At 52.2% G+C, this 56,178-nt stretch overlaps 2 protein-coding genes across 2 annotated transcripts; both read right to left on the bottom strand.

The window, feature by feature from the left end:
• Positions 1-6,275: 6,275 nt before the first annotated feature.
• LOC137304945 (nuclear factor 7, ovary-like) lies at positions 6,276-16,281 on the bottom strand. Its single transcript, XM_067973727.1, has 6 exons — positions 15,822-16,281; positions 15,124-15,219; positions 10,065-10,298; positions 8,784-8,800; positions 8,574-8,686; positions 6,276-6,902 (listed from the first exon to the last, which is right to left on the bottom strand). Exons 1-6 carry the CDS (start codon positions 16,236-16,238, stop codon positions 6,361-6,363), a joined length of 1,419 nt encoding a protein of 472 aa, XP_067829828.1. The 5' UTR covers positions 16,239-16,281; the 3' UTR covers positions 6,276-6,360.
• Positions 16,282-17,958: 1,677 nt separating this feature from the next.
• Positions 17,959-48,710, bottom strand: LOC137304944 (zinc-binding protein A33-like). The gene is made up of 6 exons (XM_067973726.1): positions 48,316-48,710; positions 43,298-43,393; positions 35,455-35,688; positions 23,997-24,019; positions 23,577-23,692; positions 17,959-20,318 (listed from the first exon to the last, which is right to left on the bottom strand). Exons 1-6 carry the CDS (start codon positions 48,532-48,534, stop codon positions 19,774-19,776), a joined length of 1,233 nt encoding a protein of 410 aa, XP_067829827.1. The 5' UTR covers positions 48,535-48,710; the 3' UTR covers positions 17,959-19,773.
• Positions 48,711-56,178: the final 7,468 nt, after the last annotated feature.

Genomic DNA, 56,178 nt, shown 5'->3' with positions numbered 1-56,178 from the left:
TGAGAGTACCAGGTCCCATCTCCCCAACCACCAGTCTGTGTGGACCAGAGAATCTCAGGTCCCATCTCCCCAACCACCAGTCTGTGTGGACCAGAGAGTACCAGGTCCCATCTCCCCAGCCACCAGTCCGTGTGAACCAGAGAGTTCCAGGTCCCATCTCCCCAACCACCAGTCTGTGTGGACCAGAGAGTACCAGGTCCCATCTCCCCAACCACCAGTCTGTGTGGACCAGAGAGTACCAGGTCCCATCTCCCCAGCCACCAGTCCGTGTGAACCAGAGAGTACCAGGTCCTTTTCCCCCACTCTCCCTAGTCTGTGCGAAGCTAACTGCTGCAACAATTGGAGAGTTACAATTGGCTCCATTGAATCACAGAATGATGCAGTACAGGAGGAGGCCATTCAGCCTATCATGCCTGTGCTGGCCCTTTGAAGGAGTTCTCCAATTAGTCCCACTTCCCCTAATCTTTCCCCACAGCACTTTGAGTATTTATCCAATTCCCTTTTGAAAGTTATTATTGAATCTGCTTCCACCGCCCTTTCAGGCAGCGCATTCCAGATCAGAACAACTCGCTGCGTCAAAAAAAAAATCTCCTCCCTAGTTCCTTTGCCAATTATCTTAAATATCTGTGTCCTCTGGTTATTGACCCTTCTGCCACTGGAAATAGTTTCTCCTTATGTATACTATCCAAACCCTCAATTTTGAACATCGATTATATCTCCCATTAACTTTCTCTGTTCTAAGGAGAACAGCCCCAGCTTCTCCAGTCTCTCCACCTAACTAAAGTCCCTCATCCCTGGTACCATGCTCAGTAAATCTCCTCTGTACCCTCTCCAAGGCAGACCCCCCTGGATTGAGGAAGGAAAGATTTCCCCCCTGGGGATTTTCTGCTTCTGCTCGCTGTCCAGCGACCCCTCTGGAGATCAGGCTGGAGTGGCCTACGATGCCCTCCACAGTCAAACAGCTTGTCAAATGCTCAGACACAGGGAATGGCTGCACAGGTGACTATTGCCTGGGAACTGTCCTCCTGAGCAAGATGGGATCCTGGCCAGGGGGTGGGGGGCGAGAAAATGATTCGGGGTTTGGAATCACTGTTCCTCTGTCTACTGATTTAATAAAGGTGACAACCCAGGTTATTGACCGCAATATGAGAGAGATGACTTTCACACAATTGCTTACTGTATTCATTACTCATTACACAGAGATTCGAACCGCCCCCTTTTAAACAAAAAAAGATGCATTCCCTTAGCCCATCACCTTTGAGCTCACTGACCTACATTGGCTCTCAGTCCGCCAACTGCACAATATTTAAATTCTCATCCTTGTTTTCAAATCCCCTCCATGGCCTCGCCCCTCTCCATCCCTGTAACCTCCTCCAGCCCTCCGAGATCTCTGCGCTCCCCCCAACTCTGATCTCTTGAGCATCCCTGCTTTCCTTCGCCCCCTCCACTGGCGGCCGTGCCTTCAGCTGCCTAGGCCCCAAGCTCTGGAATTCCCTCCCTAAACCTCTCCGCCTCCTTTTAAGACGCTCCTTAAAACCTACCTCTTTTGACCGAGCTTTTGGTCACCTGTCCTAATATCTCCTTATGTGGCTCGGTGTCAAATTTTGTCTGATGATCGCTCCTGTGAAGCGCCTTGGGGACGTTTTACTACGTTAGAAATCATCATAGAAAATTTACGGCACAGAAGGAGGCCATTCGGCCCATCGTGTCCGTGCCGGCTGAGAAACGAGCCACCCAGCCTAATCCCACTTTCCCACGTTTGGTCCGTAGCCCTGCAGGTCACGGCTCTTCAGGAGCACATCCAGGGATTTTTTTAAAATGAGTTGAGGGTTTCTGCCTCCAACAGCCTCTCAGGCAGTGAGTTCCAGACCCCCACCATCCTCTGGGTGAAAAAAATTCCTCATTTCTGCTCTAATCCTTCTACCAATCACTTTAAATCTATGCCCCCCTGGTTATTGACCCCTTCTAAGGGAAATAGGCCCTTCCTCTCCACTCTGGGCCCCTCATCATTTTGTACACCTCAATTAAATCACCTCTCAGCCTCCTCTGTTCCAAGAAAAACAACCCAAGCCTATCCAATCTGTCACGTTAAAGGTGCTATATAAACGCAAGTTATATATTCTGCTTTACATTATCAGCAGAATTAGCTTTTTGTTTCCCTATGGTTTGTAATGTAGTCTCATTGCTCCTGCCACATAATAGGAATCTATCAGGAAATCCCCCTCCGCCAAAATCACTTTGGTCGGATTAATTAACGGCCACACTGGCTAGAAAAGTTGCAGGTTGAGTCCCCAGTCGTTACTGAGTCAGCCGATGGATCGCAGGCTGGTGTGGAAGGTGGAATTACTGTTGGCCTCCATCTCTGAGCGAGAGAGGAAGGGGGAAGAAAAGGTATCACGGCTTCCTCAGGCCATTTCCCCACAGGCCTTGATCTCACCTTGAAGCAGGTTCCCCTCATCTGGACTCCCTCTCAAGTAATGGCCACTTGTGTAAGGGACCAGAGGGATTGGCTGTAAAAATAGGAGGGGGGCGGGGGGAAAAAAGGGGGGGCGGGGGGAAAAAAGAGGGGGGCGGGGGGAAAAAAGGGGGGGCGGGGGGAAAAAAGGGGGCGGGGGGAAAAAAGGGGGGCGGGGGGAAAAAAGGGGGGCGGGGGAAAAAAGGGGGGGCGGGGAAAAAAAAGGGGGGGCGGGGGGAAAAAGGGGGGGCGGGGGGAAAAAGGGGGGGCGGGGGGAAAAAGGGGGGGCGGGGGGAAAAGGGAAAAGGCGGGGGAAAAAAAGAGGGGGGAAAAAAAGAGGGGGGAAAAAAAGGAAAAGGGGGGGGGAGAAGGAAAAGGGGGGGGGGAGAAGGAAAAGGGGGGGGGAGAAGGAAAAGGGGGGGGGGGAGAAGGAAAAGGGGGGGGGGAGAAGGAAAAGGAGGGGGGGGGGGGAGAAGGAAAAGGAGGGGTGGGGGGGGAGAAGGAAAAGGAGGGGTGGGGGGGGAGAAGGAAAAGGAGGGGTGGGGGGGGAGAAGGAAAAGGAGGGGTGGGGGGGGGAGAAGGAAAAGGAGGGGTGGGGGGGGAGAAGGAAAAGGAGGGGTGGGGGGGGAGAAGGAAAAGGAGGGGTGGGGGGGGAGAAGGAAAAGGAGGGGTGGGGGGGGAGAAGGAAAAGGAGGGGTGGGGGGGGAGAAGGAAAAGGAGGGGGGGGGGGGGGGGGGAGAAGGAAAAGGAGGGGGGGGGGGGGGGGAGAAGGAAAAGGAGGGGGGGGGGGGGGAGAAGGAAAAGGAGGGGGGGGGGGGGGGGGGAGAAGGAAAAGGAGGGGGGGGGTGGAGAAGGAAAAGGAGGGGGGGGGGGGGGGGGAGAAGGAAAAGGAGGGGGGGTCTGGGTAAACAGCAACAGGATTCACGATACGGGGAGGTGTACAAGGTGAAGGGATCAGCCCACAGATGGAAGAAGATACAACGCACACAGCCGTGGATATAAAATGGTGGAAGGCAGTTGGAGGAGAATCAAGAGGAACCCGAATCAGACGGGGCAATGTTCTCCAAGGGACATTGCCTTTCACATTTACCCCACAATGAGTGTGACCCCATTGTCGTGTCCAATTGATGATTCCTGGGATGTTGCCTCCAATACTGTCTGGAAGCATTTTCCTGAGAGGGGCTCACTTTGAAGTAGCCCCTCTCCACACAGTCTCCAGGGCTCAAATGTCTCCCTTGTGACTCGGCGACCAAAACTGGATGCATCGCTCAACGTTGAGCAGCGGAAGGTACAACTCGTGCTACCTCAACACGTGCAACAAGAAAAGGCCAATCCACCTTCACCTCCACCAGTTTTGGTCTCCTTATCTAAGGAAGGATACACTTGCCTTAGAGACAGAGCAACAAAGGTTCATTAAATTAATTCCTGGGATGAGCAGGTTGTCCTATGAGGAGAGGTTGAGTAGAATGGGCCTCTACTCTCTGGAGTTTAGAAGAATGAGAGATGATCTCATTGAAACATATAAGATTCTGAGGGGGCTCGACAGAGTAGATGCTGAGAGGCTGTTTCCCCTGGTTGGAGAGACTAGAACTAGGAGACATAGGGCTCAATTTTAAACTTAAATTGCGGGTGCATTGGGGGCAGAGCTGAAAAAATTGCAAAAATGCAGAGTGGGTTCAGAAGCCAGCTCCAACCCGCCAACTTCCGAGTTCCCCACAGACGCATCCATGTGCGCACAGGCGTCCCGTATCCGGAGGGGCGTCCCGTATCCGGAGGGGCGTCCCGTATCCGGAGGGGCGTCCCGTATCCGGAGGTCCTGCCAGCAATTAAAGCTGGCGGGATGTTAGTTAAAGACCCAAACGTACCTCATTGAGGTACTTAAGGCACATTACTTGTGACATATTAGGTAGTTAGGACGATTTTTAAACTTACCTGGGCGGCTTTCCCACGGCTTCTGAATCACACTTGGTGAAACCTGCTCCGATGTCTCCCTCAGCCCCCGATGTCTCCTCCTTCCCCCGCCCCCAAACTCCCCCTACTCTTTCCCCCCCAATCTTCCTTTCCAGCGCCAGATGACGTCTCTCTCTCCCTCTCCCCTTTCCCCCCCCTCTGCATCGCAGCTCCCGTCAATCAGGGGCCGGTGGGCGCGAAACCCGGAAAGAACTTTAATCACCATCAATTACAATGCGATAGCATTGGAAACAGTAATTTTTTTAAAATTCGGATTTGCCACCTGCACCATCACCACCCCACCCCACCAATCTGCCACCATTTCAAAATTGAGCCCATATTATCAGGGTAAGGGGTCGGCCATTTAAGACTGAGATGAGGAGGAATTTCTTCACTCAGAGGGTGGTGAATCTTTGGAATTCTCCACCCCAGAGAGCTGTGGATGCTCTGAGTATATTCAAGACTGAGATCAATAGATTTTTGGACTATAAGGGAATCAAGGGATATGGGGATCGGGCAGGAAAGTGGAGTTGAGGTCGAAGATCAGCCAATGATCTTATTGAATGGTGGATCAGGCTCGAGGGGCCATATGGCCTACTCCTGCTCCTATTTCTTATGTTACCTCCGGGCCTCTCCACGCCATCTACAAGGCTCATCCGGAGCGGGATGAAATAGTCGCTCCGGCCGGGATGGGTGCAGCTGCAACAACACTCAAAGCTCTTACGGCCTTGCGGTGAAGATCAGAATCTGGGCCCGCGAGCCTGGACGTTATCTCCAGCTGAATGCCAGTCGTTTCCCCCCCAAGAGGGTCTCGCCATCTCCCACCGCAACTTTGGCAGACACCCCGAGGGAAATGGTGCAAATGGCCCTTCCCGCTGCACTTACGGTAGGAGATTGAGGAATGGCCACACACTCCCCCTCAGGAATTCTAGCCCAAGAGTCCAGGTGACATCGGGTGCGGGGGGGTGCAGAGTTTCCTCAGGGGTGCTTCTGCATCACTGCCATCATTTCATTTCAGCAGAACCCTCATCGATGGGGTGTCCCCCCCTGAAGTTACACCAGTGATGAGGGAGCAGCCCCAAGGGACTTCACCATGTTATATTGAACAGGTTAAATGCCAGTTCAAATAGACAGGAACGCCTCACTAACCACATTGCGTTCAGCCTCCAATAATTTCTGATCATGCAGCAGTGAGGAAGGACACAGGCCACACACGTCATGATGCATTTAATAAAGACGAGCACAGAATCTAGTACAGGTAAAGATTTATCATGGAGACGGGCGGGAAAGAGCCTAGCAGATTCATTTTGGGGGGGGGGGGGGGGGGGGAGGAGATGGGCCCAGACGGCTGCTGGGGGGAGGGGGGAGAGAGATGGGCCCAGACGGCTGCTGGGGGGTGGGGGGGAGGAGATGGGCCCAGACGGCTGCTGGGGGGAGAGGGGAGGAGATGGGCCCAGACGGCTGGGCAGGGGGGTGGAGGAGATGGGCCCAGACGCCTGGGGCGGGGGGGGGGGGGGCGGTGGAGGAGATGGGCCCAGACGGCTGGGCAGGGGGGAGTGGAGATGGGCCCAGACGCCTGGGGCGGGGGGGGGGGGGGGGGGGGAGGGGAGGAGATGGGCCCAGACGGCTGGGCAGGGGGGTGGAGGAGATGGGCCCAGACGCCTGGGGCGGGGGGGGGGGGGGGGGGGGGAGGGGAGGAGATGGGCCCAGACGGCTGGGCAGGGGGGTGGAGGAGATGGGCCCAGACGCCTGGGGCGGGGGGGGGGGGGGGGGGCGGTGGAGGAGATGGGCCCAGACGGCTGGGGCGGGGGGGGTGGGGGTGGAGGAGATGGGCCCAGACGGCTGGGGCGGGGGGGGGGGGGGGGGAGGAGATGGGCCCAGACGGCTGGGGCGGGGGGGGGGGGGGGGGGGGAGGAGATGGGCCCAGACGGCTGCAGGCGGGGGGTGGGGGAAGGCTACAGCTTCAGTGTGCACAGAGTGAGGCCCTCAGCGTTGCCACTGCAGCTGCTTAAATACGGACTGAAGTACGGGAAGACTCTCTCCGTGAAGGTGTCCTTGAAGGTGTAGAGATGGGACAGGCGGTCAGCGTTGTAGAAGGACACTTGCCCTCCCTCGTAGTCCAGGTAGACCCCCACTCTCCTGGGCTTCTCACTGGGGGCGAGTGGGACTGCGGGCCAGTCGAGAGCCTTGTACTGATCTCCATTCCTCAGCCAGATGGTCCAATAGCCGTCCAGGGGAGACAGGGTGATTTGGCCTTTCCTTTGGATGGATTCCATCGCCACCCCCAAATCCCAGGCCGTCTTGCTCCCCACCTCCACCTCCCAGTAGTGCCGCCCCGAGCTGAAGCCCTGGGCCGCCAGGACGTTGACGCAGGGGTTGAACCTCTCCGCCGTGTGAAGCTGCTGCTTGGTGTCAGTCAGTCGGACGCAGGTCAAATCTTCCGAGACAAGGAGCTTGTGGTGGGCTGAACTCGGGTCAAAGGTCAGAGAGGCAGGGACTAGAAGGTTGGGCAGGGGGTGAAAAAAAAAAAAGTTAAACGCAAGGACACTGCCACTAACAACTTCAGACTCACTGACCAGGACACGTTGCCTGTTCTGGAACATTTTACCCCCTTTCTATATAAACTAATCGGTTAACTCTGAGTCAGAAGGTCGTGGGATCAAGTCCCACTCCAGAGACTGGAGCACAAAACGCAGGCCGGCGCTCCCAGTGCGGTACTGAGGGAGGTGCTGCACTGTCGGAGGTGCCGTCTTTCGGATGAGATGTTAAACTGAGGCCCCGTCTGCCCTCAGGTCGATGCAAAAGATCCCGCGGCCGTTATTTTGAAGACGAGATGGTGAGTTCTCCCCAGTGTCCTGGGCCAATATTTATCCCCCATCCAACATCACTAAAAAAAAAAATCTGGTCATTGTCACATTAGGGTTAGCGGCTGTTTGTGGGATCTTGCTGTGTATAAATTGGCACACCAGCCCAGTAAAGGGGGTACCTTGAGTGTAGGTCTGAGGCACAATGTTTCTCTAGTGTCAAGGGAGTTTTACTCTAACCCGTGCTGTACCTGCCCTGGGAGTGTTTGATGGGACAGTGTAGAGGGAGCTTTACTCTGTATCTAACCCGAGCTGTACCTGCCCTGGGAGTGTTTGATGGGACAATGTAAAGGGAGCTTTACTCTGTATCTAACCCGTGCTGTACCTGCCCTGGGAGTGTTTGATGGGACAATGTAAAGGGAGCTTTACTCTGTATCTAACCCGTGCTGTACCTGCCCTGGGAGTGTTTGATGGGACAGTGTAGAGGGAGCTTTACTCTGTATCTAACCCGTGCTGTACCTGCCCTGGGAGTGTTTGATGGGACAGTGCAGAGGGAGCTTTACTCTGTATCTAACCCGTGCTGTACCTGCCCTGGGAGTGTTTGATGGGACAGTGTAGAGGAAGCTTTACCCTGTATCTAACCCGTGCTGTACCTGCCCTGGGAGTGTTTCATGGGACAGTGCAGAGGGATCTTCACTCTGTATCTAACCCGTGCTGAACCTGCCCTGGGAGTGTTTGATGGGACAGTGTAGAGGGAGCTTTACCCTGTATCTAACCCGTGCTGTACCTGCCCTGGGAGTGTTTCATGGGACAGTGCAGAGGGATCTTCACTCTGTATCTAACCCGTGCTGAACCTGCCCTGGGAGTGTTTGATGGGACAGTGTAGAGGGAGCTTTACTCTGTATCTAACCCGTGCTGTACCTGCCCTGGGAGTGTTTGATGGGACAGTGCAGAGGGATCTTCACTCTGTATCTAACCCGTGCTGAACCTGCCCTGGGAGTGTTTGATGGGACAGTGTAGAGGGAGCTTTACTCTGTATCTAACCCGTGCTGTACCTGCCCTGGGAGTGTTTGATGGGACAATGTAAAGGGAGCTTTACTCTGTATCTAACCCGTGCTGTACCTGCCCTGGGAGTGTTTGATGGGACAGTGTAGAGGGAGCTTTACTCTGTATCTAACCCGTGCTGTACCTGCCCTGGGAGTGTTTGATGGGACAGTGCAGAGGGATCTTCACTCTGTATCTAACCCGTGCTGTACCTGCCCTGGGAGTGTTTGATGGGACAGTGTGGAGGGAGCTTTACTCTGCATCTAAGCAGTTAGCTTTGATCATAGTCCCAAGTAATCAGCAGAAACAGGTCCATCTACCTGGGCTGATGAAGTCCTTCATCTCTTTCCACACCTTGTACTGCAGAGGTCCCTTGAATACTCCCAGAGGCAGATCAGCAGATACTTCACTGGGCATCTGGATGTCTTCAGGCCTGTGGGCATGGTCATCTTTGGTAAAATTGGAGGGCAGTGCGAACAAGGACATGTACCGTAGATCAGCAAGAGGGCCAACGGAGATTGGATACCTACCTTAGCCAGCTTACTTCCTGAAAGCACAAGAGAGAGATGTTACTTTGACTTTGTTAACATTACATCCAAACAGCCCAGCTCTTGACCCTCACGTTCATGGCCATTTGGAGGCCGCAGAGCTGAGAATGCAGTAAACGGGCACAGAACTCAACTGAGTCCCATTGGAGAGTGGGTAAACACCAGGCTATTTATACCAGGCCTCCAAGAGCAGCATCACTCCACTACAAACAGTACCAAGAACAAACTTGCATTTATATAGCACCTTTAATGACCTCAGGACGTCCCAAAGTGCTTTACAGCCAATCAAGTAGTTTGAGGGGTAGTCACTGTAGGGAAATGTGCACATCATTGAGATAAATGACAAATTTAATGGTTTTAACGATGTTGGTTGAGGGATAAATAATGGTCAGGACACTGGGGAGAACTCCCCTGCTCGTCTAAATAGTGCATTGGGACCTTTTAAATCCACCCGAGGGGTCAGACGGGGCCTCGGTTTAACATCTCACCTGAAAGACGGCATCTCCGATAGCGCAGCACCTCCCTCAGTACTGCACCAGAGCGTCAGTCTGGATTATGGGCTCAAGTCACTGGAGTAGGACTTGAACCCATGACCTTCTGATTCAGAGGCACGAGGGATACCGACTGAAGCAAAGGTGACAACATAGGGTATTAAATACAGGGTTAAGACTCTTCATCCATGTCTGTTACCTCTAGACTCATCCATTCCAATGCTCTCCTGGCCGGCCTCCCATCTTCCACCCTCTAAACCTGAGCTCATCCAAAACTCTGCTGCCCGTATCCTAACTCGCACCAAGTCCCGTTCACCCATCACCCCTTGTGCTCACTGACCGACATTGGCTCCCAGTCCGGCAACGCCTCGATTTTAAAATTCCCATTGTCCTGTTCAAATTCTTCCACGGCCTCACCCCTCCCCATCTCTAACCTCCTCCGGTCCCTACGACCCTCAGAGATCTCTGCGCTCCTCCAATTCTGGCCTCTTGCGTATCCCCGATTTTCATCGCTCCACCATTGGCGGCCGTGCTTTCAGCTGCCTAGATCCCGAGCTCAGGAATTCCACCTCTCCACAAACCTGCCTGTCCTAATATCTCCTTATGTGGCTCGGTGTCCAATTTTGTTTGATAATCGCTCCTGTGAAGCGCCTTGGGACGTTTTACTATGTTAAAGGCGCTATATAAATGCAGATTGTTGACGCAGTGCTTGCTGATCACCTCTGACCGTTCGACAGAGTGCAACCCCTTTCTAACTCTCTCCTAGCTCTACCTTCAGGAACTCAATGTCGTTGTCCTGAGCCTGATGTTTGTTCAGTAGAGTCAGCTGAGTGTCCATGGAGATCAGCCCTTCCTGGACTTTCTGCAGGTTCCCTCCGATCAGGCTCAAAATGGAGGTCTCTCGCTCAGCCAACTCCCGAGTCAAACTTTCTTCTCTCTCCCTGAGGAAACCGTGCATTTGAGCAAACTCCTCCTTAATGTGTGATAACAGCGAGTCAGAGCTTTTCTACAAAAGAAAAAGAAGTAAAGAATGGGCTTTTTAAAAATAATGAGGAAGGAAGGCTTACATTTCTAGAGCGCCTTTCACGATCTCAGGACGTCCCAAAACACTTTACGGCCAATTCAGTACATTTGGAATGTAGTCGCTGTTGTAATGCAGGAGACACAGGAGCCAATTTGTGCACAGCAAGATCCCACAAACAGCAATAAATGACCAGAATATCTGTTTTTAAAGTGATGTTTCTTGAGGGGTAAATATTGGCCAGGACTCCGGGGAGAACTCCCCCTGCGCTTCTTCGAATAGTGGCCGTGGGAATCATTTACGTCCACCTGAGGGGCCTCGGTTTAACATCTCATCTGAAAGACGGTACCCTCTGACAGTGCAGCACCTCCCTCAGTACTGCACTGGGACTATCAGCCTGGATTGTGCACTCAAGTCTCTGGAGTGGGACTTGAACCCATGATGTTTGACTCCAGAGGCGAGTGTGCTACCCACTGAGCCATGGCTGACACCCAAATGAACACTTGGATCCCTGATCTGCGATGATCTGAGCCAGGGGGCCGGTAGGGAGAGCTAGTTAGTTAGTACCCCTGGCCTGGAGATTTTGGGAGGGAGTGGGTTGGCAGGGCAGGGGGGGGTGGGGGGAAGAATCCAGGCCTCTCATTCCTCACCACTGACTTCAGCTGGAGAATGTACTTGTGTAGTCAGGTGAAGATCAACACTGGATGGATTGTTCCGAGACCATGGGCCTTGCTCCAGGAAACGGCTGGTGTGACCATGATTTTCTGTCCACTAATGTCTATGAAGTGGGAAATAAACCACAGCAACGTACCCAAGATCTCCCAATAAGTCTGCAAGGTCTTGAGCTCATCCAGAACCCTGCTGCCCCTATCCTAACTCTCACCAAGTCCCGTTCACCCATCACCCCCTGTGCTTGCTGACCTACATTGGCTCCCGGTCCAGCAACGCCTCGATTTTAAAATTCTCATCCTTGTTTTCAAATCCTTCCATGGCCTCGTCCCTCCCCATCTCTAACCTCCTCCGGCCCTACAACCCTCTGAGATCTCTGCGCCCCTCCAATTCTTGCCTCTTGCTCATCCCTGACTTTAATCGCTCCACCATTGGCGGCCGTGCCTTCAGCTGCTATGCTCTGGAATTCCCTCCCTTCATCTCTCTGCCCCTCTACCTCTCTCTCCTCCTTTAAGATGCTCCTTAAAACCTACCTCTTTGACCAAGCTTTTGGTCTCCTGTCCAAATATCTCATGTGGCTCAGTGTCAAATTTTGTTTGATAATCGCTCCTGTGAAGCGCCTCAGGATGTTTACTATCTTAAAGGCGCTATATAAATGCAAGTAGTAGTTGTTGTTGTTCCTGAGGGACTTGAAAATCTCCGGTTATCGTGTCTGGGATCACAGAGAGCGGGGGAGTTATCAGAGAGCAGCCAACAGTCATGGAACTGGACCCCAAGGAGGAAGTGCCTTCAAGACCCCTGGGGTGGGGAATTCAGAGAATCTTACAGCACAGGAGGCCGTTCGGCCCATCGTGCCTCTGCCGGCTCTTTGACCAAGCTATCCGATTAGTCCCACTCCTCCCTGCTCTTTCCCCGTAGCCCTGCAAATTTTTCCTTTTCAAGTATTTATCCAATTCCCTTTTGAAAGTTACTATTGAATCTGCTTCCACCGCCCTTTCAGGCAGCGCATTCTAGACCATAATACCCTCATCTCACCTCTGGTTCTTTTGCAAGTTGTCTTAAATCTTTGTCCTCTGGGTATCGACCCTCCTGCCAGTAGGAATGGCTTCCTCCTATCGACCTCATCAAAACCTTTCAGAATTTTGAACTCATCTATTAAATCTTCCCTTAACCTTCTCTGCTCTAACAAACCCCAGCTTCTCCAGTGTCTACAGATAACTGAGGTCTCTCATCCCTGGTACCATTCTAGTAAATCTCCTCTGCACCCTCTCCAAGGCCTTCACAACCTTCCTAAAGTGTGGTGCCCAGAATTGGACACAATACTCCAGCTGAGGCCTAACCAGTGATCATAGAAGTTTAGCATAACTTCCATGCTTTTGTACTCTATGCCTCTATTTATAAAGCCCAGGATTTGATATACCTTTTTTAACAGCCTTCTCAACTTGTCCTGCCACCTTCAAAGATTGGCGTATACACCCCGAGGTGTCTCTGTTCCTGCACCCCCTTTAAGATTGTACCATTTAGTTTATTTTGCCTCTCCCCAATTTTCCTTCCAAAATGTATCACTTCACAGTTCTCTGCATTAAATTTCATCCTGCCCATTTCACCAATCTATGTTCTCCTGAAGTCTGCTACGATCCTCGCTGTTTACTGCATTTCCAAGTTTTGTGCCATCTGCAAACTTTACAATCGTAGAAATTTACAGCACAGAAGCAGGCCATTCGGTCCATCATGTCTGTGCTGGTCGAAAAAGAGCTATCCAGCCTAATCCCACTTTCCAGCTCTTGGTCCGTAGCCTTGTAGTTACAGCACTTCAAGTGCACATCCAAGTACTTTTTGAATGTGATGAGGGTTTCTGCCTCTTCCACCCTTTCAGGCAGTGAGTTCCAGACCCCCACCACCCTCTGGGTGAAAGAAATTCTCCTCAACTCCCCTCCAATCCTTCTACCAATCACTTTAAATCTATGCCCCCTGGTTATTGACCCCCCTAAGTGAAATAGGTCCTTCCTATCCACCGTAAGCTCCTCATGATTTTGTACACCTCAATTAAATCTCCCCTCAGCCTCCTTTGTTCCACAGAAAACAACCCCAGCCTATCCAATCTTTCCTCAGCTAAAATTCTCCAGTCCTGGCAACATCCTCGTAAATCTCCACTGTACTCTCTCTGGTGCAATCACATCTTTCCTGTAATGTGGTGACCAGAACTGTACACAGTACTCTAGCTGTGGCCTAATTAGTGTTTTATACAGTTCCAGCATAACCTCCCTGCTCTTATAGTCTATGCCTTGTCTAATAAAGGAAAGTATCCCATATGCCTTTTTAACCACCTTATCTACCTGTCCTGCTACCTTCAGGGATCTGTGGACATGCACTCCAAGGTCCCTCTGTTCCTCTACACCTCTCAGTTTCCTCCCATTTATTGTGTACTCCCTTGCCTTGTTTGTCCTCCCCAAATGCATCACCTCACACTTCTCTGGATTGAATTCCATTTGCCACTTTTCAGCCCACCTGACCAGTCCATTGATATCTTCCTGCAGTCTACAGCTTTCCTCCTCACTATCGACCACATGGCCAATTTTTGTATCATCTGCAAACTTCTTAATCATGCTATCCACAATTTAGTCCAAATTATTGATATGTACTAAAAGCAAGGGACCCAGTACTGAGCCCTGCGGAACCCCACTGGAAACAGCCTTCCAGTCACAAAAACACCCAACCATTACCCTTTGCTTCCTGCCACTGAGCCAATTCTGGATCCAACTTGCCACTTTCCCTTGGATCCCATGGGCTTTTACTTTTCTGACCAGTCTGCCACGTGGGACCTCGTCAAAAGCCTTGCTAAAATCCACATAGACTATAATCAAACTCACTACCCTCATCGACCCTCCTTGCTACCTCCTCAAAAAATTCAGATTAGTCAGACACTACTTTCTCATAACAAATCCATGTTGACTGTCCTTGATTAATCCGTGCCTTTCTAAGTGATGGTTTATACTGTCCCTCAGAATTGATTCCAATAATTTGCCCACCACCGAGGTTAGACTGACTGGCCTGTAGTTACTCGGTCTATTCTTTTGTCCCTCTAAACAACGGTACAATGTTAGCAGTCCTCCAATCCTCCAGCACCACACCTGTAGCCAGGGGAGGATCGGAAAATGATGGTCAGAGCCTCCGCTATTTCCTCCCTTGCTTCTTTTAACAGCTTGGGATACATTTCATCCGGGCCTGGCGATTTATCTACTTTCAAAGATGCTAATCTCCTTAATACTTCCTCTCTCACTATGTTTATCCCATCCAATATTTCACACTCTTCCTCCTTAACTACAATGTTTGCATTGTCCCTCTCTTGTGAAAACAGACGCAAAGTATTCATTAAGAACCATACCCACATCTTCCGCCTCCACACATAGGTTACCTTTTTAGTCTCTAATAGACCCTACTCTTTTCTTAGTTATCCTCTTGCTCTTAATGTATTTATAAAACACCTTTGGGTTTTCCTTGCCAATATTTTTTCATGCCCTCTCTTTGCTTTCCGAATTTCCTTTTTAATTTCACCCCTGCACTTTCTATACTCCTCTAGGCTTTCTGCAGTATTGAGTTCTCGGTATCTGACATAAGCTTCTCGGTTTTGAAATTATACCCAAGTCCAGGTCATTAATATACATCAAAAACAGCAGTGGTCCTAACTCTGACCCCTGGGGAACACCACTGTATACTTCCCTCCAGTCTTGGTCCGTAGCCTTGTAGTTACAGCACTTCAAGTGAGTTCCAGACCCCCACCACCCTCTGGGTGAAAGAACTACTCTCTGCTTTCTGTCCCTTAGCCAATTTTGTATCTATGCTGCCACTGTCCCTTTAATCCCATTGGGTTTTAGTTTTACCGACAAGTCTATTATGTGGTACTTTACCAAACGACTTTTGAAAGTCCATATACACAACATCAACCGCACTACCCTCATCAACCCTCAGTTATTTCATCCAATAACTCAATCACGTTAGTCAAACACTATTTGCCTTCAACAAATCCGTGCTGGCTGACATTAACTCATGTTCGTCTAGGTGTCAATTAATTTTGTCCTAAATTACGGTCTCCAGAGGTTTTCCCACCACCAATGTTAGGCTGTAAAGCTCCCAATTTTACCTTCACTGCAGAAACTTTGTCTTGTTCACCACTCAGGAGGCGAGTGAAAGCTGCCGATCGCTCCGTAATGGAAGTTATCTCGACCGCCAGTTGTTCCTAGAAGTTACGAAGGGTAATCGGTGACAAGGCAAAATGATACGAGATCAATGCCAACCCCAAGTGTTCACTCTTGGTCATCGAAGCGAGGGGAGGGGGGGAGGGGGGGAGGAGGGGAGGGGGGGAGGAGGGGGCGGCGGGGGGCGGCGACCACACGGGGGAGGGGAGGAGGGGGGAGGTGGATAATCTCTTTTTTGAGTGGTGATGGTTAAGGGATAAATATTGACCACGACACTGGGAGAACTCCCCGCTCTTCTTTGAAATAGTGGCCACGAGATATTTTACGTCCACCTGAGAGGGCCGACAGAGCCTCGGTTTAACGTCTCATCCAAAAGACGGCACCTCCGACAGTGCAGCACTCCCTCATTCCTGCACTGGGAGTGCCGGCCTGGAGTATGTGCTGCAGTCTAGAGTGGGACATGAACCCACGACCTTCTGTCTCAGAGGAGAGTGTGCTGCCCACTGAGCCACGACTAACACAAACCCTCCCTCCTCCTCAATAATGGGGGAGTTCGAAGAGCCCACTGACCCTTCTTCTTCCTCCTCCTCCTCCCCCTCCCTCCAGTCTGCAGTGACCCGTGCGTCCCGTAACGCCATGTTACCTTGTAGAATTGGGCGGCCTCCTTTGCCGGGCTGGCCTCGTGGTTCCTGTGCCCGGCTCCGTCCCGGCAGCTGAGGCAGATTAACCGCAGGTCGGTGTGGCAGAAGAGCTTGAGCCGGTGACCGTGCTGCTCGCAGTAAAGGCCGGCCAGCGAGCGGGCCTTCTCGCTCAGCTGCTGCACCACCAGGTTGGGCCGGAGGGCGTGCTGGCCGGTCTCCTGTTCCTCCTCCTGCTCCTCCCCCCGACACTCGGGGCAGCACTGGGCAGGCAAGTGCCGGTGCTGCCAGTACTCGCGCACGCATTGGCGGCAGAAGTTGTGGCCGCAGCGGAGGATGACCGGGTCCACGAACAGCTCCAGGCAGATGGGGCAGAGCAGCTCCTCCCTGAAGCTCACATCGGCCGCGGTTAGAGCCAACATTTCCCTCCTTCCTTCCTCTCACCTTCCCTCGTGTCTCTCTCTCTCCCCCCTCCTTCCTTCCCTCTCTTCCTTCCTTCCTTCCTTCCCTCCCTCCCTCCCTCCCTCCCCTCCCCTCCCTTCCCTCCCTCTCTTCCTTCCTTCCCTCCCTCTCTTCCTCCCTTCCCTCTCTTCCTTCCTTCCTTCCCTCCCTTCCTCTCTCTCTCTCTCTCTCTCTCTTCCTTCCTTCCTTCCTTCCTTCCTTCCTTCCTTCCTTCCTTCCTTCCTTCCTTCCTTCCTTCCCTCCCTCTCTCTCTCTCTCTCTCTCTTCCCTCCTCCCTCGCTTGCTTTTTTTCTCTTTCTCTCTTTCTCCCCTTCCCCGTTCCCGTTCCCCCTCTCCTTGTAACCCAGGAGAAACAGAGGCCCTGCCCAACAGGAGCCTTTAACAGTCTCTGGTAGCTGCAGTGTCCAGGTGAAACTGCTGACCATCGATTCCTGGTTGACTCCTCAGCCAATCCCTGTATGTATTAATTAAATTATCACCTCATGATGACCCCGCCCATCCCCGTGAGACTTTTTCCTGACTGGCTGAAGACAGGGGTGTGTCTGCCTACTTTTAATGGGCCAATAAGGTTGCCCCAGTCTCATCTCTTTAGTTGTACTTTTTAATACTCGAGTCCCTGCCCAGAACCCTGAACAGTCCAGAAAGGGACCTCTGCTTTTTTTGATATATATTAATGACTTGGACTTGGGTGTACAGGGCACAATTTCAAAATGGCACAAAACTTGGAAGTGTAGTAAGCAGTGAGGAGGATAGTGATAGACTTTAAGAGGATATAGACAGGCTGGTGGAATGGGCAGACACATGGCAGATGAAATTTAATGCAGAGAAGTGCAAAGTGACACATTTTGGCAGGAAGAATGAGGAGAGGCAATATAAACTAAAGGGTACAATTCTAAAGAGGGTGCAGGAACAGAGAGACCTGGGGGTGTGTGTACACAAATCTTTGAAGGTGGCAGGACAGGTTGAGAAAGTGTTTAAAACAGCATACGGGATCCTGGGCTTTATAAATAGAGGCATAGAGTACAAAAGCAAGGAAGTTATGATGAACTTTTATAAAACACTGGTTCGGCCACAACTGGAATATTGTGTCCAATTCAGGGCACCGCACTTTAGGAAGGATGTGAAGGCCTTAGAGAGGGTGCAGAGGAGATTTACTAGAATGGTTCCAGGGATGAGGGACTTCAGTTACGTGCACAGACTGGAGAAGCTGGGGTTGCTCTCCTTAGAGCAGAGAAGGTTGAGAGGAGATTTAATAGAAATGTTCAAAATCATGAAGGGTTTAGATAAAGTAAATTAAGAGAAACTGTTCCCATTGGCAGGAGGGTCGAGAACCAGAGGACACAGATTTAAAGTGATTGGCAAAAGAACCAAAGGCGACATGAGGAAAAACTTATTTATGCAGCGAGTAGTTTTAGGATTCTCCAGACCACACCACAACCCTGGCCATTTTGAAGCAGATTATCTGGTCTTTTATTTCACCGCTGTTTGTGGGATCTTGCTGTGCGCAAGTTGCCTGCCGCGTTCCCTACATTACAACAGTGACTACACTTTGTAAAGTGCTTCATTGGCTGTAGAGCGCTTCTGGGGCGTCCTGAGGTCCTGAAAGGCGCTATAGAAATGCAGGCTTTTTCTTGAACTTCTCCGCGATCAAACCCAGACATGACTGCTTGACAAGACTCCACTTTAATTATCAAATCGCCATAGAAACCGCAAACAAAGCAACAGTGAAAGCAGGAGTACAAAACCTCTGAGCTTATTTTACAGAGCAGATCTGAGCAACAATTACTCAGTAGACCGAGTTTAAAATACAACAGCCCAGTGATGACCATCGATGATATTGTTCGATACTCTGGATAAACCCCTAACCAACGTGTGTGACATTCCTCTGTCTACTATTTAATGTAACGTGTTAAATGGGTAAACACCTAGAAGAGTGGACTGAGGAATGTCCCAGGAACATGTTAAGTGTTCGGGTGCAGGGAGCACTGGTGCATTTTAAGGGGAGACTCAATGCATACACGAGGGAGAAGGGATTAGAGGGATACGGAGGGGGGGCAGGTTGGGGAGAGGTAATTAGAATGGGAGGAGGCTCGCGTGGAGCATAAACACCAGCATAGCCCAGTTGGGCCGAATGGCCTGTTTCTGTGTTGTAAATTCTATTTAGTAATTACTAGGCCACTGATTGGGGCAATACCTGATGCTGCTACTAGGGGGAGCCAGTGCAAAATGTCCTTGTCGGGCTGGTGATCAATAAAGATCAATCATTTTGAAATTAAGACATGTTCTTCCATCTGACTGTGGACCTAAGATTAAAGAAATTATAACAGACTCGGGCTTGGGAGTGTTTGATGGGACAGTGTAGAGGGAGCTTTACTCTGTATCTAACCCATGCTGTACCTGCCCTGGGAGTGTTTGATGGGACAGTGTGGAGGGAGCTTTACTCTGTATCTAACCCGGGCTGTACCTGCCCTGGGAGTGTTTGATGGGACAGTGTAGAGGGAGCTTTACTCTGTATCTAACCCGTGCTGTACCTGCCCTGGGAGTGTTTGATGGGACAGTGTAGAGGGAGCTTTACTCTGTATCTAACCCGTGCTGTACCTGCCCTGGGAGTGTTTGATGGGACAGCGTAGAGGGAGCTTTACTCTGTATCTAACCCGTGCTGTACCTGCCCTGGGAGTGTTTGATGGGACAGTGTAGAGGGAGCTTTACTCTGTATCTCACCCGTGCTGTACCTGCCCTGGGAGTGTTTGATCCTGACTCTGCCAGCTGTAATGGCGAGTGTTTCAATGCTCAGTCTCCTCTGGGCACTGCCTCCTCGCTGGTGGAATGGTCCTATGGCAAGCCACCCAGATCTGGTTAGTACCGGCAATTGAGATATCCATAAATTGCTGTCCATTCTTTTTGAGGCCCGATCTCCTGTTTCTGGTCATAGTTCAGGTGTCAGCCGTGGCTCACACTCTCACCTCTGAGACAGATAGGTCATGGGTTCAAATCCCACTCCAGAGACTTGAGCACAAAACCCAGGCTGATACTCCCAGTGCGGTACTGAGGGAGGTGCTGCACTGTCGGAGGTGCCGTCTTTCGGATGAGACGTTAAACTGAGGCCCCGTCTACCCCTCTCGGGTGGATGTAAAAGATCCCACGGGCACTATTTTGAAGGAGAGCAGGGGGGAGTTCTCCCCCAGTGTCCTGGGCCAATATTTATCCCTCAACCAACATCGCTAAAACAGATTCTGGTCATTTATCACATTGCTGTTTGTGGGATCTTGCTGTGCGCAAAATGGCTGCCGCGTTTCCTACATTACAACAGTGACCACACTTCAAAAAAGTACTTCATTGGCTGTAAAGCGTTTCGGGGCGTCCTGAGGTGGTGAAAGGCTCTCTCTAAATACAAGTTCTTTCTTTCTTTCTCCTTGCTTTCCACGGTCCACTGCTCAGTGACAACAGCGAGACGAATCGTCCGTGCTGCCTGCACAACCCCCTGCCTCCACCGATCTACAGCTTGAGCTGATAGACTGTGAGGGGCGCTGAGTTCTTCCTCCCGTCCCTCAATCCCGGGCTGAAGAACGGGTAGAGTTTCTCGGTGAAGGTGCCATTGAAGGTGTAGAGGTGGGACATGCGGTCAGCGTCGTAGAAGGACACCTGCCCCCCCCCGTAGTCCAGGTAGACGCCGATCTTGTTGGGCTCGGTGGGCAGGGCCAGCCGGGTGGGGGGCGAGGTCAAGGCCCGGTAGTTGTGTCCCTTCCTGAGCCACACGGCCCAGTACCCGTCCTGCGGGGACAGGGTGATGTCCCCCTTTCTCTCGGCCGACTCCCGGGCCACCCCGATCACCCACTCCGTCTTGCACTGCACCTCCACCTCCCAGTAGCGTCTCCCCGACTGGAAGCCCTCTGACCCCAGGACGCAGGGGGAGGGATCGTACCTCTCCGGATTGTCGGGGACCTCCTGCCACGTCTCGTTGACCCCGGCGCTGGTCATGTCCTCCAGCAGGACGAGCCAGGGGTTGGCGGTGTTGGGGTCGAGGGTCAGCGACACCGGGACTGCGACAAAGAAGAGAAAGAGCGTTAGTCGATTTTGGAAATCTTGATTCCGGGAGTCCGAGCATTGCTGGAAGCACAACGGCCCCCTCCTCTCCGAAAGGCATTGACTCTTGCTGTGGTCTGGGTTCCACAGATAGTAACGTGGGAACATTAAGAACAGGAGGAGACCATTCAGCCCCTCGAACCTGCCCCGCCATTCAATTAGATCATGGCCGATCTGCACCTCAACCCCATTTACCCGCCTTTGCTCCATATCCCTCGATACCCTTACCCAACAAAAATCTATCTCAATCTCCAATTGTTCCCCAGCGTCCAGAGCTTCTTTGGGGGAGAGAGTTCCAGATTCCCATTTGTATGGAAAAGTGTTTCCTGATTTCGCTCCTGAATGGCCTGGCTCTAATTTTAAGTCCCCTTGTTCTTGATCCCCCTGTACCAACAGAGGAAATAGTTTCTCCGAGTCTACTCTATCGGATGCTTTTAGCATTTTAAACAACACTATCAGATCTCCCCTCAACCTCCGAATACTCGAGGGACTACAAGCCAAGTCTATGCAACCCGCCCCCAGAATTGAACCCCCTAAGCCCCGATCTTGGTGCCCTTCAGTGTCCCAGTGAAGTCACAGGCTCCGTATGGGAAGCTTGGGAGTGAGTGACTGCTCCCTTCATGAAAGAATGGGAGGATTTCTTTTTTCAACGTTCATTCTCGGGATGCGGGTGTTGCTGGTAATTTATTGTCCTGTGTTTGAGACAATGGAGCGTCGTGCTCGGCCTCTTCAGAGGGCAGTTAAGAGTCAACCACGCTGGTGTGGGACTGGAGTCACACGTAGGCCGGGTGAGGAGTCACAAATAGGCTCGGACCGGGTAAGGAGTCACACATAGGCCCGGACCGGGTAAGGAGTCACCACATAGGCCCGGACCGGGTAAGGAGTCACCACATAGGCCCGGACCGGGTAAGGAGTCACCACATAGGCCCGGACCGGGTAAGGAGTCACACATAGGCCCGGACCGGGTAAGGAGTCACCACATAGGCCCGGACCGGGTAAGGAGTCACCACATAGGCCCGGACCGGGTAAGGAGTCACCACATAGGCCCGGACCGGGTGAGGAGTCACCACATAGGCCCGGACCGGGTAAGGAGTCACCACATAGGCCCGGACCGGGTAAGGAGTCACCACATAGGCCCGGACCGGGTAAGGAGTCACACATAGGCCCGGACCGGGTGAGGAGTCACCACATAGGCCCGGACCGGGTAAGGAGTCACCACATAGGCCCGGAACGGGTAAGGAGTCACCACATAGGCCCGGAACGGGTAAGGAGTCACCACATAGGCCCGGACCGGGTAAGGAGTCACCACATAGGCCCGGACCGGGTAAGGAGTCACCACATAGGCCCGGACCGGGTGAGGAGTCACCACATAGGCCCGGACCGGGTGAGGAGTCACCACATAGGCCCGGACCGGGTGAGGAGTCACCACATAGGCCCGGACCGGGTGAGGATGGCAAGTTTCCTTCCCTGAAGGGCATTAGTGAACCAGTTGGGTTTTTAACGACAATCCGACTCCCTCGTGGTCACTTTTACTGGTACCAGCTTTTTATTTGCAGATTTTTAAAGCTGAATTCAAATTTTCAAACTGCCACAAATGGGATTTGAACTCACGTTGTCTGGAGTTACCTCCGGTACATCAACTGTCCTGCCAGGGCATTAAATATGCACTGTCACTAACCCCAATCTCGTTTCCTACAGCGCTTGGCCTGCTGGCTTATTCCTGACTACAGAAGATTACCCTGGTATCTGTTCCAAATTTGCTGTGCTCTGGATTCCAGTTATGTTGCCCAGTCCTACGTTCTTGGTTTACTCTAGGAACAGTCTGGTTTTACCTTATCTGTACATTTAATGTGTTCTATACCTCAACAAAGGGTCCCTGCACCCTTTAACTCTCTTTTCTTTCCAGGATGTAAGGGTTAATTTTCCGAGGTTTCACTTCTCCGTCTGGGCATTGGATCGTCCGGGCCTTGCGTCACTGTCTGGGCCTTGTGTCACCGTCTGGGCCTTGCGTCACTGTCTGGGCCTCATATCACCGTCTGGGCCTCGTGTCATCATCTAGGCCTCACCGTCTCTGAGCTTTGACTTACCGTCCGGGCCTCGCCTCACCGTCTGCGCCTCACTTCACCGTCTGGGCCTCCCGTCGCCGTCTGGTCCTCCGTCTCGGGGCCTTGTGTTACCGTCCGGGTCTTGCCTCACCGTCTGGGCCTCGTGCTAAAGTCTGGTTCTCGCCTCGCAGTCTGGGTCTCACCTCACTGTCCGGGCCTCACGTCACCGTCTGGTCCTCCGTCTCCGGGCCTCGCCTCACCGTCTAGGCCTCACCTCACCGTCTGGACCTTGCGTCGCTGTCTGGCCCTCGCAAACAGTGGCTTGGCAGAAAATCACAGGTGTCCTGTCCGTGATTCTCCCTTCGTTCATGTCCACAACCACAACAGCCTGCATTTATATAGCACCTTTAACGTAGTAAAACATCCCAAGGCGCTTCACAGGAGCGGTTATCAAACAAAATTTGACACCGAGCCACATAAGGAGATATTAGGACAGGTGACCAAAAGCTTGGCCAAAAAGAGGTAGGTTTTAAGGAGCATCTTAAAGGAGGAGAGAGAGGTGGAGAGGTTTAGGGAGGGAATTCCAGAGCTTAGGGCCGAGGCAGCTGAAGGCACGGCCGCCAACGGTGGAGCGATAAAAATTGAGGATGAGCAAGAGGCCAGAATTGGAGGAGCGCAGAGATCTCGGAGGGTTGCAGGGCTGGAGGAGGTTACAGAGATAGGGAAGGAGGGGCGAGGGCCATGGAGGGATTTGAAAACAAGGATGAGAATTTTAAAATCGAGGCGTTCCCGGACCGGGAGCCAATGTAGGGGGTGATGGGTGAACGGGACTCGGTGCGAGTTAGGATACGGGCAGCAGCATTTTAGATGGGTTCAGGTTTACGGAGGGTGGAAGGTGGAAGGCCGGCCAGGAGAGCATTGGAATAGCCGAGTCTGGAGGTAAAGGAACGGTGCCAGCATTGTGCCCACGGTGTCCGGATAACGCACCCGCCACCGCCCGTTCCGCGGAGCCTCGGGAAATCGGGGCCGCGACGGTTCGCGGGTCAGTGATGGCCCCATTGCCTCTGTACAGGCGCAGGCCGACCTGCTGCCCATTTCCGGCCCTGTCGGATTTTACCTCAGGGTTTCGGCGGCTGCAGTGCTTTTTCTCTCTGCCGGTGAATTGTTTACCTGGGCTGATGCTGTTCCTCATTTCTTTCCACACTCGGTACTGCAGGGGCCCTTTAAATAGCCCGAGGGGCAGCTTCGCAGAGACCACTGTCGGGCGTCGGACCTCCTCGTGGGGCCTGCGCACATCAATAGTACAGAAGGTGAGTCGGTAACTGGAGGGCATAAAATCAGCACAGAATAACCGAGCGAGAGTTTGGCAGATGGCTTTTTGTCGTGCAAATGGTCGTCAGGGCATGGAATGACCGAGTGAGGGAAGCAGAATCTGTAATAACTTGTAACAGGGCAGGGGAATGGTTCGCTCTTTCAGAGAGCCAGCACAGACTCGATGGGCTGAGTGGCCTCCTCCTGTGCTGTAATGTTCTACGATTCTGTGAAGTACAATGAATAGACAGGACTGAGACTTGCTACCGATATACGTACCTCTCTCTCAGCCAATTTATTTCCTAGAAAAAAAAGAAAAGAATTTTAGATCTTTATGGAAGATAAATCATTATTAGGTGCACTGGAGGATCTTATAACAGACCCAGCATCATCAAACCACAGGCAAACTCACACTCACACACACTCACAAACTCACACACACATACACTCTCACAAACTCACACTCACTCACACACACTCTCACTCTCACAAACACACACACACTCTCACAAACACACACACACTCTCACAAACTCACACACACACTCACTCTCACAAACACACACACACTCACAAACTCACACACACTCACTCACACACACACAAACTCACACTCACACACACACTCACAAACTCACACACACATACACTCTCACAAACTCACACACACACTCTCTCACAAACTCACACACACACTCACTCACACACTCACACAAACTCATACACACACACACTCTCACACTCACACACACACTCACTCTCACAAACACACACACACTCACAAACTCACACACACTCACTCACACACACACAAACTCACACTCACACACACTCACTCACACACTCACAAACTCACACACACTCACTCACACACACACAAACTCACACTCACACACACTCACTCACACACTCACAAACTCACACACACATACACTCTCACAAACACACACACACATACACTCTCACAAACACACACACTCACAAACTCACACACACACATACACTCTCACACATACACACACTCACACAACACTCTCTCACACACACACACTCACACACACACACTCACACTCACAAACACACACACACACTCACACACACACACTCTCACACACACACTCTCACACTCACACACACACTCACATACACTCTCACACATACACACTCACATACACACACTCACATACACTCTCACACTCACACACACTCACACATACACTCTCACGCACACACTCACACACACACTCTTACACACACACCCTCACACACACACACTCACATACACTCTCACACGCATACACTCTCACACACACACACACTCACACATACACTCTCACATACACTCTCACACACACACACACTCACACATACACTCTCACATACACTCTCACACACACACTCACGCACACACACTCACGCACACACTTACACACACACCCTCACACACACACTCATGAACACTCTCTCATACACACACACTCACACATACACTCTCACACACACACACACACTCACACATACACTCTCACACACACACTCACACACACACTCACGCACACACACTCACGCACACACTTACACACACACCCTCACGCACACACTCATGCACACTCTCTCATACACACACACTCACACATACACTCTCACACACACACTTACACACACACCCTCACACACACACTCACGCACACTCACGCACACACTCTCATACACACACACTCACGCACACACTCTCACACACACACTTACTTACACACACACCCTCACACACACACACACTCGCACACTCACACACACATTCTCATACACACTCACATTCATTCACACACACTCATGCATCCATAGCTATGTCTTGCTTTCTCTCGTTCACTCACTCACACATAAACTCACATGTACACTAACACACACACTCACACCCACACACGCACTCACTTACATACACACTCACTCACTCAAAAAGACACACACACACACAAAACACACTCACGCTTAGTCACACTCACACTTAAACACACATTCATTCACACGTACTCACACACACTTGCCTCACACACACTCAAAAAGACACACACACACACAGACACACTCACTCACGCTTACTCATACACACACTTGCACTCACTCACACTCACATGCACTCACACGTACTCACTCACTCAAAAAGACACTCACACACAGACGCACTCACTCAGTCACACACACACTCACACTCACTCGCTCACACACACACTTACAGTTACACTCACTCCCAGAACCACATTAGAACATAAGAACATAAGAACATAAGAAATTGGAGCAGGAGTAGGCCAATCGGCCCCTCGAGCCTGCTCCGCCATTCAATAAGATCATGGCTGATCTGATCCCAACCACAAATCTAAAGAACACAAGAAGTCGGAGCAGGACCCGGCCACATAGCCCCTGGGCCCTCTCCGCCACCCACAGGGCATTGACCGATCCGAACTCAGCTTCATGTCCAATTTCCTGCCTGCTCCCCATTAACGACAGAACAGTCAGCATCGGACAAATCCCAAGTGTGAGGTTTTCAGTTGCAAGGCACATCTTTGAGGTGTTTTCACAGGTTGAAAAATAAACGCGGCAAAAGGCAGCAGAGCTTCACCTGCGGTAAGGCCTGTGGGGGCGGCCCTGTGACAGGAGTAGATCCTGCCTCACTCCTCCTCTCCTCTCGTCCAGTGTCAATCTCTATTTCTCTCTCTTCTTTTTCTTTCTCTGATTTCCTTTCTCTGCGTTTGCCTTTCCCTTTTACAGCCCACCTAACTGTGGGATTTACGAGTTCTTGGGCGGGAGAAGGCAAGACACAGCTATGGATGCAGGGCTATCCCAGCAAGCACTGCAGTATAGAAAGTCCTCTATTAAATCTACAGGCTCTGTCGTTTGAATAGAGGAATCCTGGAATCATAGAATCTTTGAAAGCTCTTTGAAAGAGCTCTCCAGTTAGTCCCACTCCCCTGCTCTTTCCCCGTAGCCCTGCAAATTTTTCCTTTTCAAGTATTTATCCAATTCCCTTTTGAAAGTTACTATTGAATCTGCTTCCACCGCCCTTTCAGGCAGCGAATTCCAGATCATCACAACTCGCTGCGTAAAAAAACATTCTCCTCATCTCCCCTCTGGTTCTTTTGCCAATTACCTTAAATCTGTGTCCTCTGGTTACCGACCCTCCTGCCAATGGAAACAGTTTCTCTATCTACTCTGTCAAAACCCGTCATGATTTTGAACGCCTCTATTAAATCTCCCCTTAACCTTCTCTGTTCTAAGGAGAACAACCCCAGCTTCTCCAGTCTCTCCACATAACTGAAGTCCCTCATCCCTGGTACCATTCTGGTAAATCCCCTCTGCACCCTCTCCAAGGCCGTGACATCTTTCCTAAAGTGCGGTGCCCAGAATTGGCCACAATACTCCAGCTGAGGCCTAACCAGTGATTTATAAAGGTTTAGCATAACTTCCTTCCTTTTGTACCTCTCTGCCTCTATGAATGCGAGGGCTATCATTACTGTTATGGATGCAGGGCTATCCCAGCAATCACTGCAGCACGGAAAGTCCTCTATTAAATCCACAGGCTCTGTAGTTTTAATAGAGGGCTATCATTATCGCTATGGATGCTGGGATTTCTCAACCCCCATGGCACTTCCTTGTTTTCTGTCACTGTCCAGCAAACAAAATGCCTGTAACACACACACCATTCCTGGTCCGGCTTCTTCAATCTCAGCCCTTTACGTCAAAAGCTAGACGCAGCTGTACAAAACCCTGGTTAGACCGCACCTGGAGTGCTGTGAGCAGTTCTGGGCACCGCACCTTCGGAAGGACATATTGGCCTTGGAGGGAGTGCAGCGTAGGTTTACTAGAATGATACCCGGACTTCAAGGGTTAAGTTACGAGGAGAGATTGCACCAATTGGGGTTGTATTCTCTAGAGTTTCGAAGGTTAAGGGGTGATCTGATCGAAGTTTATAAGATATTAAGGGGAACAGATAGGGTGGATAGAGAGAAACTATTTCCGCTGGTTGGGGATTCTAGGAGTATGGGGCACAGTCTAAAAATTAGAGCCAGACTTTTCAAGAGCGAGATTAGAAAACATTTCTACACACAAAGGGTGGTAGAGGTTTGGAACTCTCTTCCGCAAACGGCAATTGATACTAGCTCAATTGCTAAATTTAAATCTGAGGTAGATAGCTTTTTGGCAACCAAAGGTATTAAGGGATATGGGCCAAAGGCAGGTATATGGAGTTAGATCACAGATCAGCCATGATCTTATCAAATGGCGGAGCAGGCACGAGGGGCTGAATGGCCTCCTCCTGTTCCTATGTTCCAGATCAGGGAGGCCGTTCGGCCCATCCATCCAGAAAGACATCACAGTCCTCCCTCTACTGAGTACAGCGGCTTCTTAAGTGTTTCCGAGGTGTTTGTCTCCACCAACCCCCTACCCGTTAGTCCATCCTGTGTGTCAATCACTCTTTCGGCCCTGTCCTAACGTTACGGTGTGACTAGAAGTCATGTTTCAGATTGAACGTTCCTCTGCTGTTTCCTGCCTTGTCGACTTGTCACCGCTCAGTGACCGGCGATAATTCCCCCTTATTTCTTATTGGTTGGTTTGTCCTATTTGAATTCCGGGGGCCTGGAAGTTTGGGAGTGTCTGCTCCGAACGCAGGTGCCTCATTGGTGGAAAAAGATCCCAAATCTGGATCCCGAGATCTGTTAATATCAGCAGGTTGAGAGACGGGGTCATTAATGGGAACCTGGATTCGGACTTTATAGATGGCCCAAGAAGACAAAAAAGCATTGGGCCCCCTCTCACTTTGTACACCCCTAGTTGTTCTGGGCCATCCTGAAATGGAAACCGTTCAATCCCCCACCCCTCAACTCTGAGAGCAGCACGTCAACCGAGACCTTAACCAGGCACGGACGGTGGTTCACCCGCCATGTGGGTACGGGGCCTCTGGAAACCGTGCCCAAGGTTCCAGCCCCCCCAGCTGGCTCAGTGGGTAAAAGCGCCACCCTGCGTGGTACGGGCCTCACTATCTCCAGGCTCTGGGGCCCCAGCCACCCGCGAGTGAGCCTCAGCTCCCTGTCCAGCCAGGGTTTCCGCCGCGATGCCGCCCACAGCCGAATATTCCGCTGTCGCTCACTGTCTGGGATTTTGGAGTGTTTGACCTCGACCCTCTTTGGCCCCTGCTCTTAAGGAGGGCTAAGGAAGGCTGGTCGAGCGGGAACTGTCCGGGGCGACGCTCGCTCGGGAACAGCGAGACGGGGAAAGCAATGGGCTTGAAACCTTGGATTAGCAGGGTGACTATTCGGTCAAAAAGCATCATTTGGTCAAGCAGGAAATGAAGGATAACTCATATGCAGCCAATACAATTGAGACAAAATTCCAGGTGGGCTAATTTGGGATCGAGAGGCTACCTGTCGATCCCAAATTGTATGGAAACGCCAATGGAGCAAAGGCCGATGGGAACTTGACCGAAATACCTTGACCAAATTCAAAAGGTATCACCGATCTTGTTATGCCCTGAGAAAGACTGTGTACTTTCGAAGGACACTGACTGCTAACAACGAGAGATAAAAACAAGGTTAACGATAAGGCAGTTGTCTGCTGGGCCTTAGAATCTAGGATCTTCCACTCAGCAACAAACTTGGAAAAAAAGATATAAAGGCACAGGCGGTATCACGATTTTTAGACCACAAGAAGCGGTCAAAGAAGAAGCCAGCGACAAAAAATTAACCCCCTCATCTCCCGAAACAGAGGAACTGATCACTCTGAGTTTCGAGTGGCACTCCCCAGAATAAGGTTTTATGGCATCTCTAGCTGGAAAACTGTCTGTGCTTAGTTGAGTATCAGTGCTAGGACAACTTTAAAATAGACACTGGGCACATCCATTGCCCCTCCCTGCAGCCAGTAAATGATTCCCCTCAGTTAAAAGGGCTGTAATGAGAGGGCGGGGGAATGGGATGAGCAAACATAGGAACAGGAGTCGGCCATTCAGCCCCTCGAGCCTGTTCCGCTATTCAATTAAATCATGGGTGATCTGTACCTCAACTCCATCTTATTTTTAATTCGTTCATGGGATGTGGGCGTCGCTGGCGAGGCCGGCATTTATTGCCCATCCCTAATTGCCCTTGAGAAGGTGGTGGTGAGCCGCCTTCTTGAACCGCTGCAGTCCGTGTGGTGAAGGTTCTCCCACAGTGCTGTTAGGAAGGGAGTTCCAGGATTTTGACCCAGCGATGATGAAGGAACGGCGATATATTTCCAAGTCGGGATGGTGTGTGACTTGGAGGGGAACGTGCAGGTGGTGTTGTTCCCATGTGCCTGCTGCTCTTGTCCTTCTAGGTGGTAGAGGTCATGGGTTTGGGAGGTGCTGTCGAAGAAGCCTTGGCGAGTTGCTGCAGTGCATCCTGTGGATGGTACACACTGCAGCCACGGTGCGCCAGTGGTGAAGGGAGTGAATGTTTAGGGTGGTGGATGGGGTGCCAATCAAGCGGGCTGCTTTGTCCTGGATGGAGTCGAGCTTCTTGAGTGTTGTTGGAGCTGTACTCATCCAGGCAAGTGGAGAGTATTCCATCACACTCCTGACTTGTGCCTTGTAGATGGTGGAAAGGCTTTGAGGAGTCAGGAGGCGAGTCACTCGCCGCAGAATACCCAGCCTCTGACCTGCTCTTGTAGCCACAGTATTTATATGGCTGGTCCAGTTAAGCTTCTGGTCAATGGTGACCCCCAGGATGTTGATGGTGGGGGATTCGGCGATGGTAATGCCGTTGAATGTCAAGGGGAGGTGGTTGGACTCTCTCATGTTGGAGATGGTCATTGCCTAGCATTTGTCTGGCGTGAATGTTACTTGCCACTTATGAGCCCAAGCCTGGATGTTGTCCAGGTCTTGCTGAATGCGGGATGCGGGCTCAGACTGCTTCATTATCTGAGGGGTTGCGAAAGGAACTGAACACTGTGCAATCATCAGCGAACATCCCCATTTCTGACCTTATGATGGAGGGAAGGTCATTGATGAAGCAGCTGAAGATGGTTGGGCCGAAGACACTGCCCCGAGAAACTCCTGCAGCAATGTCCTGGGGCTGAGATGATTGGCCTCCAACAACCACTACCATCTTCCTTTGTGCTAGGTATGACTCCAGCCACTGGAGAGTTTTCCCCCTGATTCCCATTGACTTCAATTTTACTAGGGCTCCTTGGTGCCACACTCGTTCAAATGCTGCCTTGATGTCAACGGCAGTCACTCTCACCTCACCTCTGGAATTCAGCTCTTTTGTCCATGTTTGGACCAAGGCTGTAATGAGGTCTGGAGCCGAGTGGTCCTGGCGGAACCCAAACTGAGCATCGGTGAGCAGGTTATTTGTGAGTAAGTGCTGCTTGATAGCACTGTCGATGACACCTTCCATCACTTTGCTGATGATTGAGAGTAGACTGATGGGGCGGTAATTGGCCGGATTGGATTTGTCCTGCTTTTTGTGGACAGCACATACCTGGGCAATTTTCCATATTGTCGGGTAGATGCCAGTGTTGTAGCTGTACTGGAACAGTTTGGCTAGAGGTGTGGCTCGTTCTGGAGAACAAGTCTTCAGCACTACAGCTGGGATGTTGTCGGGGCCCATAGCCTTTGCTGTATCCAGTACACTCAGACGTTTCTTGATATCACGTGGAGTGAATCAAATTGGCTGAAGACTGGCTTCTGTGATAGTGGGGATATTGGGAGGAGGCCGAGATGGATCATCCACTCGGCACTTCTGGCTGAAGATGGTTGCAAACGCTTCAGCCTTGTCTTTTGCATTCACGTGCTGGACTCTGCCATCATTGAGGATGGGGATGTTTACAGAGCTTCCTCCTCCCGTTAGTTGTTTAATTGTCCACCACCATTCACGACTGGATGTGGCAGGACTGCAGAGCTTTGATCTGATCCATTGTTTGTGGAATCGCTTAGCTCTGTCTACAGCATGTTGCTTCCGCTGTTTAGCATGCATGTAGTCCTGAGTTGTAGCTTCACCAGGTTGGCACCTCATTTTTAGGTACGCCTGGTGCTGCTCCTGGCATGCTCTTCTGCACTCCTCATTGAACCAGGGTTGATCCCCAGCTTGTTGGTAATGGTAGAGTGAGGAATATGCCGGGCCATGAGGTTACAGATTGTGCTGGAATACAATTCTGCTGCTACTGATGGCCCACAGTGCCTCATGGATGCCCAGTTTTGAGCTGCCAGATCTGTTCTGAATCTATCCCATTTAGCACGGTGATAGTGCCACACAACACGTTGGATGGTGTCCTCAGTGTGAAGACGGGACTTTGTCTCCACGAGGACTGTGCGGTGGTCACTCCTACCAATACTGTCATGGACAGGTGCATCTGCGACAGGTAGATTGGTGAGGATGAGGTCAAGTAGGTTTTTCCCTCGTGTTGGTTCGCTCACCACCTGCCGCAGGCCCAGTCTGGCAGCTATGTCCTTCAGGACTCGGCCAGCTCGGTCAGTAGTGGTGCTACCGAGGCATTCTTGGTGATGGACATTCTGTGCCCTTGCTACCCTCAGTGCTTCCTCCAAGTGGTGCTCAACATGGAGGAGGACTGATTCATCAGCTGAGGGATGGCGGTCGGTGGTAATCAGCAGGAGGTTTCCTTGCCCATGTTTGACCTGATGCCATGAGATTTCATGGGGTCCAGAGTCAATGTTGAGGACTCCCAGGGCCACTCCCTCCTGACTGTATATCACTGTACCGCCACCTCTGGTGGGTCTGTCCTGCCGGTGGGACAGGACATACCCAGGGATGGTGATGGAAGAGTCTGGGACGTTGGCTGAAAGGTATGATTCTGTGAGTAGTCACTGTTGTAATGTAGGAAATGCAGCAGCCTATTTGCACACAGCAAGATCCCACAAACAGCAATGTGATTATGACCAGACAAACTGTTTTAAGTGATGTTGGTTGAGGGATAAATATTGGCCCCAGGACACCTCCGCCGCTCTTCTGTGAAATAGTGGACGTGGGATCTTTTAAGTCCACCTGAGAAGGGCAGACGAGGCCTCGGTTTGACATCTCATCCGAAAGACAGTGTCTCCGTCAGTGCAGCACCTCCCTCAGTATTGGGAGCGTCAGCCTAGATTTTGTGCTCCAGAAGTTTACAACATGGAAACAGGCCCTTCGGCCCAACATGTCCATGTCGCCCAGTTTATACCACTAAGCTAGTCCCAATTGCCTGCACTTGGCCCATATCCCTCTATACCCATCTTACCCATGTAACTGTCCAAATGCTTTTTAAAAGACAAAATTGTACCCACCTCTACTACTGCCTCTGGCAGCTCGTTCCAGACACTCACCACCCTTTGAGTGAAAAAATTGCCCCTCTGGACCCTTTTGTATCTCTCCCCTCTCACCTTAAATCTATGCCCCCTCGTTATAGACTCCCCTACCTTTGGGAAAAGATTTTGACTATCTACCTTATCTATGCCCCTCATTATTTTATAGACTTCTATAAGATCACCCCTAAACCTCCTACTCTCCAGGGAAAAAAGTCTCAGTCTATCCAACCTCTCCCTATAAATCAAACCATCAAGTCCCGGTAGCATCCTAGTAAATCTTTTCTGCACTCTTTCTAGTTTAATAATATCCTTTCTATAATAGGGTGACCAGAACTGTACACAGTATTCCAAGTGTGGCCTTACTAATGTCTTGTACAACTTCAACAAGACATCCCAACTCCTGTATTCAATGTTCTGACCAATGAAACCAAGCATGCCGAAAGCCTTCTTCACCACCCTATCCACCTGTGACTCCACTTTCAAGGAGCTATGAACCTGTACTCCGAGATCTCTTTGTTCTATAACTCTCCCCAACGCCCTACCATTAACGGAGTAGGTCCTGGCCCGATTCGATCTACCAAAATGCATCACCTCACATTTATCTAAATTAAACTCCATCTGCCATTCGTCGGCCCACTGGCCCAATTTATCAAGATCCCGTTGCAATCCTAGATAACCTTCTTCACTGTCCACAATGCCACCAATCTTGGTGTCATCTGCAAACTTACTAACCATGCCTCCTAAATTCTCATCCAAATCATTAATATAAGTAACAAATATTTATGTGTTCGGACGTGAAATATCTGTCATGTCGATTTAGTTTTGTTTCAGGGAAGGACTCCAGCTGTGGGGCCGAGGCCCTCCTGGTGAGGACCAAAGCAGCAGTTTCCTTCCCGTCGGTGAGCCCCGGTCTTCCCAATCCGCATTGCACCGACATTATGGACTATGGCGGTAAGTGAGAGAAGATGAACATCTGAGAGGCTGTTTCCCATGGCTGGAGAGTCTAGAACTAGGGGTCATAATCTCAGGATAAGGGGGCGGACATTTCGGACTGAGATGAGGAAAAATTGAATGGCGGAACATGAGAAACAGGAGTCGGCCATACGGCCCCTCGAGCCTGCTCCGCCATTCAGACAGATCATGACTGATCTTCAACCTCAACTCCACTTTCCACTTTGAGGAGAGATTACGCAAATTGGGGTTGTATTCTCTAGAATTTAGAAGGTTAAGGGGTGATCTGATCGAAGTTTGTAAGATATTAAGGGGAACAGATAGGGTGGATAGAGAGAAACTATTTCCGCTGGTTGGGGATTCTAGGAGTAGGGGGCACAGTCTAAAAATTAGAGCCAGACCTTTCAGGAGTGAGATTAGAAAACATTTCTACACACAAAGGGTGGTAGAAGTTTGGAACTCTCTTCTGCAAACGGCAATTGATACTAGCTCAAATTTAAATCTGAGATAGATAGCTTTTTGGCAACCAAAGGTATTAAGGGATATGGGCCAAAGGCAGGTATATGGAGTTAGATCACAGACCAGCCATGATCTTATCAAATGGCGGAGCAGGCACGAGGGGCTGAATGGCCTCCTCCTGTTCCTATTTTCCTATGTTCCTGCCTGATCCCCATATCCCTTGATTCCCCTAGAGTCCAAAAATCTATCGATCTCAGCTTTGAATATATTCGATGACTGAGCATCCACAGCCCTCTGGGGTAGAGAATTCTAAAGATTCACAACCCTCTGAGTGAAGAAATTTCTCCTCATCTCGGTCTTAAATGGCCGAGGGGCCGTATGGCCTACTCCTGCTCCTATTTCTTATGTTCTTACGTTAAGTCGCTACCACAAGGAATAGTTGAGGCGAATAGCATAAATGCATTTAAGGGCAAGCTAGATAAACACATGAGGGAGAAAGGAATAGAAGGATATGCTGATAGGATTAGATGAAGTAGGGAGGGAGGAGGCTCGTGTGGAGCACAAACACCAGCACGGACCAGCTCGTGTGGAGCATAAACACCAGCACGGACCAGTTGGGCCGAATGGCCTGTTTCTTTGCTGTAGACTCGATGTAGCTCAATGGGAGAGCGACCCCTCTCCTGCAAACCAAGTTGTTCTCACTGGCAAAATGACAGGATGTTCTCAGCTCCTCCAAGGCCTCTTCCTCAGCCTGCCCCTTGTTACGGGGGTCGCCAACCCTCCCGGATTGCCCTGGAGTCTCCAGGAATTAAAGATTAATCGCCTGGGAGAAAAGTCAATATGGGCAACAGACAAAAATGGTGTATTGGCCATTTTCCTTTAATAATTATAAAAATACTGGAGAAGGTTGAAAAACAAAAGCTGTTTGACCGGCCGGGACGGTCGGAAGCCGGAGGTCGTGTGATCAAACCTCCAGGAATATGTCCGACCAGAGTTGGCGACTCCTCCCCCTCCACCCACCGTTACCTGTAGGAACTGTAGGCTGTCCCATTGATTGGCGGTGGCCTGGCAGTGTATGATGTCCTTCTGAATGGAGATCAGGGCTCGCTGGATGTCCCGCAGGTTTTCTTCCAATGGTCGCAGCAAGCCGCTCGTGTGCTCCCCCAACTCCTTCTTCAGGTTCCGCTCTCTCTCGTCCAGGAACTGGTGCATTTTCACAAACTCCTCCGAGACGTGTTGGGTCAGATTCTCAATCGTCTCCTTCAGAAGCAGAAAGTTGAAATCAGCCAAGGGAGAGGGTGCTGAATACAGGGAGGGGGAGGGGTAGTGGATTGAGCAGTGGGGTCGCACTGAGATAGACACTGGCCTTTCACCTCTGTACTGGGTGCAGTAGGTCAGACATTGACCTTTCACCTCTGGGACTGGGTGATGCAACGGGTCAGATACTGACCTTTCACCTCTGGGACTGGGTGGTGCAGCGGGTCAGACTCTGACCTTTCACCTCTGGGACTGGGTGGCGCAGCGGGTCAGACTCTGACCTTTCACCTCTGGGACTGGGTGGCGCAGCGGGTCAGACTCTGACCTTTCACCTCTGGGACTGGGTGGTGCAGTGGGTCAGACTCTGACCTTTCACCTCTGGGACTGGGTGGTGCAGTAGGTCAGACATTGACCTTTCACCTCTGGGACTGGGTGATGCAGTGGGTAAAATACAGACCTTTCACCTCTGGGACTGGGTGGTGCAGTACAGTCAGACACTGACCTTTCACCTCCGGTACTGGGTGGTGCAGTGGGTCAGATACTGACCTTTCACCTCTGGTAGTGGGTGGTGCAGTGGGTCAGGTACTGACCTTTCACCTCCGGGACTGGGTGGTGCAGTGGGTCAGACACTGACCTTTCACCTCCGGGACCGGGTGGTGCAGTGGGTCAGATACTGACCTTTCACCTCTGGTAGTGGGTGGTGCAGTGGGTCAGATACTGACCTTTCACCTCTGGGACTGCGTGTTGCAGTGGGTCAGACACTGGCCTTTCACCTCCGGTACTGGGTGGTGCAGTGGGTCAGATACCGACCTTTCACCTCCAGTACTGGTCGGTGCAGTGGGTCAGACGCTGACCTTTCACCTCCGGTACTGGGTGGTGCAGTGGGTCAGACACTGACCATTAACCTCTGGGACTTTGGTTCAACTCCCACCCAGAGTGCTGCGATGGACATCTCCTCTTATCTGGGCGTTATTTGAAATGGGTCAGGCAGCACCAACCCAATTCCCAGCGACCCCTGCGTGGAAAACTGCTCGAATTTCGCACTAAATTGTCAGCCTTGCTCAGAATGAGCACAGGGGGTGGGAAATGAGAACTGGTCACCCTGGGGCGGTAGGAAGCCCCCTGCACAGGCCTGTGCTGGGAGAGAGTCGAACTCTGGTGGGAAACCACGGACTGCGACGTTGGGTTAAACCCACCGGCTCGAGTTATGAGGGCCGCAGACAGCTCGATCCCAAACATCGTCACTGCTTCCAGGTCCCAGCGGTTCGAAGGGTTTGAGCACAGTGAGGACAAGAATTCCCACACACAATGTGCAGAGATGGTCAGAGAGAGTCAGTCTGCACTGGGGGGAAGGGGAGAGGAGTGTCAGTCTGTACTGGGGGGAGGGGGAGAGGAGTGTCTGTCTGCACTGGGGGGAGGGGGAGAGGAGTGTCAGTCTGTACTGGGGGGAGGGGGAGAGGAGTGTCGGTCTGCACTGGGGGGAGGGGGAGAGGAGTGTCAGTCTGTACTGGGGGGAGGGGGAGAGGAGAGTCAGTCCGTACTGGGGGGAGGGGGAGAGGAGTGTCAGTCTGTACTGGGGGGAGGGGAGAGGAGTGTCGGTCTGTACTGGGGGGAGGGGGAGAGGAGTGTCAGTCTGTACTGGGGGGAGGGGGAGAGGAGTGTCAGTTTGCACTGGGGGGAGGGGGAGAGGAGTGTCAGTCTGCACTGGGGGGAGGGGGAGAGGAGTGTCAGTCCGTACTGGGGGGAGGGGGAGAGTAGTGTCAGTCCGTACTGGGGGGAGGGGGAGAAGAGTGTCAGTCTGCACTGGGGGGAGGGGGAGAGGAGTGTCAGTCTGCACTGGGGGGAGGGGGAGAGGAGTGTCGGTCTGTACTGGGGGGAGGGGGAGAGGAGTGTCAGTCTGCACTGGGGGGAGGGGGAGAGGAGTGTTGGTCCGTACTGGGGGGAGGGGGAGAGGAGTGTCAGTCTGCACTGGGGGGAGGGGGAGAGGAGTGTTGGTCCGTACTGGGGGGAGGGGGAGAGGAGTGTCAGTCTGCACTGGGGGGAGGGGGAGAGGAGAGTCGGTCTGTACTGGGGGGAGGGGGAGAGGAGTGTCGGTCTGTACTGGGGGGAGGGGGAGAGGAGTGTCGGTCCGTAATGGGGGGAGGGGGAGAGGAGTGTCAGTCTGTACTGGGGGGAGGGGGAGAGGAGTGTCAGTCTGTACTGGGGGGAGGGGGAGAGGAGTGTCGGTCCGTAATGGGGGGAGGGGGAGAGGAGTGTCAGTCTGTACTGGGGGGAGGGGGAGAGGAGTGTCTGTCTGTATTGGGGGGAGGGGGAGAGGAGTGTCTGTCTGTACTGGGGGGAGGGGGAGAGGAGTGTCGGTCTGTACTGGGGGGAGGGGGAGAGGAGTGTCTGTCTGTACTGGGGGAGGGGGAGAGGAGTGTCGGTCTGTAATGGGGGGAGGGGGAGAGGAGTGTCGGTCTGTACTGGGGGGAGGGGGAGAGGAGTGTCTGTCTGTACTGGGGGGAGGGGGAGAGGAGTGTCGGTCTGTACTGGGGGGAGGGGGAGAGGAGTGTCTGTCTGTACTGGGGGAGGGGGAGAGGAGTGTCGGTCTGTAATGGGGGGAGGGGGAGAGGAGTGTCAGTCTGTACTGGGGGAGGGGGAGAGGAGTGTCAGTCTGTACTGGGGGAGGGGGAGAGGAGTGTCTGCCTGTAATGGGGGGAGGGGGAGGAGTGTCAGTCTGTACTGGGGGGAGGGGGTGGAGAGGAGTGTCTGCCTGTAATGGGGGGAGGGGGGAGGAGTGTCAGTCTGTACTGGGGGAGGGGGAGAGGAGTGTCTGCCTGTACTGGGGGGAGGGGGAGGAGTGTCAGTCTGTACTGGGGGGAGGGGGAGAGGAGTGTCGGTCTGTACTGGGGGAGGGGGAGAGGAGTGTCTGCCTGTAATGGGGGGAGGGGGAGGAGTGTCAGTCTGTACTGGGGGGAGGGGGAGAGGAGTGTCGGTCTGTACTGGGGGGAGGGGGAGAGGAGTGTCAGTCTGTACTGGGGGAGGGGGAGAGGAGTGTCTGCCTGTAATGGGGGGAGGGGGAGGAGTGTCAGTCTGTACTGGGGGGAGGGGGAGAGGAGTGTCGGTCTGTACTGGGGGGAGGGGGAGAGGAGTGTCGGTCTGTACTGGGGGGAGGGGGAGAGGAGTGTCGGTCTGTACTGGGGGAGGGGGAGAGGAGTGTCAGTCTGTACTGGGGGGAGGGGGAGAGGAGTGTCAGTCTGTATTGGGGGGAGGGGGAGAGGAGTGTCAGTTTGTATTGGGGGGAGGGGGAGAGGAGTGTCAGTCTGTAATGGGGGGGGAGAGGAGTGTCAGTCTGTAATGGGGGGGGGGAGAGGAGTGTCTGCCTGTAATGGGGGGAGGGGGAGAGGAGTGTCTGTCTGTAATGGGGGGAGGGGGAGGAGTGTCAGTCTGTAATGGGGGGAGGGGGGAGGAGTGTCTGCCTGTAATGGGGGGAGGGGGGAGGAGTGTCAGTCTGTACTGGGGGAGGGGGAGAGGAGAGTCGGTCTGTACTGGGGGGAGGGGGAGAGGAGAGTCGGTCTGTAATGGGGGGAGGGGGAGGAGTGTCAGTCTGTACTGGGGGAGGGGGAGAGGAGAGTCGGTCTGTACTGGGGGGAGGGGGAGAGGAGTGTCAGTCTGTACTGGGGGGAGGGGGAGAGGAGTGTCAGTCTGTACTGGGGGAGGGGGAGAGGAGTGTCTGCCTGTAATGGGGGGAGGGGGAGAGGAGTGTCTGCCTGTAATGGGGGGAGGGGGAGGAGTGTCAGTCTGTACTGGGGGGAGGGGGAGAGGAGTGTCGGTCTGTACTGGGGGAGGGGGAGAAGAGTGTCTGCCTGTAATGGGGGGAGGGGGAGGAGTGTCAGTCTGTACTGGGGGGAGGGGGAGAGGAGTGTCAGTCTGTACTGGGGGGAGGGGGAGAGGAGTGTCAGTCTGTACTGGGGGGAGGGGGAGAGGAGTGTCTGTCTGTCCTGGGGGAGGGGGCGAGGAGTGTCAGTCTGTACTGGGGGGAGGGGGAGAGGAGTGTCAGTCTGTACTGGGGGAGGGGGAGAGGAGTGTCAGTCTGTACTGGGGGGAGGGGGAGAGGAGTGTCAGTCTGTACTGGGGGAGGGGGAGAGGAGTGTCGGTCTGTACTGGGGGAGGGGAGAGGAGTGTCAGTCTGTACTGGGGGAGGGGGCGAGGAGTGTCAGTCTGCACTGGGGGGAGGGGGAGAGGAGTGTCGGTCTGTACTGGGGGAGGGGAGAGGAGTGTCAGTCTGTACTGGGGGAGGGGGCGAGGAGTGTCAGTCTGTACTGGGGGGAGGGGAGAGGAGTGTCAGTCTGTACTGGGGGGAGGGGGAGAGGAGAGTCGGTCTGTACTGGGGGGAGGGGGAGAGGAGTGTCAGTCGGTACTGGGGGAGGGGAGAGGAGAGTCGGTCTGTACTGGGGGGAGGGGGAGAGGAGTGTCAGTCGGTACTGGGGGGAGGGGGAGAGGAGTGTCAGTCTGTACTGGGGGGAGGGGGAGAGGAGTGTCCGTCTGTACTGGGGGGAGGGGGAGAGGAGTGTCAGTCTGTACTGGGGGGAGGGGGAGAGGAGTGTCAGTCTGTACTGGGGGGAGGGGGAGAGGAGTGTCAGTCTGTACTGGGGGGAGGGGGAGAGGAGTGTCAGTCTGTACTGGGGGGAGGGGGAGAGGAGTGTCAGTCTGTAATGGGGGGAGGGGGAGAGGAGTGTCAGTCTGTACTGGGGGGAGGGGGAGAGGAGTGTCAGTCTGTACTGGGGGAGGGGGCGAGGAGTGTCAGTCTGTCCTGGGGGAGGGGGCGAGGAGTGTCAGTCTGTACTGGGGGGAGGGGGAGAGGAGTGTCAGTCTGTACTGGGGGGAGGGGGAGAGGAGTGTCAGTCTGTAATGGGGGGAGGGGGAGAGGAGTGTCAGTCTGTACTGGGGGGAGGGGGAGAGGAGTGTCAGTCTGTACTGGGGGGAGGGGGAGAGGAGTGTCAGTCTGTAATGGGGGGAGGGGGAGAGGAGTGTCAGTCTGTAATGGGGGGAGGGGGAGAGGAGTGTCAGTCTGTACTGGGGGGAGGGGGAGAGGAGTGTCAGTCTGTACTGGGGGGAGGGGGAGAGGAGTGTCGGTCTGTACTGGGGGAGGGAGAGAGGAGAGTCGGTCTGTACTGGGGGGAGGGGGAGAGGAGTGTCAGTCTGTACTGGGGGGAGGGGGAGAGGAGTGTCAGTCTGTACTGGGGGGAGGGGGAGAGGAGTGTCCGTCTGTACTGGGGGGAGGGGGAGAGGAGTGTCAGTCTGTCCTGGGGGAGGGGGCGAGGAGTGTCAGTCTGTACTGGGGGGAGGGGGAGAGGAGTGTCAGTCTGTACTGGGGGGAGGGGGAGAGGAGTGTCAGTCTGTACTTGGGGGAGGGGAGAGGAGTGTCAGTCTGTACTGGGGGGAGGGGGAGAGGAGTGTCAGTCTGTACTGGGGGGAGGGGGAGAGGAGTGTCAGTCTGTACTGGGGGGAGGGGGAGAGGAGTGTCAGTCTGTACTGGGGGAGGGGGAGAGGAGTGTCAGTCTGTACTGGGGGGAGGGGGAGAGGAGTGTCAGTCTGTACTGGGGGAGGGGGAGAGGAGTGTCAGTCTGTACTGGGGGAGGGGGAGAGGAGTGTCAGTCTGTACTGGGGGAGGGGGAGAGGAGTGTCAGTCTGTACTGGGGGGAGGGGGAGAGGAGTGTCAGTCTGTACTGGGGGAGGGGGAGAGGAGTGTCAGTCTGTACTGGGGGAGGGGGAGAGGAGTGTCAGTCTGTACTGGGGGAGGGGGAGAGGAGTGTCAGTCTGTACTGGGGGAGGGGGAGAGGAGTGTCAGTCTGTACTGGGGGGAGGGGGAGAGGAGTGTCAGTCTGTACTGGGGGGAGGGGGAGAGGAGTGTCAGTCTGTACTGGGGGGAGGGGGAGAGGAGTGTCAGTCTGTACTGGGGGGAGGGGGAGAGGAGTGTCAGTCTGCACTGGGGGGAGGGGGAGAGGAGTGTCAGTCTGTACTGGGGGGAGGGGGAGAGGAGTGTCAGTCTGTACTGGGGGGAGGGGGAGAGGAGTGTCGGTCTGTACTGGTGGGAGGGGGAGAGGAGTGTCGGTCTGTACTTGGGGGAGGGGGAGAGGAGTGTCGGTCTGTACTGGGGGGAGGGGGAGAGGAGTGTCAGTCTGTAATCGGGGGGGGAAGGGGAGAGGAGTGTCAGTCTGTACTGGGGGGAGGGGGAGAGGAGTGTCGGTCTGTACTGGGGGGAGGGGGGAGGAGTGTCAGTCTGTAATGGGGGGAAGGGGAGAGGAGTGTCAGTCTGTACTGGGGGGAGGGGGAGAGGAGTGTCTGTCTGTACTGGGGGGAGGGGGAGAGGAGTGTCAGTCTGTAATCGGGGGGGGAAGGGGAGAGGAGTGTCAGTCTGTACTGGGGGGAGGGGGAGTGAGGGCAAGAAGAGTGTCGGCCTCAATGGGGAAGAGTCGGAGAAGTTGCTGGACTCAGTCTTGCTCCCCGTTATCCAGAGGGAGATGGTCGTGGTAGTTTGCAGATTTACATATTTGGCCAACGGAGTCCATGAAAAGTAGCCGAGTGGCTCGGGAGATGAAAAAATTGGGCCCTGGAGTAGAGGGAGCTTTACTCTGTATCTAACCCGTGCTGTACCTGCCCTGGGAGTGTTTGATGGGACAGTGTAGAGGGAGCTTTACTCTGTATCTAACCCGTGCTGTACCTGCCCTGGGAGTGTTTGATGGGACAGTGTAGAGGGAGCTTTACTCTGTGTCTAACCCTGTACCTGCCCTGGGAGTGTTTGATGGGACGGTGTAGAGGGAGCTTTACTCTGTATCTAACCCGTGCTGTACCTGCCCTGGGAGTGTTTGATGGGACAGTGTAGAGGGAGCTTTACTCTGTATCTAACCCGTGTTGTACCTGCCCTGGGAGTGTTTGATGGGACAGTGTAGAGGGAGCTTTACTCTGTATCTAACCCGTGCTGTACCTGCCCTGGGAGTGTTTGATGGGACAGTGTAGAGGGAGCTTTACTCTGTATCTAACCCTGTACCTGCCCTGGGAGTGTTTGATGGGACAGTGTAGAGGGAGCTTTACTCTGTATCTAACCCCGGCTGTACCTGCCCTGGGAGTGTTTGATGGGACAGTGTAGAGGGAGCTTTACTCTGTATCTAACCCCGGCTGTACCTGCCCTGGGAGTGTTTGATGGGACAGTGTAGAGGGGGCTTTACTCTGTATCTAACCCCGGCTGTACCTGCCCTGGGAGTGTTTGATGGGACAGTGTAGAGGGAGCTTTACTCTGTATCTAACCCCGGCTGTACCTGCCCTGGGAGTGTTTGATGGGACAGTGTAGAGGGAGCTTTACTCTGTATCTAACCCGTGCTGTACCTGCCCTGGGAGTGTTTGATGGGACAGTGTAGAGGGAGCTTTACTCTGTATCTAACCCGTGCTGTACCTGCCCTGGGAGTGTTTGATGGGACAGTGTAGAGGGAGCTTTACTCTGTATCTAACCCGTGCTGTACCTGCCCTGGGAGAGTTTGACACTGCCTTTTTGGACCCAGCACTAACATCCTTCAGCTTGATGAACAGAAAATTCACAACAGAGCAGTTTCGGGAAACAGAATAGTAAACTCACCTTGAGAGCTGTGATCTTGTGTTCTTGGTTGTACATAATCCCGACAAACGCTGCCTTCCTCTCCTTCAGTGCGTTTAGAGAGATTTTCAGTTCATTCTGTAATCACAGGTTAATTGTTAAATAATCGTTTCCTCTCCTGCTGGCACCTCGCTCTCCCTCGGGTATAGTTCCTCCTGTGCCAGTCACCCTCTGGTACCTCACCCAGGTGCCCTCCGGAAGCATAGACAGTGAGCGTTGGCAGGATATCCAACCTTGGAAGGCATCACCATGATGCCCTTACCTTAATGCAGGAGTGCTGAGTCAGGCCGAGCTCAGCTGACGTAACACAGACCGGGGATGTATCCTGAGTCTCCCTGTACACAAAAGAAAGTCTTGCATTTATATAGCGCCTTTCATGACCTTAGGACATCCCAAAGCGCTTTACAGCCAATGAAGTAGTTTTTGAAGAGTAGTCACTGATGTAATGTAGGAAATGCAGCAGCCAATTTGTGCACAGCAAGATCCCACAAACAGCAATGAGATAAATGACCAGATAGTCTGTTTTTAGGTGTTGGTTGAGAGATAAATATTGGTCAGGAGACCGGGGAGAACTCCCCCCTGCTCTTCACTCGGTTAATCCCGGGGATGAGGGGGCGGACATATGAGGAGAGGTTGAGTAGATTGGAACTCTACTCATTGGAGTTCAGAAGAATGAGAGGCGATCTTATTGAAACATATAAGATTGTGAAGGGTCTTGATCGGGTGGATGCAGTAAGGATGTTCCCAAAGATGGGTGAAACTAGAACTAGGGGGCATAATCTTAGAATAAGGGGCTGCTCTTTCAAAACTGAGATGAGGAGAAACTTCTTCACTCAGAGGGTGGTAGGTCTGTGGAATTTGCTGCCCCAGGAAGCTGTGGAAGCTACATCATTAAATAAATTTAAAACAGAAATAGACAGTTTCCTAGAAGTAAAGGGAATTAGGGGTTACGGGGAGCGGGCAGGAAATTGGACATGAAGCTGAGTTCGGATCGGTCAATGCCCTGTGGGTGGCGGAGAGGGCCCAGGGGCTATGTGGCCGGGTCCTGCTCCGACTTCTTGTGTTCTTTAGATTTGTGGTTGGGATCAGATCAGCCATGATCTTATTGAATGGCGGAGCAGGCTCGAGGGGCCGATTGGCCTACTCCTGCTCCAATTTCTTATGTTCTTATGTTCTTATGTTCTTCGAAATAGCGGCCATGAGATCTTTTACCTGAGAGGGCAGACGGGGCCTCGGTTTAACGTCTCATCTGAAAGACGGCGCCTCCGACAGTGCAGCACTCCCTCAGAATTGCGCTGGGAGTGTCAGCCTGGATTTTGCGCTCGAGTCTCTGGAGTGGGACCTGAACCCACGACCTGAGCCTGGATTATTAAAGAGGGGCCCTGGTGCGGAGTCTGTGTGATGAGAGCACGTGTTGTGAATTCAGCCCCATGATCGGGGGCTCACTTGTGGCTGAACGATGTCAGGGATGGAGATGGCGTGCGGGATGGAGACCTCCACAGCCCAGTTCCCGCGAGGCATGGCTGTTGTGTGAGAGCCCCACACCAGGAGCCTTTGGTTGTAACATTTACCCCGATCTTAATTGTGTCCGATCGAAGGGGTGAGCTAACCAGTGGGGAGCCTGTCGTACAGATCAGGAGAGGGGGCGGGGGCATTCGAAGGAGTGGGTTGGGGGGTCCCACCTGAAGCATTGACCTTTTCAGATCCTGATCGACCCGTCATGCACTGTCGGGAGACCCCAGTTTCAGTCAACCCCCGGCCTGTGCCGAGTGAGCTGACCGCAGGCCCAGTTGTTGGCGGGGTGGGTGGGGGTTGCGGCCAGAGGCAGCCACGGCATTCTGTCCAACTCAGAGACTTGAGCACGTAATCCAGTGCCAGTACTGAGGGAGGTGCTGCACTGTCGGAGGTGCCGTCTTTCAAATGAGACATTAAACCGAGGCCCCGTCTGCCCTCTTAGGTGGACTTAAATGATTCCATAAATATTTCGAAGAAGAGCAGGGGAGTTCTCTCCGGCGTTCCGGTGGCCAATATTTATCCCTCAACCAACAGCACTAAAAAAAACTGATCTGGTCATTACCAAATTGCTGTTTGCGGGATCTTGCTGTGCACAAATTGGATACCGCGTGTCCCACATTACAACAGTGACTACACTTCAAAAGTACTTCACTGGATGTAAAGCGCTTTGGGACGTCCTGAGGTCGTGAAAGGCGCTATATAAATGCAAGTCTTTTAAATGGCCACCTGAGTGAGATATTGGAAGGATTAGGGAAGATTTAGACACTTTGACATCTATGGGGCCAGGGCGATTGGTTACAGGGAGAGTGTAGCCCAGAGTGACCTCAGTGTATGGTGCTGCCTTGCCCTGGGTTTGTTGGCGAGCAGTTCAGGGGGAAGCCCTGCACAGATGTTACCAGTACTGCTTCACATGGAAGGTGGGGCAGGTATTTTCACACTCGGACAGACCCCCTTGTGTCAGTGTCCTCGTGGCTTGCACTATTCTGCATTCACAACACGGTGCACTGCAGCGCAGTGAACTGGCCCAGTGCATTCAAGAGGGCGACAAAGACACGGAGGTGTCACATTGGAGGACCGGCGGTAAAGTGGGTGTGAGTTGGTGGACGGGCTGTTCACACGTGTGTGAGACCTGGTCACCCCCATCCTACAGTCGTCTGGTGAGGCAAACTCGCCACACGGGGCAGTGGCCCAAAAATGGGGACGAAAAATCGGGCGGGGAGGAGCGGAAGCTGGAAGGGGAAGAAATTTATACATGACATGAAGGATGGTCACTGGGGTATCTATCCTGGGGATGGTCACTGGGGTATCTATCCTGGGGATGGTCACTGGGGGATCTATCCTGGGGATGGTCACAGGGGTATCTATCCAGGGGATGGACACTGGGGTATCTATCCAGGGGATGGTCACTGGGGTATCTATCCAGGGGATGGTCACTGGGGTATCTATCCAGGGGATGGTCACTGGGGTATCTATCCAGGGGATGGACACTGGGGTATCTATCCAGGGGATGGTCACTGGGGTATCTATCGAGGGGATGGTAACTGGGGTATCTATCCAGGGGATGGTCACTGGGGTATCTATCCAGGGAATGGTCACTGGGGTATCTATCCAGGGGATGGTCACTGGGGTATCTATCGAGGGGATGGTCACTGGGGTATCTATCGAGGGGATGGTCACTGGGGTATCTATCCAGGGGATGGTCACTGGGGTATCTATCGAGGGGATGGTCACTGGGGTATCTATCCAGGGCTGGTCACTGGGGTATCTATCCAGGGGATGGTCACTGGGGTATCTATCCAGTGGATAGTCACTGGCGTATCTATCCAGGGGATGGTCACTGGGGTATCTATCCAGGGGATGGTCACTGGGGTATCTATCCAGGGGATGGTCACTGGGGTATATATCCAGGGGATGGTCACTGGGGTATCTATCCAGGGGATGGTCACAGGGGTATCTATCGAGGGGATGGTCACTGGGATATCTATCCAGGGGATGGTCACTGGGGTATCTATCCAGAGGATGGTCACTGGGGTATCTATCGAGGGGATGGTCACTGGGATATCTATCCAGGGGATGGTCACTGGGATATCTATCCAGGGGTTGGTCACTGGGGTATCTATCCAGGGGATGGTCACTGGGGTATCTATCCAGGGGATGGTCACTGGGATATCTATCCAGGGGATGGTCACTGGGGTATCTATCCAGGGGATGGTCACTGGGGTATCTATCCAGGGGATGGTCACTGGGGTATCTATCCAGGGGATGGTCACTGGGGTATCTATCCAGGGAATGGTCACTGGGGTATCTATCCAGGGGTTGGTCACTGGGGTATCTATCGAGGGAATGGTCACTGGGGTACCTATCCAGGGAATGGTCACTGGGGTATCTATCCAGGGGATGGTCACTGGGGTATCTATCCAGGGGATGGTCACTGGGGTATCTATCCAGGGGATGGTCACTGGGGTATCTATCCAGGGGATGGTCACTGGGATATCTGTCCAGGGGATGGTAACTGGGGTATCGATCCAGGGAATGGTCACTGGGATATCTGTCCAGGGGATGGTCACTGGGGTATCTGTCCAGGGGATGGTCACTGGGGTATCTATCCAGGGGATGGTCACAGGGGTATCTATCCAGGGGATGGTCACTGGGATATCTGTCCAGGGGATGGTAACTGGGGTATCTATCGAAGGGATGGTCATCGGGGTATCTATCCAGTGCTGGTCATTGGACCATGAATCGAGGGGATGGTAACTGGGACAATGTATTGGAGGGATGGTCACTGGGACCGTGTATTGGAGGGATGGTCACTGGGACCGTGTATTGGAGGGATGGTCACTGGGACCGTGTATTGGAGGGATGGTCACTGGGACCGTGTATTGGAGGGACGGTCACTGGGACCGTGTATTGGAGGGATGGTCACTGGGACCGTGTATTGGAGGGATGGTCCCTGGGACCGTGTATTGGAGGGATGGTTACTGGGACCGTGTATTGGAGGGATGGTCACTGGGACCGTGTATTGGAGGGATGGTCCCTGGGACCGTGTATTGGAGGGATGGTCACTGGGACCGTGTATTGGAGGGATGGTCACTGGGACCGTGTATTGGAGGGATGGTCACTGTGACCGTGTATTGGAGGGATGGTCCCTGGGACTGTGTATTGGAGGGATGGTCACTGGGACCGTGTATTGGAGGGATGGTCACTGGGACCGTGTATTGGAGGGATGGTCACTGGGACCGTGTATTGGAGGGATGGTCACTGGGACCGTGTATTGGAGGGATGGTCACTGTGACCGTGTATTGGAGGGATGGTCACTGGGACCGTGTATTGGAGGGATGGTCACTGGGACTGTGTATTGGAGGGATGGTCCCTGGGACCGTGTATTGGAGGGATGGTCCCTGGGACCGTGTATTGGAGGGCTGTCCAACTCTAGGAAGAAAAGTCAGATACCGGTAATGAGATACATCGTGTGAACCAGTCCCTACCTTGTAGGTTCGAACAGCCTCGCTGATGGGGTTGAAGTTGTGATTCCTGTGAGTCTCTGTATCGATGCACACCAGACACAAGGGCTTCCTGTCCACGGTACAATACAGCTTCAGCTTTTCGCCGTGCTCCTCGCAGTAAACACTCCCCTTCCCTTCCTTCTCCGGCCAGTCCGGAGCCTCCCCGCCCGCGTTTGGCGGCGCTGGGTCGGGCTGAGGCATCCCGTGCCTTTCCGCTCTTTCCTGCAGCCCGGGCACCCCGCCGCTGTCTGGCACCTCCTGCAGCGCTTGGCGAGACACGGTTAAGACACAGGCCGAGATCTTCGGCTCCACCGAGGGTCCCAGGCAGGTTGGGAGAGGACGTGCGCCCCTGGTCCAGAGATCGAGCTGAGTGCGGCGAGCTACTATCAGGCTGCCTTTCACTGACATTTATAACTGGGTCACCCGATCGCCCTGCGGCAGCTGGTGTTATCTGTTTGTTGTTACAGTGACCTGATACAGCAAACATCTCCCTCAGTCCCTGGGCACACAGTCTGCACCATCCCATTTTCTCTTGAAGTAAAATCATTGACTCTGATTTCTATGTTTCTGCCAAGATTTTTTTTTATATTTGCCGTTTTTTAAACAAAATTCTGGAACTGAGGCGAATTCTTCTAGATTCCGTTCCATATCAGCTCAGCAGCTACAGGATGAGGCTGTTCACTCTACTGTTGTTGGGTCTGAACACTTTAAACATCTGCATCCCTTTCTGGAACAAGTAACTCTTGACATTTAATGGGCCTGACGTTGCTGTGTGTGGGAAACGAACTTTCTATGAGCTTTTGCACGGCAAGTTCCTGTAAGTTCGAAATCCAAAAAGCACAGTGTCCTCCAAGTGGCGTCCAGGACCTGCGTGAAAATGGGAAGCAACTGGGTATCTTGCTAACAGATCAGACTGAAGCATTGTCAATAACAGGGCAGTCAGAACCAAAAATGTAAGTTCGAATAGTGAATTCAATGTCAAATCAAGTATAGAAAGCACAATAAGGAAGATTGAGACAGAAAAAGAAAGTTTTAAAAAAAAGTATTTACATTTTTTTTGATTTCCAACAATAATTAAAATCTGATGGAATGAGACTCCACATTTGTAAACGTTAACTTTCAGCACCAGAGAGGTTGCATGGCAGCAATTAAGACTTACCATGCCGTTAAAAGGATAATTGTAAACAATTTTACAACACCAAGTTATAGTCCAGCAATTTTATTTTAAATTCACAAGCTTTCGGAGGCTTCCTCCTTCGTCAGGTGAACACCTGACGAAGGAGGAAGCCTCCGAAAGCTTGTGAATTTAAAATAAAATTGCTGGACTATAACTTGGTGTTGTAAAATTGTTTACAATTGTCAACCCCAGTCCATCACCGGCATCTCCACATCGTTAAAAGGATACTTAGACTTGAAATGACTTGACTTTTTTTGGTGAGTTTAGTCCGTATCTATCAGGCAAATCGCACCGTTCAATGTCAGACAGCGAGATGCTGTTTCCGCACAGCTTTTGGAGGAGCACGTCGGACAGGAGCTGCCGGGTTTCCGCGTTTAACTGCGGATGTGCGGTCGGCGAGAGTCGCTGTTTGATTTGCACATAATAACGGTGAGCACTGTTAGTCTCACCCCGTTATTTTTACAGCCAAATCCGGCCCGTTATCTATCCAGCGCTTGCTTGGCCTTCCTAGGCTTTGTGTTGCGTGTGCCTCTGTACGCTGGGCTATGAAAGGTATTCTAGCTGTTTCCTTTCTTGAAATATGCCCAAACCATCGCTGTCGTCCTCCTTGGATCTTCTGTATACACGTTGGGGCCGGATTCTGCTGTGGATATAACGAGGCGAGGCTAACAGCACTCACCGTTATTTCTGAGCAAATCGGACGGCGGCTCCCAGCGACCGCAGTTAAACGCGGAAACCCGGAACGGAATGGAACGGTGTGAGGTTCCTGACGGATACGAGTTAATCTCGCCAAAAAAAAAAGAGACATCAAGTCATTTCATGTCTTCTAACGGCGTGATAAGTCTTAATGACTGCCAAACAACCTCTCTGACAGTGAAAATTAACTTTTACAAGTTTCATTCCTTCAGGTTTTAATTGTTCTTGGACTTTTTTAAAAAAATGTAAACTTTTAAAAAATTTTTGTTACTTTTTCTTTCCATCTCTTTTACCTCTGTCTCTTAATTCAATATTTCTTACCCTCTCTTTATTGTGCTTTCTGCACCTGATTTGATATTGAATTCACTATTCGAACTTACACTTCCTGGTTCAGTCTGCGCTGTTATTAGCGATGGTTTGATCTGATTGTTAAGGGGATACACAGTTGTTTACCCCGTTCACACGGGTCCCAGGTGACCTGTAGAGGGCGACACGCTGGACTGAGAGCCCCATGAGAGGAATTTGCAGCGCAAAAGCTTATGGACAGTCCACGGGCAAAGGCAAGCCAATGAACTGTGGACGCTGATCGATCGCTGCTCACAGCAAAAACCCATGTTCTTATTATATCGTTCTTGATTCTTTGCATCCTGGATACTCCCAGTATTCCTCGCAACCAACTCATCTCTGCTGTTGGTATCTTTTATTCCTCAACTTTTCTCCAGTTCCAGCACTCAGATCTGTATAATAATATGGGGATAATCATCGATTCATAGACTCTTACTTTGTTTTTAGCCTTCCATATCCTGCTTAATGTTCCGAAACCAGCAAAATCACGTCCAACCCTTCTTTTGATGTCATCTTCACAACTCCCATTCTATATCTTATGAATGAATTATACAGTTGCATATATATTTTATGAATGGATTACAGATATAAGAATCCATTCATCTAGATATTTTATGAATGGATTGTACATATGGGAATACATTTGCATATATATCTTATGAATGGTTTGTACTTACAGGAATACATTCACATATTTATTTTATGAATGAATTTCACACATAGGAATAAGTCGCATATTTATTTTGTGAATGGATTAGACACATAGGAATATATTCGTAAATACCTTTAGAGATGAGAGAATGTTACCAGTATTTTCTTTACTTATTGATATCCCCTGTATGCCGTCCCATTGATTTTGTCCCACTTGGGCTGACCGGCTAATAATTCAAATATTCGAATAACTTTCAATATCACCCCCCCCCACCCACTTTTAAATTTGGAATAAGATTTTATGTAATAAAATGCTGGGCCCTGAACACCCCCACCCCAATTACAGGACTTGCCGCTGATGCGTGATTCTCTGCCGTAGTCTCTGTCCTCTTGGTTGGCCTGAAATTTTCATCATTCCCTCTCTTCCTTCCTGCGTTCCTGGTCTTCGTGCTTGCACTGCTCCTCCTCCTGCTTCAGTCGCTCCTCCCCAGCCTCCGATTTAAAGGTTGAGTGGGGGTGTTCCAAACGAAATGATAAAGGCATTCGGTAGGGTGGGTACAGAAGGGGTCATTTTAACCTAACTGGCCGGGCGGGAATCCTGCGGGATGGGGTGGAACACTGGTTTTATCCCTCCAGGGAGCAAAGTGGGGGGGTAGATGGAGTTGAGGTGCAGATCAGCCATGTGAATGGCGGGACAGGCTCGAGGGGCTGAATGACCAACTCCTGTTCCTATGTAACATTTCTAGCTGGAACGCCCTTCCTTGATTTCCTCCTCAGCCTCAGACTGGAAGCATTTCTCCTCGGCTGCCAATCACGCTAACTCAATCTCAGACTCTTTGTTGATCTGGTGTTTTTAGATATTTCTGTCGATATTCCATTCACGTTTAAACTATTATTGTCCTCATCACCAGCGTAACTTTCTTCTCCCATTGTTGCCACCAATTGATACACCTTGATTCCTACCATAGACAGGTCAGCAGGTCAGTCATCCCTTAAACAGTCTGAACGTCTCACTCTAATGGGAGTTAACACGTGGTGCCCTGTATCGAATGGTATGATCCAGGGAAGGTAACAATAACTAGACACTCATGTATTTCACATATACATCTCAGGACACAGTTACACATCAGAGGCTGGGTATTCTGCGGCGAGTGACTCACCTCCTGACTCCCCAAAGCCTTTCCACCATCTACAAGGCACAAGTCAGGAGTGTGATGGAATACTCCCCACTTGCCTGGATGAGTGCAGCTCCAACAACACTCAAGAAGCTCGACACCATCCAGGACAAAGCAGCCGGCTTGATTGGCACCCCATCCACCGCCCTAAACATTCACTCCCTTCATCACCGGCGGACTGTGGCTGCAGTGTGTACCATCCACAGGATGCACTGCAGCAACTCGCCAAGGCTTCTTCGACAGCACCTCCCAAACCCACGACCTCTACCACCTAGAAGTTCAAGAGCAGCAGGTACATGGGAACAACACCACCTGCACGTTTCCCTCCAAGTCACACATCCCGACTTGGAAATATATCGCCGTTCCTTCATCGCCACTGGGTCAAAATCCTGGAACTCCCTTCCTAACAGCACTGTGGGAGAACCTTCACCACACGGACTGCAGCGGTTCAAGAAGGCAGCTCACCACCACCTTCTCAAGGGCAATTAGGGATGGGCAATAAATGCCGGCCTCGCCAGCGGCGCCCACATCCCATGAACGAATTTAAAAAAAACATATAGGTGTACATTCACTGATATAACTCATGAGGTAAGTTACATCAGAATTCTAAATGTCCACTCTGTCAAACAGCTTAATTGAATTTCTGTTCAGTCGGACTTCTTGGGGTTAGAACGGTCACCTTTCCTCTTTAACGGCAATTGATATTAGCTCAATTGCTAAATTTAAATCTGAGAAAGACAGCTTTTTGCCAACCAAAGGTATTAAGGGATTATGGGCCAAAGGCAGGTATATGGAGTTAGATCACAGATTAGCCATGATCTTACCAAATGGCGGAGCAGGCTCGAGGGGCTGAATGGCCTACTCCTGTTCCTATGTTCCTACATATATAGGTGTACATTCATATATATATCTCATGAAGTTGTTACATATATAGGTGTACATTGACATACAGCCTTCACCACATATAGCGGGCGGGATTGTCCAAACTTGATTTGCCCGCTATACTTGGTGAGCATTAAATCCATCGCGCTCTCTAGTGCCTAAGATTTTGAAGGGGTGAGGATCTAGGGTTCCTAATCTTCTTAAGTGGGGGGGATTGCATTGCGTGATGTTAATTCGTTCCAAAATCAGATAATGGTTTATTTAAATGGATCTGTATTTAGCAAACAGCTGCTTTAAGGTGCCCGAACTTTCCGAAAGCTGTTTGCAATGTTAACTGTTAACAACCAAGGGAGGCAGTCGGCAAGTGGAGACTTTGGGCTGTTTCAGTTAGCTGTTCCTGAGGCATTAAGAGCAGATAAAAGGAGAGGGCAACGCTGAGAAACACTCAGGTGAACATTTAACAGCGCTTAATCTCACTTTAACGAGCTTATTGAACTGGCCAAAATAACCTTAATGTGTTAGAAGCGGGGCCTTTGTAATTGAGTTCAACGGTATTGGCAAATGGTTTGTGTCATTTGCCCAACATAGGCTGGGTGCTCGGGATAGGCAGGGACGGTGTAAGTGGTGGGGACTACATACCTTTCATGACGTTGTGTCAGCCACGGCTCAGTGGGTAACACACTCGCTTCTGAGCCCCCACTCCAGAGACTTGAGCACATAATGCAGGCCGACACTCCCAATGCACGACTGAGGGAGCGCTGCACTGTCAGAGGTGCCGTCTTTTTGGAGGAGACCTTAAACCGAGGCCCCGTCTGTCCCTCTCAGGTGGACGTAAAAGATCCCCCACGGCCACTATTTCGAAGAAGAGCGAGGAAGTTCTCCCCCGGGTGTCCTGGGCCAATATTTAGACCTCAACCAACTAATACTGGTCATTATCGCACGGCTGTTTGTGGGGTCTTGCTGTGCGCAAATTGGCTGTCCTGCATTACGACAGTGATTACATTTCAAAAGTACTTTGTTGGCTTTGGGGTGGTGAAAGGTGCTACAGAAATGCAGGGGAGGTGCCGAGCCTGCCGCTCTCCGCTTAGTGCAGGAGAGGATGTCTCGGGGTTGGGGGGGGAGAGTCCGATTGGGGGTCCCACCGACACCCGACACCAGTAACATTTCCAAAGCAGTCTGGCCACTCTGTTAGTCATCACCGGCCTGGAACAACTGCTGGGACAGGACGGGTGGCTCAGGCCCTCTCGTGTTTATCCTTTGCTTGGGTTCTGTTCCCTTGGAAACAGCCTGGGCTCCCTGAATAATCCGTGCAGCTGTTCTGCTTGATGGAGCTGCTGATACTTGGACAGCTGTCCAGAAATGACGACTGGTGATATCAGTGGACCAATGATCCCTGTGAGTTGCCCCTTTGACCCTTGTCTTAACACCGGTGCGAACTCTGTTATTAGAATCAGGTTAGTGCCGCTGATGAACTGGGGGTCAAAGGGCGTTGTCCTAACATTTATCCACCAGAATCCCCGTCGGTGATGGTTAAACCATCGGATAGAACAAACCTCGTTACATCGTCAGCGGCCCTCATAATGCACCTGCCGGAGGCCATTCTAAATCCACAATAATTAACAAAGGGCGGGAGGGAGGGAGGGAGGGAGCGAGGCTGTGAGAGGGTGAGGGTGTGAGAGAGAGAAAAAGGGAGAGAGGGAGGGAGTTAGGGTGAGAGAGAGAGAGAGAGTGTGAGTCAGGGAGAGAGAGGGGGAGTGTGAGTCAGTGGGAGAGAGAGAGGGAGTGTGAGTCAGGGTGAGAGAGAGGGGGAGTGTGAGTCAGGGAGAGAGAGAGGGGGAGTGTGAGTCAGGGTGAGAGAGAGGGGGAGTGTGAGTCAGGGAGAGAGAGGGGGAGGGAGTGTGAGTCAGGGTGAGAGAGAGAGGGAGTGTGAGTCAGGGAGAGAGAGAGAGGAAGGGTGAGTCAGGGAGAGAGAGGGAGGGAGTGTGAGTCAGGGTGAGAGAGAGAGGGAGTGTGAGTCAGGGAGAGAGAGGGAGGGAGTGTGAGTCAGGGTGAGAGAGAGAGGGAGTGTGAGTCAGGGTGAGAGAGGGGGAGGGAGTGTGAGTCAGGGTGAGAGAGAGAGGGAGTGTGAGTCAGGGAGAGAGAGAGAGAGGGAGTGTGAGTCAGGGTGAGAGAGAGTGTGAGTCAGGGTGAGAGAGAGAGGGAGTGTGAGTCAGGGTGAGAGAGAGAGGGAGTGTGAGTCAGGGGGAGAGAGAGAGGGAGTGTGAGTCAGGGTGAGAGAGAGAGGGAGTGTGAGTCAGGGAGAGAGAGAGAGGGAGTGTGAGTCAGGGTGAGAGAGAGAGGGAGTGTGAGTCAGGGTGAGAGAGAGAGGGAGTGTGAGTCAGGGTGAGAGAGAGAGGGAGTGTGAGTCAGGGAGAGAGAGGGGGAGGGAGTGTGAGTCAGGGTGAGAGAGAGAGGGAGTGTGAGTCAGGGTGAGAGAGAGAGGGAGTGTGAGTCAGGGAGAGAGAGGGGGAGGGAGTGTGAGTCAGGGTGAGAGAGAGAGGGAGTGTGAGTCAGGGAGAGAGAGAGAGGGAGTGTGAGTCAGGGTGAGAGAGAGAGGGAGTGTGAGTCAGAGAGAGAGAGGGGGAGGGAGTGTGAGTCAGGGTGAGAGAGAGAGAGGGAGTGTGAGTCAGGGAGAGAGAGAGAGGGAGTGTGAGTCAGAGAGAGAGAGGGGGAGGGAGTGTGAGTCAGGGTGAGAGAGAGAGAGTGTGAGTCAGGGTGAGAGAGAGAGGGAGTGTGAGTCAGGGTGAGAGAGAGAGGGAGTGTGAGTCAGGGTGAGAGAGAGGGAGTGTGAGTCAGGGAGAGAGAGAGGGGGAGGGAGTGTGAGTCAGGGTGAGAGAGAGGGGGAGTGTGAGTCAGGGAGACAGAGAGAGGGAGTGTGAG

Source organism: Heptranchias perlo, chromosome 39 (assembly GCF_035084215.1).
Source record: "Heptranchias perlo isolate sHepPer1 chromosome 39, sHepPer1.hap1, whole genome shotgun sequence".
NCBI classification, from domain to species: Eukaryota; Metazoa; Chordata; class Chondrichthyes; order Hexanchiformes; family Hexanchidae; genus Heptranchias; species Heptranchias perlo.
Note: the sequence above shows the minus strand (reverse complement) of the source record. Positions and strands in the feature narration are given on the sequence as shown.

Bases quoted from the DNA above. Each gene is read 5' to 3' on its own strand.
- LOC137304945 (XM_067973727.1), bottom strand. From the start codon at position 16,238: ATGTTGGCTCTAACCGCGGCCGATGTGAGCTTCAGGGAGGAGCTGCTC. The intron at 15,220-15,821 runs GTAACATGGCGT...CGTAACTTCTAG, and splicing joins AGGCCGCCCAATTCTACAAG to GAACAACTGGCGGTCGAGAT. The intron at 6,903-8,573 runs GTAGATGGACCT...CCAACCTTCTAG, and splicing joins GAAGGACTTCATCAGCCCAG to TCCCTGCCTCTCTGACCTTT.
- LOC137304944 (XM_067973726.1), bottom strand. From the start codon at position 48,534: ATGCCTCAGCCCGACCCAGCGCCGCCAAACGCGGGCGGGGAGGCTCCG. The intron at 43,394-48,315 runs GTAGGGACTGGT...CTGTGATTACAG, and splicing joins AGGCTGTTCGAACCTACAAG to AATGAACTGAAAATCTCTCT. The intron at 35,689-43,297 runs GTGAGTTTACTA...CTGCTTCTGAAG, and splicing joins ACAAGATCACAGCTCTCAAG to GAGACGATTGAGAATCTGAC.